Source organism: Rattus norvegicus, chromosome 7 (genome assembly GCF_036323735.1).
Source record: "Rattus norvegicus strain BN/NHsdMcwi chromosome 7, GRCr8, whole genome shotgun sequence".
In the NCBI taxonomy this organism is placed as follows: Eukaryota; Metazoa; Chordata; class Mammalia; order Rodentia; family Muridae; genus Rattus; species Rattus norvegicus.
In genome coordinates, this window is record NC_086025.1 from 111,681,013 (window position 1) to 111,751,174 (window position 70,162).

At 49.7% G+C, this 70,162-nt stretch overlaps 1 protein-coding gene across 2 annotated transcripts; it reads left to right on the top strand.

Annotated features, from left to right (window-relative positions):
* Positions 1-24,913: 24,913 nt before the first annotated feature.
* Ncf4 (neutrophil cytosolic factor 4) lies at positions 24,914-42,881 on the top strand. 2 transcript variants are annotated; one of them, XM_006241939.5, is made up of 11 exons: positions 24,914-25,778; positions 30,881-30,965; positions 31,105-31,204; positions 31,469-31,622; positions 34,061-34,131; positions 35,782-35,909; positions 36,493-36,550; positions 37,290-37,388; positions 40,830-40,960; positions 41,155-41,220; positions 42,443-42,822. In XM_006241939.5, exons 2-11 carry the CDS (start codon positions 30,901-30,903, stop codon positions 42,636-42,638), a joined length of 1,068 nt encoding a protein of 355 aa, XP_006242001.1. In that variant the 5' UTR covers positions 24,914-25,778; positions 30,881-30,900; the 3' UTR covers positions 42,639-42,822. The 2 variants fall into 2 exon arrangements, with proteins under 2 accessions (XP_006242001.1, NP_001120776.1); NM_001127304.1 differs by lacking the exon at positions 31,105-31,204 and having other exon boundaries at positions 25,514-25,778; positions 42,443-42,881.
* Positions 42,882-70,162: the final 27,281 nt, after the last annotated feature.

Here is a 70,162-nt window from a genome sequence, read left to right on the forward strand (position 1 = left end):
GACATCAGTCTACTGGGCCAAGTGTATCTAGATCAACCTTTCTCACAGGTCTGCTTAGAGCATCAAAACTTTTCATGATGAATTAATCTATAAAGATTAATCTCCACACTGTACATGTGTGCCAAGCTGGAGACCCCTCCTCAGGTCCTTTGATGGGCACAAATGACCTGTGGCTCACTTTGACTGAGAAGATGGTAAGAGAGGACTGTGCCTATCTGGAACCCAGAGCTCAGACTTGATGCAGTTTCTACCTATGCTCTCCCAGCCATCAAGAAGTGTAGATAGACTACTAGTGATGAAAGCTCATGGGCCCACCCTGGCACCCACTGTCCCACAGCTGAGCACAGCCCTATTAGTGATTCCCCTAATCACACCAAGTGGAGACCTAATTATACCATGTAAAGAACTGCCCACCTTACCTCAGTGCATCCACAGAACCATTAGCCTGGTGCATCCACAGAACCATTAGCCCAGTGCATCCACAGAACCATTAGCCCAGTGTGTCCACAGAACCATTAGCCCAGTGCATCCACAGAACCATTAGCCCAGTGTCCACAGAACCATTAGCCCAGTGCATCCACAGAACCATTAGCCCAGTGTGTCCACAGAACCATTAGCCCAGTGCATCCACAGAACCATTAGCCCAGTGCATCCACAGAACCATTAGCCCAGTGCATCCACAGAACCATTAGCCCAGTGCATCCACAGAACCATTAGCCCAGTGCGTCCACAGAACCATTAGCCCAGTGTGTCCACAGAACCATTAGCCCAGTGCATCCACAGAATCATTAGCCCAGTGCATCCACAGAACCGTTAGCCCAGTGTATCCACAGAACCATTAGTCCAGTGTGTCCACAGAACCATTAACCCAGAGCATCCACAGAACCATGAGTCAAGCTTGATATTTAAGCCACAAATAAGCACAGTAGAAAACGGAGAGAGAGACTGGTTCTAAATTTGGAAACTGTGCCATTGGCTCCCACGGGCAGGTGGAATTGGGTGGGCTTAGGTGCAGAGCATCAGCTGAGGCTGCGGAGTCAGGAACCAGAGGCTGCAGAAAGGACTGCCCTTTGTGAGACTACACCATAGAGGCCCAACTTTGACAGTATTTTTCTGAGGGTGTCTCAGAGAGCCCAAGCTGTTCTAGAACTTACTATAGCAATAGAGTGACCCTGAACCTCTGATGCTCCCCACCCCTGGAGTGCTGGAATTATGGGCATATGCCAGCACACCCAGGTTGTGTTGTTGTTTTGGTTTGGGGGTGTTCTGTTCTGTTCTGTTCTGTTTTGTTTTGTTTTGAGACAGGGTTTCTCTGTGTAGCCTTGGCTATTCTGTAATTCACTCTGTGGACCAGGCTAGTCTTGAACTCAGAGATCTGCCTACCTCTCACCACCACCCAGCTCACACCCAGTTTTATTCAGTGATATAGATAGAACCCCGGGGCTTCATTAAGCAGAGAAAAGGATGTGGTAGCTGTTCAGCTTCCAAGCAGAGTCCAAGCAATAGAGGAGTCCCCACAGTTCTTTCAGAGCTAGGATTCAGCGTAAGTAAGAAATCGCTTCCAGAGCAAGATAAAACCCTGGGATTGATCCCTAACATTGCACTCCCAAAACAAACAAGCAAACAAATGGAATAGATCTGTTATGATAAAGCCAGTAGACACATCAAATAAGCTTTACCCAGCCGTTCCTGTATCTCTGCAGGTGGAGGCCGCGATCCGGGCAGAGTCACAACCTTTGCAGGGTTCAGGGTAAAGACGCACACCAGAAGTGCTTATAAATCCTCTCAGCTAGACTAAAGAGGGCGTTTTCCAGTTAGCCCACTGTGATGGTTCATCTTCACAGCTAACTTGACTGAAACTAGAGTCACCTAGGAGATGTGTCTGGAGGGTGTTTCCTACGATGATCAACTGAGCAGGAGGACCCCTCTGCAGACAGGCAGTGTCCTCCCATGGGCTGGGTGGAGACCTACCCTGGATAAAGGCTGTACCCTCACATTAGCTGGGCAACTGGAAGAAATAAAGTGGGAACAGGAAGGAAGGTGGGAAGGGTTCAGGGGCTCCTCTTCCTCTGCTTCCTGGTCATCTATGGAGCAGACAGTTTTTCTTCATTCACACTCCTGCGCCACGGTGGTCTACCTAAGTGCATGAGGCCGAGAGACCCCGCACTGAAGCCTCTGCAGCTGAGCCAAGCTTGATCTTTTCAAGTTGTTTTTATTGTCTGGTGCTTCCTCTCAGAGACATGAAATAGCTACGCTATCTAACTTGCTCAAACAGTGTGTCCTTGGAAGCATTATGTGTGTAGATGTTGGGGTATACTGGAATCTTATGTGTGTCTTTGGGGGTACACAGGAATCCCAACAGGGGTCATGGAAAACCCACAATGATTTTTGATGCAAATGACTGGTGAAAGCCTTGTTCACAAGGAGGTGGACACTATTCCTGTTAACAAAGCTTTGAGGGCTGGAGATGGACAGCTGGTGAAGGGGCTTCCTTCCAAACCTGGGACCTGAGTTCAATTCCTGGGACCTGCAGGGTGGAAGAAGAGAATCGACTTCTACAAGTTGTACATACATGCACACGCACACACACACACACACACACACACACACACACACACACACACACACTGGGGACAGACTGGTAGGTAGGTAGGTAGGTAGGTAGATAGATAGATAGATAGATAGATAGATAGATAGATACGAATAACTATGTAATATTTTTTTGAAGAGAGGTCATTGAGACCCTGGGTTTCACAGGAAGAAAGTAAAGGAAGCTACTGGGCTGCCAATGTAGACATTTTAAAGGACAGGTGACTCAAAAGTTAGAGCCAGGAGACCAGAAGGCAGAGTCAAGAGGTAAAAATGGCGCTGTAGAGAATCGCTTCAAGGTGAAGTAGTGTCTCTTGCCCTGTGCCCTCAGCTAGATCTCTGCACTTGCATGGGATCGATGTCAACTCTGGGCTTCCTTTTTTCTTAGTTTTGAATGAGAGTGTCTCCGTGTTTACCTTGCCAGTGTATGCAAGGTTATTTACTGTTAAAATAACCTCTTTTTAATTCACAAAGTTTTGAAGGAGGAGCAGCCATGCTTGTGGCGCCTCAGATACTGATCTCCAAGGCTCCTTCTTGATGTCTCCATGATCTGACTTGCCTCTTGGAAGTTGTCCTCTGGTGTCCACAATGGTCAGGGATCACATGCGTGCACACATTTGTTTGCATGTGTGTTCACGGACATGAACACAAAGGAGGAGTGGGAGGGACAGGAGGAGGAAGGGGAGCGTCATTCATCTTGGAACGAATTCGTCTCCCTGTGGAGAGCTGAGATATACACAGCCGTTTCTCTTTGGAGTTGGGAGTCATTAAAACAAAACAAAACACCTTTCTAGGGAACTACCTTCAGCTTCCAAGTTCTGTTTCTCCTGTTTATCTTTTTCACACCTTACAGTGGGGGAGAAGGCAAGAATCGCTTGGCAAATCTGCATTTGACACTCTGGTTTGCTCGTTCAGCTAAGTGCTCTAGAGCAGAGTACAGAGAACTCAGGCCTGGCCTTCCAGCCAGTCTCCCCTTCCCAGCTCTTTGAACAATTCCTGAACAATGGCCGAGAAACCTGATGTGTGCAAGATGACTCTTGCAGAAACTCTTGCATCTAGATTCTCTTAGGACACGGAAGCACTGGTCAGCTCCCGCCTGGCACCTTTGGCTCACGGTCCAGGGGAAGCAGCTCCCTGTCATCGGGTAGATGCTGATGGATCTACCAAAGGCCAAGTAAGCATGCAATGCATCATGGGAAAATAAACGATAAGGCAGCTTCCCTGACTTTGGGCTTCTCTCCAAGGGGACAGGAGAGCTGGAAAGCTCTACTTTCCTGCTCTCCTAGATCTCTTCCTGCAAGGCGTCTTTTGTGACTCACTTTGGCACCTGCTCCAGGTGCAACAAGTGGGCCTGGAGGAGGGCACCACAGAGCAGTGGGGCAAAGTGGGCAGAGCTGTTCAGTGCCTGTCTATCAGGCTGAGCTAGCCATGTGGTCCCCAACCTGCCTGGCCCTGCTTCCCAGTGAAGGGATTACCTGTGCTCACCGACCCAACTGGCTTGTTTTCCCCTTCATGTGCGTAGTGCATGTATGTGAGTTTGCGTGTGTGTATGTGAGTGTGTACATCCACTCGGAGTTTTTCCCCAATCACTCGCTACCTCGTTCAATTAGTCAAGGCCTGCCAGCTGAACCCCAAACAGCTAGTCTGACTAGCCAGCTTATTCTAGAGATCCCTGCCTCTTCCTTCCCAGTGCTGTGGTTACAGGCATGCACCATCTAAATACATTGTTTATTTTATATTTAATCCTACAGAATGTGCACCCTTTCTGGGGCATGGGGTGATGCTTTGGTATGTGTTGATCCTCTGTTGCTGCCAGTAAGGGCACAAAATATTTCCATCTGTGGTGGCTTGAATTAAAACCACCCCTAACACACAGGCTCATATGTTTAAATACTGACTCGGTCTCCCATTGGTGGAACTGTTTGGGAAGTATGAGGAGGTGTGGCCTTGTCAGAGGAATGGGCTTTGAGGTTTCGAAAGCCACTCGCCATTTTCTGCCTCATGCCTGTGGCTCAAGGGGTGAGCACCCAGCGGTTCCTTCCACAACGCCTTCACCCCACCATCATGAATTCTAATCCTCTAGAACCATTGAGCCCAACTAAATGTTTTCTTTTAAAAGTTGCCTTGGTTACGGCATTTCATCACGGCAATAGAAAAGCAATGGATGCATCCTCCTGTGCTCATCTCCTTTTTGGCACAAAAACTCCAAACCCTCTCTTCCAACTAATTTGAGAGCTGCATCACACTGGTTAGTGTGAGGTGTACAGCCATCCCGCTGTGAGATACACACCTGAGGATTTCCTTCCTCTGTCACTATCTACGCACCTAGCGGCCATTCCCCCTCCCCACACCTGCCCTCTACCCCAGCTCCCAGTGACCACTCTCCTCACTGCTCTCCGCAGGCTGACCCCACTGTGTCTGGACCATACGGCCCTCATCCATCCACAGATGCAGGTTGGCGCTGCTCCTTGCACTCCTGGTTAATACAGCCAGGGCCTAAGAATGCAAATATCTCAACACACAGCTTCCTCCCCTCACTATGTGGGCGCTCTCCTCATACAGTGTTCCCAGTTTAAGTTCTTTGAGAGGCCACGTACTGTTTTCCATGATGGCCCTACTTCCCAAGAGAGCTGGAGAGCCCCCATCTTCCCTCCATCTTTACTTTTCTGCTCTCTCTTCCCTGGGTTTCTCTGGATGTCTGCCCATCTGGTCAACAAGCCTGCTTCAGGCTACAGTGGGAGCCTCCCAAAGTGCTCGGGCGGGGGAACTTGGAGTAGGTGGGGGAAATAAGCTTTTGAGGGTCAACAGGAAAGGGCACAGCTGAATCCTGGGATGCTCACTCTCTCCTCTTTGTTATCAAAGCTGCTGCCTGACACTGGGCTCCTCTCCTGTGACAGTTCTATAGTTTCCAAGTGTTTCTCTGAGCAGGCTTTTGTGTGTGTATGTGTGGTGTGTGATCAGAGGACATCTGTGTGCTTAGCCTGATGTCTCTTCCCTGGCAGCTAGACTCTTCTGCCTGGGGATGTTCGACACCCCTCCCGAGGGAGGCCTCGTCTGTGCTCCCCCCTTTGATGTGTTTAAAAACCCTCAGCTCAGCGCCTGCACTCTGTCTGCTGCAGGCGCTGCTCTCTTATCCTCTCGTCCAGGGATTGAACATACTGAACTTGCTGAGCAAGCAGTCAGGGATGCTCTGCTCTCTCTGGAAGTGCATTTGGGCTTAAAGAATGGTTTCTGCCCATTTGTGAGCAGAAGCCAGGGCAGCCTTCACTTTTCCACTGGACTACAGGATTTACTGGCACATGCCACAATCACAAATGTCGCCCGCCCCCGTCCCCAAGCTTAGTGATTTACATTCCTGAGTCAGACTTCCTGATTTATATCTTTCATGCCTATAATTTCTCAGAGCAGAGAAGGAGCGGGTTTTGGGGGGTAACACCTATTACTCTTTGTGTTGCCCAGTTGGCTTGGGCCGGGACGGAGGCCATAGCTTGGTTCAGTTCTGGGAGAGTGGGCAGCTCCACTCTGGAGACATGCTGTGGAGAGCCAGATGTGTGGCATCTGCATGGGCTGGTCCTTAAAAGCCACACCATCCCACTATGGCCTAGCACTGGGATACAGGGTCTCAGGAGGATGCTGCAAGGAGCTTACTGTGTCTAGATGTGACAAGGGGGCATCTTCCCTTCAGATGAGGAGGACAAAGGTTGAAACTTCCTGCAAACTAACACTGTGTCCACAGCTGGCAGGGCCCTGAGCATCCCTCTAAACCAGTGGTTCTCAACCTTGCTAGTGTTACAACCCTTTAATACAGTTCCTCATGTTTGATGACGTCCAACCATAACATTATTTTCTTCACCGTGATGTTGCTACCGTATGAATTGTAATCAAATCATCTCTGTTTTCTGATGGTCTTAGGAGACCCCTCTGAAAGGATCATTAGACCTCCTGCAGAGCAGAAGTCCCCCCCCACACACACACAGGTTGAGAACTCTTGCTCTAAAGGGTGTCCAGCAGCAGTAACAGGCATGTGGCTCTGTTAACTCAGACAATTGCCAAGAGCTGGGTCCAGAACCTGGATCCACCCCGTTGACCCTCTCTTCCCTCAAGTCCATGGCTGACTTTCGTATCCGAGGTCAATACCTGGAGAAGTCTCTTACCATGGACAGGAGATGACTGATCTCTCAGGTCTCAACCCTCCTCTCATCTACCACTGCCTGTGGAGGAATATTCTAGCTCGTACTGGCACGAGCTAGCCCATGCCACAGGGCAGGTGGGGGAGTCCTGCTGGTGTGTGACACGTGTATAGTCATTCTCTGTCCCTCACTCGGACCCAATAACCCTACAACTTTCTCTGCCTAGAACCTTCTTCCGACACCCACATGGCTCCTGCTGTACACCAGTCATTTTATCAACGAGGCATCTCCTGCTACGTCAAATGGATGACGTGGCCTTGGCTTCCACCATCTCTCTCTCTCTCTCTCTCTCTCTCTCTCTCTCTCTCTCTCTCTCTCTTTCTCTCCCTTTCTCTGCTTAAGGCTCTCCTTCTGTTGAGTGTGGGATTCTCGCCCCCGAGTGCATGGATGAAACAAGAGCTGGAAAGATGACTCGGCAGTTAAGACCACTTGCTGTTCTGAAGACCCAGGTTCGGTTCCTAGCACCCTCAGCAGGTGCTACCTGTAACTGCAGTCCCAGAGGATCCAACACCTTCTTCTGGACTTCTTGGGCATGTAACTGGTACGCAGAGAGACATGTAGACACACATGCACACACACACACACACACACACACACACACACACGAACTAAAAAAAGGTAAATCTTTTAGAAAACGATAATTACAAAATGCTTTGGATAAATGAATGAGCCTTGTCGGTAGAGTTTCTCTGTAGAAATTGTGCCCTCCATGATTCAAAGAGGGTTGGAAAGATTGTAAGGGGCTGGAGGGCAGGGAGGCCAGGCTGAAGGAGTGTCTTCAAGAAATGATAGGACCATTGCACCCATGAGCTCATAGCAGCCATGGCTGACTGCAAAAGATGAAGCCGGTCAACGCTCCAACGAGAGGGCAGGGAGGGATCTCAAGCCCCCACTCCTAGCTTAGGGATTAATGGTAGTTGAAGGCTTCTTGTGAGGGGGAGGAGTCGGTTTTCTTGTAGGTTAGCCATACTCCAGTGGATGGCCACGCACCCATGACAGCATGGGCAGCACAAATATGACTTGTGGTTAAGAGAGAGAGAGAGAGAGAGAGAGAGAGAGAGAGAGAGAGAGAGAGAGAGAGAGAATGAGAATGTGGACTTGAAAGGGAGTAGCAGGTAGGGGCAGGGACCTGGGAACAGCTAATGATGGGGGAGTCGTGAACAGGACCAAAACTCATTGCATGAAAAATTTAGTAAAAATATTATATTTAAAAAAGAAAAAAGGAATGGCATCTTGGTAGCTAGTGGGACAGCAGTACCATGGAGGGAAGAGAGAGGCCCCCTTAGACGCCTTGACCTCCAGGCCTCAGGACAGGTCGGGTGTGGCTGCCCCCGCCACAGCTCACAGAGCCGCATCTGATACACCGTGTCCACCACTGTGGAGTTTAATTTAGCCAATGTCTTGGCTGCAAGGGACAGCTGGTAAATTTAGTCGGGGGATTAAGAAACGTATAAGATGCATAACTCCTTAAAAGGAACTGGGTGTCCAGGGAGAAGCAAAGCCGGAGCTCCCCGGGTTTGGCCGTGAAAGGCGAGGTAGCGTCCCTCCCGGTCGGGTGGAGCCAAGGACCGGGTTTGCTGAGTCTTCCGAGGGGCAGCATGGGGGTGGCTCAGCACTGGGGGCAAAGCCAGTGGCTGAGAGAGTACCCGGCTCTAACCTGCTGACAAGGAGCGTCTTCAGCCACCAGGCCGTCTAGAAACCAGAAATAAATAGGTGGACTGGCTACTGTGAGAAAATGAGAAAGCTCTGCAGGGGGGAAAATAGAGAATTGATCTGCACAGAGCTTCACACAGAGCGTGTAGAGGGAGAGATGGACGAGCCGGCAGGAAAGGGTCCCAGGTCACCAACAGGACAGTGGCAAGGAAGAAGACCAGGCGAGGGATGCTTGTCTTCTAACAAAAACACACAAAACTAAGCCAGGCCCTGAACCAATCGGATTCTAAAAAATTTAAATGCTGATCAGAAGTGACAGTGAGGGTGGAGAGGCCAATAGAGTTCGCTTAAGGAGCACATGCCCTTTGACCCAACAACTACGCCTCTGCGCTTACTGTAAGAATAGTCTTCGGTTTTTCCAGATAGGGCCTCATCATGTGGTTCAGGCTGGCCTTGAACTCACTGTGCAGCTGAGGACGACCTTGAACTCGTGATCCACCCGAGTTGGAGGGATGGCAAGTATGTGCCTCCCCGGCATTGAGAACACTTCAGTAACAGCACCAATAAACCAAACACCTCCAGTCTGCACCAGTGAGAGACCAGGTCGCCCCAACAACGCCTCATGCATTCTTCTGAAACAGGAAAAATCCAGGCTTGGTGGAACCTTCCTGAAATCGGGGAGACACACAGTGTGACAGTCTGTGACATGTGACAAGGCCATATTATGAGGTACCTTGAGGCTTCTCTATTTCATTGAAACCCATTATTTTGTTCAATTGCCCTGAAGTTCAGAATCCACCCCTATACATTTTCATTTTTATGTTTTATGGTTTCCTCTCCCTCCTCCTCTCCTTCCTCCTCCTCTCCCTTCTCCTCCTCTCCCTTCTCCTCCTCTCCCTTCTCCTCCTCTCCCTCCTCCTTTCCCTACTCCTCTTCTCCTTCCTCCTCTCCCTCCTCCTCTTCTCCTTCCTCGTCTCCCTCCTCCTCTTCTCCTTCCTCCTCTCCCTCCTCCTCTTCTCCTTCCTCGTCTCCCTCCTCCTCTTCTCCTTCCTCCTCTCCCTCCTCCTCTTCTCCTTCCTCCTCTCCCTCCTCCTCTTCTCCTTCCTCCTCTCCCTCCTCCTCCTCTCCTTCCTCCTCCTCTCCTTCCTCCTCCTCTCCCTTCTCCTCCTCTCCTTCCTCCTCCTCTCCTTCCTCCTCCTCTCCCTTCTCCTCCTCTCCTTTCTCCTCCTCTCCCTCCTCCTTTCCCTACTCCTCTTCTCCTTCCTCCTCTCCCTCCTCCTCTTCTCCTTCCTCCTCTCCCTCCTCCTCTTCTCCTTCCTCCTCTCCCTCCTCCTCCTCTCCTTCCTCCTCCTCTCCCTTCTCCTCTCCCTTCTCCTCCTCTCCCTCCTCCTTTCCCTACTCCTCCTCTCCTTCCTCCTCCTCTCCCTCCTCCTCTTCTCCTTCCTCCTCTCCCTCCTCCTCCTCTCCCTCCTTCTGCTCCTCCTTCAATTCATGTGATTTTAGTTTTATGTTGGTTTGTTCTGTGCTTTGAGATAGCGTCTCTTCACCAAGACTAGCTGGCCAATGAGCCCCCAGAGGATCTACCCATTTGCTCCCTGCCCAGTACTGCTACACCTGGCGCTTACACAGCCACTGGGATCCTGAACCCAGTTCCTGAGGGCTATGCAGCTGCTGAGCAGTTCAACACCAACAGGGAGCCATCTCCGTCTCTCATTTTCACAATGTAGAAACAAGAACATGGGACCTTGGAGATACACACAGGCCACAATCCCTCCTTCTCTAGGCCTCCCAGGTTGAGCTCCCAGCGTGCCTCCCCAGTGTGACATCAAAGGCCTTCCTGAGCGGATCCCAGGGACCTTGCCTCCTCTCCTGTCTCATATCTCCTATCCTGTTTTACCTTCAACCCACACACCATCTCCTAGGCCTGAACTTTGAGCTGTACCTACTGCTCGTTTGACGCTCTCCATGCCCTAGGGCCTCCCTCAGTGCCTGACACGCACGCCAGGCTTTGTAGAGCTTGTGCATCCGTGAGGTCATGAACAGAAGCAAAAGCTCTGAGCCACAGCGGAGTCCATGCCTGCTGGTGTCATGACTTCCGTGAGTCACACTCAAAATGCTTAAGCACAACTGTGTGGTCAGCAAGCAGTGTCCAGTGCCAGACACTAACCCTTGCAGTGCTAGAAAGGGTCCTGGGGTCTGGGAGGAGCCTGTGTTAGTTGGTCACCCTGAGGAGACACTGACTTTAACCACTCATCTTCCTCTCCAGAAAGTCCCTCTCATCCTGGGCCTCAGCCTCTTCTCTCCCTGCTTCCCTGTGCCCCACCCTGCCCCTCTGCAGGTCACCTCCATCTTTAGAATATTACTTTTTGGAGGCTTTTATTTTGAAACTTGTACAGGGTTCAGAAAATGGGTGACCTGTTTCCCGCCCCACCCCCACCCCCGAGTTTGTCCACAGGGCTTGGAAGGCCTCCCTCGCCGCATGCCACATGGCACCGTGAACACCCATCTGGCCCCACACTTTTGCCTAAAGATCTTTCGCTCCCAGGATCCCTAGGCCTCAGAATGGGGACAGTGAGTTTGGAACCTGAGCAAGGGTCAAGGCCAGAGGCGAATTTTAGAAGAGTCATTGCACCTGATGTTTATGCTGGAGTGATGGCCACTTAGCCTTGAAGTGATCCCTTGTAAATAATCAGTGGCGGTTCTCCGAAATTTATGGAGCTGCTCTTGGGAATTTCAGAACCTTAGCATGACCTCAGTCATAAGACACCCCAGAATTCTTATAATGACTGTGTTTGCTTAGGTAACGGCCCCCTAAGATCTGATAGGAGATTTTGGTATGCTGGAACTGGCTTGCTAAACGGCCTCTTGTATAGCGATCAGTAAAGCTTCTGTGAAGTGTTCAGTCCTAGAGAGGCTGGTCCTCCTGCCACCCAGAAGCCTAAATTCACCCTTCAGTGAGTGTCGCTCCATCACTCATCCCATGTAATCCAAAGCCCAGACACGAGGCGAGGCCTCAGGGTACAAGTCTAATTACAGCCTCATGGTAGACAGAGGCAGGGTGATTGTAACCAAAGGCAGAGAGACCTCTAAACAAAATAACTGAAACATAAGAAAGAAGGCAGATGCTGCAACTCAGTGGCAGGAAGCGTGCCTGGAATTGAAAGGCCCGCCCAGGTGGATCTCCGGTGTGGTAATCAAGACATGGATGGGCAAAACCCCAGACCTCCGAACAATAGCAAGGAGCAGCAGGAGACAGGCAAACGGACACTTCCTCAGACTCATCCACAGCTACTTGCAGACTGGACCTCCTTCGATACAGCTGTCCAGTGACCCAGAAATACTTCAGGGTGTATAGGTGTTTGGGAGACTGACGCAGGAGGACTCTTCGGATCCAGCAGTTTGAGGCTAGCCTGAGTAACATAGGGAGACCCTTCTAGATAAAATAATGGAGATGCTGACTCCTAGGCAGTTGAACCAGAAGTTCTGGGCCATGTGGAATGTTGAACGATGAATGCTGTCTGTCTGGGATGCCAAGGCTCACCTGCCAGGCCAGTAGCCATCTTTAAAATGAGAGGCTCTCTCCACGTGTCTGTTTCTCCAGAGACTTCATGGTGTCCGTCTCTGAATGTGTGGCACAGTCTGAAATGTGGCAGGTGGGGTGAAGAGGAGTGGCTGGGTGGGGTGGGGGTGGAGGTAATGCCACATCACTCTGGCAGTCCCGTGCCTCCCTCCATTTGTAAACAGTCTACTTCATCTGTTCTGCTCACAGAAGTGCTGAGAGAATGAAGGCAAAGCCGCTGGTGACTTGGTGCTTGCACCTGGCTCCTCCACCTGGCTTCTCCACCTGGCTCTTCCCCCTGGCTCTTCCCCCTGGCTCCTTCCCCTGGCTCCTCCCCCTGGCTCCTCCCCCTGGCTCCTCCCCCTGGCTCCTCCCCCTGGCTCCTCCCCCTGGCTCCTCCCCCTGGCTCCTCCACCTGGCTCCTCCACCTGGCTCCTCCACCTGGCTCCTCCACCTGGCTCTTCCCCCTGGCTCCTCCCCTGGCTCCTCCCCTGGCTCCTCCCCCTGGCTCCTCCCCTGGCTCCTCCCCCTGGCTCCTCCCTCAGATGAGACTCTGCTGAGGGGTCACGAGGGCCCAGGAAGCAGCAGATGCTCTGAAATGAGAGGGGTGGAACTTGAGTCCCTTAGGGCCCTTGTCACCCCTATGACTGTCTTAGTTTCTGTTCTATTGCTGTGAAGAGAAGCCATGATGAAGGAAACTTACAAAAGAAGGCACTTAGTTTGGGTCTCACTGCTCCAGGGGGTAGGTAGTAGAGTGTGTCCATTGTGGTGGTTTGAATGAGATGGCCCTGTTTGAATCCCTGGTCCCACACTGGTAGAACTATTTTGGGAAGGATTAGGGGTGTGACCTTGTTAGAGAGAGTGTGTCACTGTGGGGTAGATAGACTGTGAAGTTTGCAAACTCAGTCTTGCTCTCCGCCTCCAACTTATGGATAAGATGTAAGCTCTCAGCTACTGCTTGGGCTCCATGCCGTGCCTGCCTGCCTGCCTGCTGCCATGCTCCCACCATGATTGTCAGCGACTCACTCTGAAACTGTAAGCAAGCTGATGAAATGCTTTCTTTTATAAGTTGCCTTGGTCAGGGTGTCTCTTCACAGCAATAGAACTGTAACTAAGACACCATCATGCCTGGGAGCACGGCAGGAGGATGGCAGGCATGGTGCTGGAGCAATAGCCGAGAGCTTCCGTGTTGAAACAATAACCATGAGGCAGAGAGAGGAAAGAGCTGTCAAATTAAAAAGTCAGAGCATCCATTGATGCGTGGGGAAAAAATCACAGTACATACATAGACCCTTAGGTAAGTTTTGTGATCGTGAAAATAAAAGCAGACTGTTGCTTTAACCAAAAGTCATGCTATAAACATCTTGGATGGAAGGAGGTGCTAGGCTTGAGAGAGAATTGGGTTCTGCTTTACAGAAATAGGAGACTAATGTATAATTTCAAATACATACATACATACATACATACCACCATTGAGGTCTGTTCAGAAACAAAAAACCATGCAGAGGAACTAACAGGGAAATGAACTGAGAAGTGTAGGAAACACCTTCCAGCAACAGTTAGGGTCTCCCTCAGACTTTGTTTTCAATTTTTCTTGCTTCATTAACCTTCGTACCAAGGAAGCCAGGAACACAGTACATACACCACTCTCCCCCCACCCTCCCCATCACCCTACAAACACTAGTCCCAGGACACCAGAAAGTTTGCACCTGAGAGGACAACCGGAGAAATATGGAGTGAAATTGATCATAATGAAAGCCAGATATGAGAATCAAAGGCAACTTCTTCTTCTTCTTCTTCTTCTTCTTCTTCTTCTTCTTCTTCTTCTTCTTCTTCTTCTTCTTCTTCTTCTTCTTCCTCCTCCTCCTCCTCCTCCTCCTCCTCCTCTTCCTCTTCCTCTTCCTCTTCTTCCTCCTCCTCCTCATTATTATTATTATTATTATTATTATTACTATTACTATTATCTTTCTAATTCACAAGGTCAGGATGCTTCCTGACCTTCACAGAAGCAAGATTAATAAACAGCTCCAGGATTTACCCTATGGGACCTTCACCCCTTCCCATGTAGAAGTCCCCCAGGAGGCTCACATCAGGTGACAAGATGGGGGCTTACAGGTCTGGAGCCCCCATCTTCCTCATTGCCCTGTTACTCACAGAGCGCTTTCTCCTCTGTCTGCTCTGGAATCCTTTACCTTGTGGGGCTGTAGCCAGGTTTTACAGTGGGAGTGTTGGGTTTCTTCGGGGGTGGGAATGGAGGGGGGTCTTTGCTGATGTAAATGAAGCACCTGCATTTGTGATGCAAATATTGATAAATCAATGAGGAAAAAAAACCCCATAGGAGCAGCAGCAGAGCCTGTGGCCAGGGACGAGGCTGGGAGGGACCTAAGGGCCCAGAGCACAAGCACAGTAGTGGTGGAAAGAGGGGACAAGAGGAAGAGTCAGAGTTACCTTGGTCCATCTTTTAAAGACGGCTACTACATGGGTTTATTTGTGTGTTTGTGTGTGTGTGTGTGTGTGTGTGTGTGTGTGTGTGTGCGCGTGTGTGCGTGTATGTGTGCGTGTGTGCGTGTGTGTGCGCACTTGCACATGCCACAGCTTGCGTGTGGAAGTCAGGTGACAACTTGAGGGAGTGGGTTCTCTCTTTCCACCATGTGGGTCCTGAAAATCCAACTCAGGTGCCAGCAGGCAGATGTCATTGCCCACTAGGCTGACTCCTCAGCCCCATCTGGAGCCACATTTTGGAGTCATTGCCTATCTGCCTCTGCATGTGACTTACCTATGCTGTGGTGGTGATTGTGGCTATAGTCATTGTTATTTTGAGGCAGGGTCTCTGGTAGCCCAGCCCTGGCCTAGAACTCACTATGTAGCTGAGGCTGACCCTGAACTCCTGATCCTCCTGCCTCTGCTTCCTGAGTCCTGAGGTCATGCTGTAGATGAGTTCTGTACGGCTCATGTAACTACAACAATGTAGATAAACTTGACCTGCTTCGAGCATTTGCCAACACTAGAGCTGAGGCCAGGGTCTGTAGACACCCGCCCCTCCCCGCCCCTCCCCTCCTCGTCCCGCCCTGCTACCTGATGTCCTGACCTCTGTGTTTTACAAGCATATTGATTCATGCCTTTCTTTCCTGTGTCAATCAAGGTCCTTGTGACCTTTTCCACTCAGGACATGTCATTCGGGGTCACTCAGAGCCATGTTCCCCTGCCACAGCCATTCAGCTTCTGCTCAGAATACATTATTGCCTCATTTCCTTAGGGCAGAGTTGGTGTTTTTCCATGGGCAGCAGGGGGTACTCTGGGGATTGCCCTGGGAGAAGGGAAAGTGCTGGCTCAGGAGAACAGTTGACTCTTCCCACCCACAGAGAGGCTGGAGCAATAGGCACATAAGGGGAGGGGTTGGGGGCCATATGGATGGAAGGCCTGGGACAGGAATACCTTGAGGGACAGCCCTTGACATAATCCACGAATGGAGGGCAGCGTGATCTGGGGCAGGGCTGCAGGGCCCTAAAGGAGGCCAGGTGCAACCTGACAGACTGTGTAGGAAGGAGAGGGAGGAGCCCAGGCGATGCCTGTCGAGCAGGAATTTGTGAGGAGGAGATTCTATTTAGTCAGGGAATGCTGGACAACTAGGACAAGAGAGGGACCAGGGACAGTGGCACATGGATCTGGCTCAGGGAGGGACTGCAGACCCATGGGAGATGAAACACACATTCACCCAGGGAGAGCAAGTGGCAAGAAGGCAGCCAAGGAAGGGTCGTGGAGGACTCTGGGAAAGAGCTCCACACACAGGGCAGAGAGCCGGCCCAGGCAGGACTGAAGCTGTGGTCCCGCCGGAGAGCTGGGGTCAGACAGGTGGTCTAGGTGAAAATAGCTTACTACAGGGCAGGGGGCTGGGGGCCAAAGACAAGTCTGGTCCTAATGATGAGAGGAGCCACTGTAGGCTGGGAACACAGCTTCAGAAGGCTGGGGGCAGAGGGAGGCCATCAGGGAGAGAGGAGGTGGTCTAACAGTCACAGCCAAGGTGTGGGCTTGACAAGGGACAGTTTTTCCCAGAAGACCCAGGGTAGCAACCTAGAAGATGTGGAAATGGCCCCAGTCCCCCAGGAGGCGCTGTTGGAGCTGGGATCTCAGCCCCCTGTTCCTCTGACCATTTGCTTGCCTCCCCCCACCACCCCCTTCTCTCTCCTACACACTTGTGGACCCTATCTGGACACTAACGATTTCTATATCAGCGTGACTCCGTGACTTGCTCTGAACGTGCCGACCTGCATCCCAGTCAGTAGCAGGAAGGGCGGCTCTAGAAGACCAGCAATGGTGGCGGGAAACTGCCTTGCTCTCACAGCCAGGCAAGAGGTGTCCCCACTGAGCACAAACTCACCCAGAAGCCATGGCTCCTCCCTCTTGATTCTGGAGTGAGTTCAGAAAACACAGAGCAAAGGCTGCAACTGGGAAGCTGGAGGACTGTCAGGGATTTACTGTTTACGGCTGTTTTCCTGCCATGACAACAGAATTCAGCAAACGTGACAGAACAGCAGACCGCAAGGCCCGAAGTGTTTACTATGTAGCCTTTTCTGAAAATGGCTGCCAGCCCTATGTTGTCACTGAGTAGAGCACTGTGGCACTTCTCTCTTCCTCACAGACAGTCCGAATGGAGCAGGGTGACAGCTGGAGTTCAGAGTCACCAGGCCATTTTCCAGTAGATGGGAGGAGAAAAGAAAGATGGAGGGTGTCCTATGTTTCCTTAGCAAATGCAAACATAACCTTTCTTTCCTTCCCAGGACACTGGCCAGCATGTGGTACTCTGTTCCCATGCAGTTTTGAGGCAGGTTGGTGACATCACCCAAGTTTGTCACCCAAGGACTCCTGTGTTGGAACATAAGAGGTGGTGGCTGAACATTTTTGAGGTGATCCAGTGTGGAGCCTCTGAAATCACCACTAGCAGCCTCTTACACATAACAGGTTTATATAGGACCTGGGTATATAGATGCATAAGCAGGTACACAAATCAAATACTTACTGACAATAAATTTTTATTTGAAAACAAATCTTCAATATATATAATTTTAAATTTATTAAAGACTAAACCATTATTAAATATCAAATTAGTGTATCAGTGAGAAGGACATCCTTGCTATTTTTAATAAGTAATTTAATCTTGGGTAAATATATGATCCTGCAGGACATCGAATGCCTTCAATGTCTTTCCAGAATTTATAATCATCAACCATGGGGCCACCATAGACAGCACCAAGGGACAGTGTGCTCAGAAGCACTTCAAACGCTGTTGGAGACTCTGTGCTAACTCCTGGCTAAAATTCATCAAACGATACTTCAGAACAATGAAACTCGAGCCATCAAACTCAAACAGCAACTTTTAACAATCAAACATTCTAACACAACCCAGTCCAGAGACACCCCAATCTGATGCTTATGAACTGAGAAATGATGGGAAGAAATGTTAGTTCTTCCGGTTGTGCTTCTACGAGAGAAGGAAACGGCTTATGCATTTCATGACATGCGCATGTCTAATCACTTGGAGTCGGAGCCCACAGGCAACGCTCACTCGCCAGCGTGGTGAGATGTGACGTCACACCCTGGGCAAAGTGCACATACACGTTCAGAACTGCCGCTGCAGTGACGTCACATGATGAAATTGCCCAAAACACCAGGATCACTATGCTTTTGATTTCGAGTTAATTTTTGGTTGAGTGTGGGTCAGAAACTTTTTAATGTGGATATTTTGTGTGTGTGATTTCCACAGTTAGTTATGTGAGCCCATGCAGTGGGTGGGGGATTCACATATGGTTGCGACTCACAATTTACGAAGTTGGGCTCAAGTGGTTGAGCCCACTTATTTTTCTGAGGGCATCACCCTTGGAAGGAATTAAAGTGGTTCTAATGGGACCCCAAGATGGCTTTCAGGTGTTCTTAACTGGACCCTGACTCCTGAGTGCAGCTCTTGCTTCCTGTCTCTCCACGTGAGCATCTTGTCACATGACCCTGTGACATCATCCATTGGTGTGATGCAGCCAGGGAGGGCCTCAATAAAGCCAACATTATGCTATTTGGACTTTTGACTTCCCAAACCAAAAGCAAAATGGCTTCTTTTCTTTATCGACTCACCAGTCTCTGGTATTTCATTACAGTAGGGGGGACAACAGACTAACTCGACTGGGACATAGTACTGTTGCAGAACCCAAATAAACTACTCAAATCATTTCTCTCTACCCTCCCCAGTGTTCCGGGTTCTTGAATGAAGAAGACAGACAGACAGACAGACAGACACACACATACACACACACACACACACACACACACACAAGTGTGCAGCCTTATATTTTAATATGCCTTAAACAGCTCAATGGCTGGGCCACTTCCTAACCTCCATGTGGCTGATTACTTTCCAATAATCCTAACGCATCACTTAACTAAAACCTATAATTTCAGTTTGGCTATCCTGGACCCAGACCTGCAGCCCTCCTGGGCCTCATCCCCGACTCTATGCTCTCCCTCTGCACCTCTCAGGTCTGGTGTCTCCTTCCTCTCCAACATAGGGGCCATCCTTTCCTTCTCCCTCAGTCCCTTGTCTGGGAATCCTAAAACCCCCACCCCTGTCGCCCTCCCCAGCCACTGGCCACAGGCAACTTTATTTACCAGTCAAAACCAACTTGGGGTAGGGACCCTCGGCATCTCACGTGGGGACAGTGGATCCTCGTACAATTTTGGACCCAATTAACATAATGCAGTTATTAGACCAAACCACAGCACATTACTTTTAGCTGAGTGGCCATGAGTCGACTTGCTACCCTCAGGCTTTTTGAGTAAAGGGGACAGAGAGAGTGGAGTGTACCGGGGCAGCAGTCTCTGTCACATTAGTCAAGAACTATGGCAAAGTGTGCAACATGCTCGAATTGTGCCGATGTCAGCAACAGATAAAAGACCTCTCCTTCCTCCACTTCTCTCCTCAAATATTTATGAAGCCCTCAGTTAGCCAACTGCCCTTTATAGACAAGAAAATCAGAGAATCAGAGCCAGGTTTTGAGCTGAGAGGAAATAGTTTTACCACCAACTGGGCCTCTGACCCTTGAGACAATTGTTCCGGGACTTTGCAGAGCAGGGGCCCAGTCTCGGAGCCAGTGAGACGTGGTGCCCAGGAGCAGCCATTTCTTGTCCATTTGAGGTCAACCTGGAGTCCTGCCCAAATAGGGTATCGGTGGACTCCTGGAAGGTCAGGTGAGTGCCAGAAGGTGACAGCATCAAGAGCCAGATCCTAGCCTAGGCTATTGGGGGTTTTGTTTTGTTTTGTTTTTTTGACTCCTTTTCTTTCCCTGACTCCCTCTGGAATATCGAGGCTGCCTGCTATGCCCCTGGGCATGGCATTGCACTGAAAATGAGGTCAGAGAAATTAAACGCTAAACATGGGGTTCCCGGTCTCTCCCTCATTGTGCATGCATCAAAGACTATGTGTGACACGCATGTGTAAGCCGAGAGCTCCAGCGCATGGTTATGTATGGCTGTGTATGAGGGCATGTTTGTATGCATAACTAATCATAGGTAAATGTGCACACATCTATCTGTGTGTGTTGCACACCGGTTTCACTAGTGTACCTTGACAGCATTCAGAGAGGCTTGGGAGCAATGCACTGGATTTGTCTACTTACTGTCATCTGCTTCATTTGCTAGGGTAGCAAATGAATGAATGAATGAATGAATGAATGAATGGCATATGGCACAGTTAACAACGGCATGAGTTTTAGAGTCAGCCACAGTGGAGCGCCACACCTCACTCTGCCACTCACTGAGTTACTTTAGCTTCCTAATCTCACAGCGCCTCAGTTTTCTCATCTCCAGAACAAGCATGGGACCATTATCCATTCTAGGCAGTGTGAGAGTGAAGAAAGAGAAATCAAAGTCACCCCATTCCAAGCTGCCCCACATCTCTGTCCTAAGGGCTGCTGCACAGCTCCTCCCCATCGTTCACGGACCGTGTGGTGGCACAAATTCTTCTCAGTGCACACCATGCAATTTCATACTTATGGTCAGTGGACATCCAAGAAGAGCTCAGACCTTAACTTACAATCCACTGAGCTGACGCTTAAGTTTTCCTCTAGGTGGCACTGCAGAAAGGAAGCCTGACTGCTGAGTTATAGCGCCCCCTGGTGTTCGTTGACATAAAAATGTAATAAATGGGGAAGCTGTTCTAGGTGAGACTAAATATGGAGGGGAGGGGATTTCAATTTGATAAACTGTATCACAGTCAGGAGGAAGGCAAGTGGGAGACAGATGTGCTGGGGAGAGATGGAAAGGAGGAGTCAAGTCATACTAAGGAAAATATCATGGATAATGTTAACATCTATAATTCCCTCCCCACTTGATGTTGGACTAAACTTTCATTCCCTTGGTCAACAACATGGTCACAAAGTATGTTTGCTCCCATGCATGCAGAAGGTGCTCAGTACCTTGTTGACAAGATGACAGCTTTTTACATTTTTTTATTGTATTTGTGTGAGTGTGTGTGTGTGTGTGTGTGTGTGTGTGTGTGTGTAGATTTGCACGTGCCAACAGAATGTGGGTGGAGTTCAGAGGATAACATTTAGGAATCAGTTCTCTCCTTCCACCATGTGGATCCCAGGGGTCAAACTCATGTGCGCAGGCTTGACCACAAACCCCTTTACCTATCGAGCCATCTCCTGGACCCAAGATGGCTAACACACTTCTGTGAGACAAAAAATATCTCAGTTTGGGAAGCTAATGCACAAACTCATGGCCAAGAAGGTGGCAGAGCTGGGGCACATGGCACTTATGAGCTCACACCAGCTGTGCTTCCAGGAGGGTGGGACCTTACCTTCAGGGGATTTGCCTTTTCGGTCTCCCCACAGCCTCTGAGCACACAGCTCTGCCTGGGATCGTCCAGTGACGGCTATTTATGGCTCAGGGAGGCGTCCAGTGAAACTCCCCTCATAAATTATGAAGGGAGACACATGTGGGTCAGGACAGGGGAACTCAGTGCATGAGGGAACCCCAGGACTCTCGCTCTCTCTAATCAGGGATTTTCCTTCTGTTCCCAAGAGAGCAGCTGATGCAGACGGCAGAACTGCCAGGCTCACAAGGGGTCCCAGGGTCCCCTCAGGTCCTGCTGTTTGGCCTCCCAGCCTTGACTGCTGGTGGCTTTACTGCCTCATCCCCTAAATGGGGCTGTCTGCTGCTTCCTGTGTCCTGTGCCCACACAAGGAGGGCTTGAACAGTGCTGGGCATTGTGTGGCCTGCTGCACATTCTCTCTCCCCGCCCCGCCCCGCCCCCTCTCCATACTCTGGGGACCTCAGGTATTTTTTGATCATGCTCAGTCTTGCTCTGTGGATCACGTGGAGACATTCCTTTCCACACAGCCCTTGACACCTGCGTTTGAGTTTGTGGTACTTTATTTTTTTTAACGCTTCAGTTTCTCGTTATTGTTAGTCTTTCATTTAAATCCTGTCTACCTTTAACTTCCTCTTGTAATTCATTCCTCCTTCTGACTTGCTAATCTCAGATCTCCAATCCAGTTGCTAAATTGTTGGTTTTGGGGAGTTGTGGAAGAAACCAGACAGAGGGAAGGGATTGCGAACTTCTGTGAATGAAACATGCCAGTCTCCACGTGGCCTTTGAGCTTAGATGGAGATCTGTTTGTTTGAGACAAGAGCTGGCCAACTGACCGACCAACCGTGGAGGCCATTGGGAGTCAGGCTGGAGTCTGAAAGATTGCACCAGGGGCCTCTTGGTATGTGTGCAGAGCAATGGAGGCTTTCTTACTTAAGGGACAGAGGAGGAGCCTGGGTGATTCCTCTCTCCCTGGGACAGGTGGTGTGAAACGAAGTGCCAGGGACAGGGAGGAGAGCAGGAAGCATGGCAACTCAGGACTAGAGCCCACTGCTGACATGGTGTCTGGCTTCCAATTACACTGCCTCAGAGCTCTGCATAAAATTAGCAGCAGCCTTCTCTGTAAAAGGAGCCAGAGAAATAGCCACATTCAGCAGAACCCTAAGCAGGGGTAGAAGACAGAGGGAGAAAGGGCAGGGCTGGCCCAGTATGGACTCCAGGCCCCTCCTAGGACAGCCTTGGCTCCTGCTGCCCAGGTGGCTCCCAGGCTGAGTCAGGAACACAGGATAATCCTTCAGGGGAGGGAGGGAGGCGGGGAGGGAGGGCTGAGTGGGAAGGTGAGAACTGAGGGAATCTGGTCAGGTTGCCTAGAGAACTCAATGTGCAAACACACACACACACACACACACACAAAAGAAAGTAAATGAAAAATGGTTTAGAGTATGTTCGTCTATGTGAGGACATACTGCCATTGTGTGTGTGTGTGTGTGTGTGTGTGTATGTGTGTGATAGGTTTGTGTATATGTGCATGTTTGCATGTGTGTGTGAATGTGTATCTGTGTGCATTATGTGTGTGGGTGTGCATGGGTATATATGTCTCTCTGTGTGTATCTGTATGTGCCTGTGTGTATCTGTGTGTCTGTGTGTATGTGTATATATTTTTGTGTGTCTGTGTCTCTGTGTGCATGTGTGTATGTGTGCGTGAGTGTGTGTCTGTGCATGTGTGTGTTTGTGTCTGTGTCTGTGTGTCTCTCTGTGGGTATATGTGTCTGTGTGTGCATGTGTGTACCTGTGTGTGTTTGTGTGTATGTGTCTGTGAATATATGTGTGTATCTCTCTGTGAGTATATGTGTCTGTGTGTGCATGTGTCTGCCTGTGTGTGTTTGTGTGTATGTGTCTGTGAGTATATGTGTGTGTCTGTGTGTGTTTATGTGTATGTGTCTGTGAGTGTCTGTGTGTGTCTGTGAGTGTCTGTATGTGTGTCTGTGTGTGTCTCTGTGTCTATATGTGTGCATATGTGTGTCTATGTCTGCTTGTGCATGCATGTGTATGTGTGCATTTTTGTGCCTGTGTGTCTATATGTATGTGTCGGTGTGTGTCCCTGTGTCTCTGTGTGTGTGCATATGAGAGAGAGAGAGAGAGAGAGAGAGAGAGAGAGAGAGAGAGAGAGTGTGTGTATATGGGCCACCACAAGACTCCGTCAGAGCAAAGCATTCCCTCTGCTTGTGATGTCACCAGTCAGAGGCTCTTTAGAGACCCTGCAGAAATGGGCATATCTCCCTACACACAGTTGTCGTCTCTCTACAAACTGGCCTTGAACTTGATATGTAGCTAAGGAGGCCATGAACTTCTGGCCCTCCTGCTTCCACCTCCTGAGTGCTGGGGTTACAGGTGTATTCATGCTTGTTTTATTTGGTGCTGGAACTGAGCCCAGGGCTTCACTCACACTGCACACGTGCTCTGCACCGCAGCCCCAAACAAGCACACTTTAAAGCCAGGACAGGGCATGCTGTGACACAGTCTTTCACTAGAGCTATGTAACATTCTCTTGTGGAAGCGATGTCATCATTTCCTGTTTCCTGACCGACTGTTGGCCAACATTCTCCTCTCTGGGCTAAGCTTGTACCTCTGCGTTCACAGACACCCTCTTTCACCGCACCTCTCCCTGCTCCCTGATTGTTTCCTCCAAGAGCTGGGACGCCTTAGCCCCGAGGCCCAGCCAGAGCCTCTGCATCATGTCTAGCTCCTCAGGTGTGAATTCTTCTGAAGCCCAAGGCGCCTGGCTTGCAGTTTTTCGTAGTGCTGACTCCAAACTGCTTCCGCAGCACAATTCAGAGCCAGCTTTTCTCTGGGTTTCACAGTAGTGGGGGCTTTGGGCTTGAGGCTCTGACCCTGGTGTTAACTTGCTCTGTCTACCCGTGGCTGGAAGGCTTCCTCCACTCCTCAGGCACCCAGGTCGATGGCTGAGAAACCCGGTCGACGATTGCTATGATGTCCAGCTTCGCATGAGAACTCAGGGCGGACTTCCTGCCAGCAGTGGTCCATGTGACCTGCACCGGGTCTCTAGCCAGTCACTGGAACCTCATCTTTAATAACACATGTGTTTGCTGTTCCCTAGGCCTGGTTACCAGTCTCCAGCCTCCGTCATGGGTACAATTCTTGCCCATCTCAGGCCCTGCAGATCACCTTTCCCTGTCTTGAACAGGGATCTGTGTGCTCAAAAGACCTAACTCCATGAGCTGTGGCAATTTTACCCTCTGGGAGTAGGACTGACCTTCTATCTTACCTTCCTCTGCCACCCTGATCTGTCTGTGGGGCGCAAATACCTTGATGAACGTACAGTCACTGGTGGAGTGTCCCTCTCCCACTTTCCTGTCCCCTCCTGTGACTTTCTTCAACCTCGTTTCTGTCTCCTCAGGAGCCCATGCCCTGTCTGGTCATAGGGAGGGCAATTCTCACTGGGTCTCTGGATCCAGTTCTATCCTGGGACTCTGGATCCAGTTCTATCCTGGGACTCTGGATCTGTCCACTCTGGCTTGAGTCAGGGCCAGAAGATCCCTTGGGGTGGCAGGATGGAGGTAGGGTATTTTAAAGTAAGGGTCTTGAGGTAAAATTCTATATTCTTGAAGCCAGATCCTGGGGACAATGAGACTGGTTCCAACCCAGTCCTATTTAAGGTGAGAAACGTTGGTGGCTCTGGTTCCTCAGGGAAGGTCCTGTCCTCACAGTCACATTCCCAAGTTGGGGAGATAGGACCCTGATTCGGGCAGGATGGGCAGGCTGCCATCTCTCCTTCTACCTCAGCACACCATCCAGTGAGGCCGGAGGTGGGGGCAGCAAGTAAGGAGGCATGGGGACATCCTGTGGGCTGCTGGGTCCATTCTCCTGGTAGGCTTTGGAGAGCTCCCTGCAAAATCAAGCATTAGAAGGAACTGACAAAGAACTTCCTTTTTCTGCTCACATACTCTGGGTGTCTGCAGGGTGGTGCTGGTCTGGAAGAAGCCTAACACGAAAGCACACAGAACACACAGAGATAGGGAACCCCGACTGGTGGGAGCTTGCTGCAGGAAAAACCCAGAGAGTGGCAGGGAGGTCTGGTTAGAACAGGTCTCTTTCTCAAAGGGCAGCTTCCCAGCTGAGGCCTACAGGAGATAGGAAAGCAGTGTTGGAAGTGAGGAGGCAGTGAGGGAAGACAGAGCTAGGAGAGCAGGCAGCCTACAGGACCTTGAGGATTAGAATAAGGCCAGCCGCAGGTGCATGGAGCTCTTCTGAGAGCCGAGTAGGGAGGAGGAGGAGGCAGATTTTAAGGAGAGCCCCTGTGTGGCTGGAAGCTCTGGGGGGGCTGAACATGGAATCTCAGAGCCCAGAGCACCAGGGTGAGGACAAGATAGGGCACAAGCCAATGACATCCTAGCATAATAGAGGGAGGGAAACCAGGACAGTTTCCTGCAAGAAACAATATCCCCACCAGTCCTTAAGGATGCAGGTTTTGGAAGCATGGGGAAGGGGTTCAGGAAGAAGCATGGATGGACTATCCAGGGCTACAACTGCTCAGTGATGGGTGGAGCTTAGCACTAGAGACAGGCACTGAGGAAGTCCCCAAAGCCAGTGGCCTCACGTAAGCCCAGCACCCAAGCGTGACACTTCCTCAACTGCTGTGCAGCTGGGAAGTGGGTGAGAAGAAGTGTGGAGCCAGGCAGCTCAGAGTCTCAAGGAGGTACTTCAAGGAGGGTCCAGAGAAGCTGGGGAGGGAGGGACCTCCTCAAAGGGTGCTCCCGAGGACACCCCGAGCTTTCAGGAAGCTCCCAGATGCACATAGGAGGAAGTGAGAGGTGAACTCAGCCTCAGCCTGGCTGGGCAAGGCCTTCATCTATCTGCTTTCCTGACTACTGACAGCCATGGCCCTGGCCCAGCAGCTGCGATCAGAGAGGTGAGAGTGCCAGGCTTTTATTCCTATCCCAATAGGTCTGTGGGGGGTGGGGATGAAGGGGGTGGGCATGGGGTTCAGTAAGAGGCTGTCCCTCCTATCACCTGGTATCAGTGGACCAACACAGAGTAGTTGAATTTGGAGGTCTTGCTGAATGATACTGCAGGACCTGCAGGCTCCTGAAGCTGTTTCCAGAGCCTGAACTTTAAAGGTCAGCGCCAGAGAGAAGAATCCTAAGACTCAGAATGGGGATGGCGTGGACGTGGCCAAGGGCCACAGGATGAGTGGGTGGTAGAGCCAGGGAGCAGAGGTGTCCTGGGTGCTATGCTTGGGTTTCAGGTTCCTAGTTCCACACCGTGATCAGGAGAGGCTTTTCCAACTGCTGTTCGACTGAACCAGGCCTCTGCGTGTCCCGACTTTAGGTTCAGATAGCCCAGGCTCTGCTGTCTGACCACTCAACTCCACTTCCTTATCCTACACAGGGCTTAGATGCTTGGCGCGATGTTGGGGGCGGAGTCTCTGTTCTGTCTGCTCTGAGGGTGTTTTAGACTTTTGGATCACGGTTGTGTCTCCGGAAGGCAGAACAGCGCTGGTACACACTAAGTGCTCAATAAATCCAACAGAGATGAAGAATGACCCAGATCTGCCTTGGACAAAGCTGACATTGTACAGAGAGGGACAATGGGACCTGATGGCCCCGAGCCTAGCCACCTCATTCAGTCAGACCTCGCTCAGTGTCTCTATGGATCAAGCAGAAAGCAATGTTAGGAAGCAAGGGGCATGGAGAGTCATCCAGAGGTCTGGATGATGAGGCCCAGGTGGGAGCAAAGGACACATGGGATCTGGATAAAGGGATGGGGTCCCTGTAGGTCAAAGATCAGAGGAAGTTTGCCTGTGTAGTAACAAGAGTTAGTGTTGGGGTGGGGGTCAGAACAGCCTTCTTTCCATAGCTACAGAGAGTGACACTGGGGTGTTGAATAAGGTTGCATGACATGACTCCAGCCATTCTGACCTTCAAGTTCTCCTAGGAGACTGGCAGACATGAATCCTCCAGAAACTGTAGCCACTTGAGGCGTGGGTCCCTTCTTGTTTCTTGGGGCACAAGGTTTCAGACGATGCCTGTGGTAACCATCAGGGATGAGTGTTTCCTCCACCCACTCTGACCTTTCCACAGTTGTCTGCCGCCCTCTGAGGGGCAGCTCCCCTCCTCTGCCCTAGATGGGACTGTAGGCCCAGGTCCTAGAGCCATCAGATCCAGCATCTCGAGTGTCCTCTGTGAGAACCAGCCCGGGGAGATACAGACAAGGAGATAGAGTATGCAGCAACAGCACTTTCTAGAACCTTGAGAACAAATGCCCAATGCTACACTGAGCCCCTGTCCAGCTCCCACTGGACTAGAAGTACCCCTGGCCTGCAGTTTTCAGGACTCTTCCAGATTAGGTCCCCAAGCGCACCCCCACGAGTAGCTCCCGTGAGCACGGAGCCTGGTATGAACCCAGCAAAGTCTGAGTGGGGTCTGAAGGGCATAGCTATCTTCCCAGCCCCTCCCCTTGACCTACACCACAGCCTCCGTCTTCGCACGCTGCCAGGTGACTCACACTGCACCTGCCAGCTTGCCCGCTAGTCACAAGGGGAAGTGGCTGCTGAGAACCTACTAAGCGCCTGGCACCACTCTGGGTGCCTAGGGATGCAGTGTGAGAACAGCCCTGCCCTTACAGGGTTGCGGGGATCCCTGTCACAGAGGGGATCTCCTGACCATATGACATAAGGACTTGACGATGGTCTGTGTTTTCAGAGAGGGTTGGGAGGAACCCGAGGGTGGGGAGAGGCCCCACAAGGTCTCTTCTGACAGGGGCTGAGTAGAATTCTGGCCCTAAGCCAGGCTAGTCTCTGGCCCTGTCTGGCCTGTCATGTCCTCTGACACCAGTGCTACCTAGAACACTTGTATGAGGTTTTTCCACGAGGCAGGAAGATGCCTTGTGTGGGACCTGCCTGCTTTTGGCCTGTTTTTCCTTGTTCTGTCTCCAGTCCTGTGCTCTGGCCATGCCTGCCTCCCTGGGGTTCCTTGAAATTGTCCTACTTACATGCCCCTCAGGAGGCCTTTGTGCTTTCTACTCCCTCTCCTGCCTGAAAGGTTCTCCCTGCTGCCATACACAGCTCTGAGCTCTCCTTACCCTTGTCTGTAGGGAATCCCACTTCCCTCTCGCAGTCCTGACCCCCACAAGCTGTCCTCTGCCACACTGTTGGCTCCTTGAAGGATGTGGTGAAAGTCACCTGTGGAAAGTGCTTGCCCCATGAGGAAACAGAAGGATTACGTATTGGGTATTCAATTTCCCCACTCCTCAGAGCTATGGGGTACTAGAAGCAGAGAGCAGGTCCTTGTGTGCTAAGTCTGTTCTATGGTACAGGCCGCAGAATGTAGGAACAGGCCCAGGACTGGCTCTAGTCCAAGGTCTCTCAGCTTCTTTGTCTCGAATTCCAGTTACCTCATCTGGGCAAGCTCCGTAACCTCTTCAACCTCTCGGTGCTTCACCATCCACACCTTTCCCAGGGTAGCTTTGTCTCCAAGGAGGAGATACTTAGTTCCTGGTGTGCTGTGAGCACTCCCAGCCATTAGTGTTACCCAAATGTCCAGAGTGGCCCATGGTCATTTCTCCCTTTCTACTTCCCTCCTGTCCCACCTGAGCCTCTGAGGGAAGTGGGCGAGGCCACTCTTCCCAAGGGTGTCTTCATAGGACATGGTGAAAAGTCAGTGGGAAGGCACCAGGGGCCACGGAGGTGCCCCAGCCTGGGAGACAGTCCCTGCTGGTCTGCTGACTTCCCCAGTCACTGCCTGGTGACTTCTGAACCCAGATACACCAGCCTGGGACAGACCAGGTCCCAGGGCACCAAGGAAACAGCATGTAACTCTGTGCAGGGTATGCAGACTGCCTGGGACCCCATACTCTGTGAGGTGTGAGACACATTGTCCTATCTGTCTCTCAGGCACTGCCCAAAAGAACCCAAATGCTTCTTCAGCTCCTCCTCCTCCCTTCCTCCTCCTCCTCTTCTTCCTCTTCTTCCTCCTCCTCCTCCATTTCCATGTTTGCTTCTCCCTCCTCAAACTTGCCCTCCCTCCCCTTCCTCATCCTTCTCTCCTCCCTCCCCTCTTTCTCTCCCATCTTATCATCCTTGGCATCCTACTCTTCTTCTCCTCCTCTTCCTCCTCCTCCACCTCTGCCTCCTCTTTTGAAACAGCTTCTCACTCTGCAGCCCGGGCTGACCTAGAACTCGTCCTTCCATCCTGACTCCCTTTCCTCAGCCTCCCGATTTCTGAGATCACAGATATATGCCACCGATTCCTGACTACAACCACTTCTTGCTTCCTGGTCTGTATACAAGTGATAAACAGATGACCTTGGCTGTGCCTGGTGGCCCACTTCCTCTTTCTCTGCTTGCCCTCGTCATCCCTCTCCAACTCACTGAAGGGTCTTAAGCTCCAGCCACAGTCATAAGCCACATGCAGGTGGCTGTCACTTTAGCCACACCACATCAGCCCCAACCATGGCATCTCTACACCTGCACACCAGCCTTCTGCTGGATGCCTGCCCAGAGGCGTCTCGCCTTAGCACAGCCAGAGCCGAGTCTGACTGCTCTGGCTCTCCCTGTGCTGGTCAGAGACTGGCATCATTCTTGTCACAGACGCTTCCTTCAGCCCAGTCAGGCTGCCATACCTTGGTCATGCACCCCCTGGAAATGCATTAGGCTTCAGGGAAAAGTGGGACTGGTCTTGGCTTAAATGGTGACCAGTTGATCTTTTTTACAGTGGAAGTCCAGAGGAAGGCTTGCAACTTGTTCCATAGCTCAGGGACCTCAGTGCCAGCCCTGTAGTTTCTTTCATTCTGCATCATGATTTTTGCCTCATGGGTGCAACTGTGGTTGCCGCAGATCCAGATGCCACCCCCACTCCATCTCATTGACCAGAGCTAGTCACATGGTTGTGTTGCGCCTCAAGGGCAGGCAGGTGGGAACAGGCATGGGAGTGCTGCTTGGCTCAGGCTAATCTTGACAGACTGCCTCTCCAAGCCGGGCACACTTACCTCTGAGCACGGCTGCCACTTGATTGGCCAGGAAAAATAAACAAAACAAAATAGGAACATACTAAATGCTAGTCTAGCCTGTCATTTGCATGTCCTGGCTGATGTCACCCCTCACTCTTGGGGCCTCGAGTGGAGTTGTCTCGTTACCTCTCTACCCACATGGCTGGTTATCTGTGAGGACCTCCTCAAACCAAGATTTTCCAAAGCCCACCTAGTTCCTTGATCTCAAGACCCTCAGGCGAATGTATCTACCTTAAGACCCACCAGGCTCTTCCCTCAGCAAATCTAAACTCTTCATCGGGGCTCAGAACCTTAGCATAAGTTGTTCCCACTGCCTGAAAGGACCTTCCTAGTTTCCAGTGAATTCCAGTTGGCCCACTTAGAGCTGGCTTGAACGTCATCTTTCTGAGGCTTTTGTTTACTTGGGCAGAGTCAACTGATCTCTTGACTGGGGGGATGTGGACTGCTGTCTGTCAGCCAGACTCACGTTACTATAACAAGATACGGGAGTCAATTAATATATGAAGTAGAAAGGCTTATTTTGGCCCACGGTTCTATAGATCCCACCCAAAAGCAGGGCAACCCCTTTGCCTTGAGCCTTCAGAGACGGCAGCAAATTGAAACAGGACCAGATGCAAGCAGAGGAACTGGAGAAGGAACATGGTCCCTTAGTCCCCCCTCAAGGCAATCCCTGAGGACCCAAGGACCTCCCATGAAGTTCCCTTCCTAGAGGTCCACACACTCCTCAGTGGTGATACCCTGGGGACTTAGCCTTTAACTGGATTGTGGAGGACACTCGTACAAATCACTGCAGGCTTCCCAGCCCACTCTTCACCCTGTGACAGATACCAACACCAGCTCTGCACCCCTCATTCTCAGGGCCTGACCTGTGTCCTCACAGCCTGGGGTTCCCAGCATCAGTGAGGTGCCAGGCATGGACAGTGTTCAGAATGAGGTGTGCAGGTCTCCAGTTGTGTCCAGAACGGGCAAGGCGGTAACTGATTCCTTTCCTCTGGCCTCTTACAGCGATTTTGAGCAGCTTCCAGATGATGTGGCCATCTCAGCCAACATCGCTGACATCGAGGAGAAGAGGGGCTTCACCAGCCACTTTGTAAGAGACAGCAATCCCTGTTCCTTTGACCTCTAACCTCGACCTTCCACCTTTCATCTCCTGTCTCAGTGGGTCCCAGTAGAGCCATTTTTCTGTTTGGAACACCTGGAGATGCCTTGACTGTGGTTTCTCTGGACAGGGTGGTTGCTGACACATGCTGGATAGAATGTAGGGCGCTCCTGAACACATCCAAAAGCATGGGACACCCCGGTGAAGGCTTACCCTACTCAGCGTGCACCGTAGGGCTTGAGAACGCCTGGTCCCTCTCTGTGACCTCTGAACTCACCCTGTGCTCATCTCTGGGCTCCTTTATCCTCCCTTGTCTCCCAGTCTCTCTACCTTTCAGTTCCCCCACCTCCCCAACCTTTCCCCCTCCCAGTCCCTTCCCAACCCCCCAACCCTCTCCACTTCCCAGTCCCCCACAGCTTTCCAACCCTCTACAGCCTCCTAGCATCCTCCCTAACCCCATTCTAGCTCCCCCACTTAACCTCTCTCCTCCTCAGGTGTTTGTCATCGAGGTAAAGACAAAAGGAGGATCCAAGTATCTCATCTACCGCCGATATCGCCAGTTCTACGCCCTGCAGAGCAAGCTGGAGGAGCGGTTTGGACCAGAGAGCAAGAACAGCCCATTCACCTGCAGCCTGCCCACACTGCCAGGTATGCTGCACTGCCTGATGCCCGGAGCTGGCCCTAGCTCTTGTCTCACCTTCCAGCTCTGCAGGATGCTATTTCAATCCCCTTGCAAAGGATTCATTCAGCTGGTGCCCCTCCTGCAGCTATAGGCTGGCAGTGTTCCCTAGAAGTCCCCTGCCTGACAATCCTCTGTATACAGGGTACCTTCACTGCTACAGTGTCTGCCTCATAACCCTTGACCTCTGGGGACCCAGTACAGCCACTTGCCACAGCCACCGCCACCAAGGGAGCCTGGGCTGGGAGCATTCGGCATCTGGGTTCTAGTCTTTCCTGTCTCTTTCAGACACCCATTCGGCCAGCTCTCCAGCCGCACAGCCTCAGCCTCAACAGATCCCTGAGGCTCTCCCCTGTCCCTTGGGGAAGCAGGGAGCCACATGGTTCTGAGTACACATAGCCTCCAACCCCACCCCATGGTCACCCACTACTGCCCATATGACTTTCTTTCCAAATCTTCTGTGCCACCCTCCCCTGAGCTTGCCCAGGAAAGGCCTTGGGGATGCCCCTGACTCTATCATGTCACATTGTCCCATCTTCCCTTCTTCCAGCCCACCTCCTGTGGGTGCGCTGGCCCTCAGACAGAGTCTCTTTTTCCATCTCCAAAAAGGACCTGACCGAGAGGCAAGGAACCGTCTACCCCACCATGCCCCCACCGCCCCCCATGCTTCTGAGTGGTGAGGAGGTGGTTCTGTCATTCCGAGCTGACGCCTCTCTCCAGCCTCCCCCTTACTCCCCTCCCCACTCCCTTTCCTTGAGCTCTGGCCATTTTCTTTGATACTGGGCTCCCCTCTGGAGCATGTGCATCGTCTCTTCACCACACCCCATCTGTTGAGCTATAATCAAGTGTCCCCCGGGGGGGGGGCTCTCTTCTGAGCCTCCTGTCCCAGAGTCCCCAAAGATCCCGTTTTCATTCCTTTGCAGCCACTCTTCTGCAGTCTCTGGGTTTTACCTTCCATCCCAACGCTTCCCCCAGGACAGAAACCTGTAGTTCCACTCTGATGTCCAGAAGCTGAGGGCTCCCCCTTGTGCTCAATCTCTTCTTTCATTAGGCCCCCTCTACCTCCTCCCCCCCTCCAGCCCTCCTGAGTCTGGCTTGCCTTTCTTGCTGCAGACTCTGTTCCCTTGTTCACCGTAGGAGCAGGGCACCCCCACCCCCACCCACCCCCAGCCTTGCCTGTCTCATTTTCTCATTATGAACAACCGGTGCCTGTGACTTTGTCTCCTTTCGATTTGTGGCTCTGGTGTAGCCCTAACCTTTATATACCATCCCCTGGCTTCACAGGTGCTCACCCTGTCTACCCTGTGGCCCAGGGCCCTCTGAGTGGCCGCACCCCCAAGTGTCTGCTGAAAGGCTCCTGGTAGCCCTTTGTCACTTGGTTGGACATTGCCTCTTTCCTTTCTCCAAGAACACTCCTTGAGTTAGAGGCAGGACTCATTCACCCACACAGCAGATTCTTAGTTCTCTACAGTGTTGGTGTGTGTGAATGGGGCTTGGGGCCCATCGTTTCTAACAATGGTAGCCTGCTGAAAGGGGCCTTAGGGAGTCTCCCCACCTCCAGGATGCCAATGAAGTTTTTCTGGGGAGCCCTATCTAGTGGTGTGCTTCAAAGAGCCTTTGGTTCCCTGAATGATGTCCAAGCCTGAGGATGGGGGAATCACTGTGATCTAGGCAGGCAAGAGGTCCTGTGTTCTGACCTAAGGCTTGCCAGTGTGCGTGCATGCATACATGTGCATGTCTTATGCATGCATACATATGTTTGTGTGTGAAAGCAATCTGTGAGCATCTGGGTATATATATGCATGAGTGTGTATACTTGCACACATAGGCCTTGCATGTATATTTGCATATATGTGTATGTGGGTATACTATATGTGTGTGCATGTATATGCATGCTCCTGAAGGCAGGTGTACCTGTGCATATGTGTGCACACATATGTGAGTATGTATATTTAAGTTCATGTGGATGCATTTGTGTGTATGTGTGATTATACATGCATCTGGGTGTGTACATGCATGTGAGTATGTGTGCATTTGTCTTTGTGAGTGAGGGTGTGTGTGCATGGGCTTATATATGTGTGAGTTTTGAATGGGTGTAGAGTGTGTGTGTTTTGCTGTGTGTGTGTGTGTGTGTGTGTGTGTGTGCACATGCACGAATTACTGTGTGTGTGGGTACCTGTACACGCCTTACTGTGTAGGAGCAGGCATGACATGGAGAACTCCTATCTTCTAGTGATGGTATGATGGGAAGATGCAGTTACAAAGTATCTTGGTGACGCTTGGTACCATGCATGAAGGCAGGACGAGTTTTGAGCTGGGGGAGGAGCATGGAGCAGTTGTCTCTGATGGGTCAGTGGAAGATCAGGCACCATGTGGTCCAGGCTCTGGGCATCTTTTCTCTTTTCAGCCAAAGTCTACATGGGTGTCAAACAAGAGATTGCTGAGACTCGGATCCCGGCCCTCAATGCCTACATGAAGGTACCTGCTGCCGTGTCCCCTGGGTGCTTGAGTGGGCAGGGCCTTACTGTGGGGCATGAATTTGAGAACTGAAATTTCGTTGAGGCCCCCATAGTCTTGTCTTCAATCCTGAAAGGCCTATCTGGAGAGAGAAGCAGGGCATCTATTCAGGACCAAGCTTCTGGGTCACAAATGTCACTCTTGACAAATCCTTGAGTACAACAAGTTCATGGAATATTTGTGCCGGGCTCTAGGACACAGTGCCTGCCCCAGAGCACCTGCAGCCCAATGGCAGGTGAGCCACAAGCCACACAGGTGTCTCATGCCGCGCAGTGGGGACATAACAGCAGAACACAGGCCGAAGAAGAGCCCCTTTGAGCAGATACCTCTGCTTTTACCCGTGCCCAGTTGGATCTGGGTTACACTCACTGTCCTTGGTGTGTCCCGTGTCTTCATTCGCATACCGTCAGCTTTCTATGACACAGGGACATAGAAGAAATGGTGTTAGAGGCAGAGGCCAGGGTGGCCAGGCAAGAATGCTCTCTTACCACAACCATGCAGGAAAAGGCTGGTGACCCTTACAAGGTAGTGAGCACCCTGTCAACAGAAGCATGCAAGTCAGGGCTTGATGAAAAGCCTTCCTCGGTGTCCAGAGGTCCTTTACAGCTGGGGAGCTCTGGCTTTGTAGGCTTTTGTTTGGATGGGTGCCTTGGAGTGGGTAAACAATCTTCTCTCACAAAGGGACAGCTCTCAGCTCTCAATGAATGACGCTGGGGTCTTTTAAGAAAATGTGTGTGTGTGTGTGGGGGGTGTTTTTAGAACTGTGAACCTGCTTCTAGATTGTGATTCTGAGAGATTTTCCCACAGAAATTGGATGCCTCTGGAACTGTAGCTCTCATACAGTGGCCTCAGCTCTACAGGGTACCTAAACCCTAGGGTAGCCATGCCAGTCTCCCCTGATCCATGTCCTCATAGCTTAGTCACAGTGTGTGCGCATGGGCAGAAAGAGGAGTGTGCATGTGATAGAGGACTTTGACCTGCAAGGCCCCCCTTGACCCAACTACTTCCCAGATCTGCCCTCATCCCCACCCCATCCAAGCACCGTCTCTCCTTATCATTCATTTGGTAGAGTGCTTGTCTAGCCTTTGGCAAGTCCTGGATTTGTTCCCCTGTATCAAATAAAATAGACATGGTGGCCCACAGCTACTGTCCCAACACTTAGGAGACAGAGGCAAAATGACCAGAAGTTCCAAGTCGTTCTTGGTTACATAGCAAGTCTGAGGCCAGCCTGGGCTACGTGAGCCCTGATATGAGCACCTCAGTGCCTCTGGGTGCCCCAGCTGTGTTACTAAGCTGTGTGGCCCTGGGTAGATCCTTTCCCTCTCTGATCCTAGCTTTCAGGTTTCTGGTGTTATCAGCCCCCTTAACTGATCTCTGGAGACCTTTAAGTGATTTCAAATGACCTCTCAAGCCAGCATCCTTCTCCTACCCCGACCCTGCCCACCCTAGGCCAGGAGCAAAGCCTGGGAATTGTCTCCTTCAGTCCCTGAGGGTTAGTAACTCATTTTTATTATCAACTGAGTGCATTAGCAGAGATGGTAACCAGGGTTGGTGTGTTGACCGTCTAGATCTTTATGTCGATTGCCCACCTGTCCCTCCCTCTTCACACAGAACCTCCTGAGCCTGCCGGTCTGCGTGCTGATGGACCCCGACGTCAGAATATTCTTCTATCAGTCTGCTTACGACGCAGAGCAGGTGCCTCAGGCACTTCGTAGGCTCCGACCGCGCACGCGCAAAATGTAGGTGGCCATCGCTGCACCTCTGAGCTCGCGACTGAGTCCAATCTCTGGCCTCCAGGGGTCGCTGCTGTTTGTTGTTCCAAAGAGGCCAGTGCTCCCTTCTCACCCTGTCCCTCTCAGAAAAATGAACCAGGCAGGCCCTGAGGCACCACAGTAGTGAAACGGCGCTCATTTCCGTGCGAGCCACTTCTTTAACAAGCCAAGGAAAAGCAGGCAGGGATCTTGAGTCCTGACCTCCCCCAATGCACCTAAGGGGGCAGGGTGTGAATTCCAGCTTCGCAGGAGAGTTTGGCTCTGAGAGTCAAGTTGAGGACTGGTAGATAGCTATTGGTGTTGAGCCATGATCTCCTCTCCATTCCTTCTCGAAGCTTTCCCTTTGGGTCTTCTGTGAGAGAACAACCTCACCCAGGGCAGTGGTGAGAATACAAGACGAAGGGCGGGCTGCAGGAGCAACCAATCGTAGCTGGTGCTGGGCATGATCTTCCTCTCTGTGCCTCTCCTGTACTGACTAGAGCTCTGAGCACAGAAGCAGGAGCTGAACCCTGGGGGTCTACAAGGCTGACACCCCCTTTTCTTTCCATAGCAAGGGCGTGACTCCACAAGGGCCCAGCATGGACCGCATGGAAGCTCCAAGAGCAGAGGTACCCACACCCACACTAGACCTCATCCACCCAACTGTGGAGCCCGCCTGCTGGGCGCCACTGTGCGCTTTGGATGGCGCTGGGTGCCCAGCAGGAAAGAGACGCTCCAACCTCAGCTTGATGCTGAGTACCCTCGCCCAGCTGAGGGCAGGGAAGGACCCGGCATGCAGAAGCAGGAGAATAGCTGGCCCTTCATTCATCACATCATCCAGAGAGCTTGCTGGGTTTCCTGGGCTAGCCTTGCCTTGTGGCCATAGTCTCAGACCAGTCCCCTCCCCACTCCTGAAGCACACAGCCCCAGAAACACACAAATGGCATTTTAAAAACTGGTGTGAGGGTTGGGGATTTAGCTCAGTGGTAGAGCGCTTGCCTAGGAAGCGCAAGGCCCTGGGTTCGGCCCCCAGCTCCGGGGAAAAAAAAACCGGTGTGGGTGATGTCCTGGCAGAGAGCAGTGGGTTACAGGATGGCTGTAGCCCACAGGGAGGTCATCAAGGTGGGGGAGCAGCACAAGCCAGGCTAGGGTTTGGATCCCCCTCCCAAATGTGAACCCTACCAGCTCGGAAGGGACCACCCACTCTGCAGTTGGGGAGAGTGGGGTTCTATTGAAGTCCTCCGCAGAGAGGCTGTATCACCCTCCCCCTTCCAAACGGTCAGTTTCCTTACCTGCAGAGAGGGACACCAAAGTAGCCAAGCCCTTGAAGACTCAAGTGTTTTCTCCACATGCTTTGCTTCTCCCTAGGCCTTGTTTGACTTCACTGGGAACAGCAAACTGGAGCTAAGTTTCAAAGCTGGAGATGTGATCTTCCTTCTCAGTAAGATCAACAAAGACTGGTTGGAGGTGAGGCAGAGAGGCAGGGCAGAGTCAGGAAGACTGGCTAGAGGCAAGATCAAGGGGAATGTCAGAGAGAGAACATGGACAAGGGGGAGGGTGTGAGGTTGGAGGTGTGGGTGGAGGTGAGGGTGGAGGTGAGGATGGGGTGAGGATGGGGTGAGGATGGGGTGAGGATGGGGTGAGGGTGGAGGTGAGGATGGGGTGAGGATGGGGTGAGGATGGGGTGAGGGTGGAGGTGAGGATGGGGTGAGGTTGGAGGTGAGGATGGGGTGAGGATGGGGTGAGGGTGGAGTGAGGGTGGAGGTGAGGATGGGGTGAGGTTGGAGGTGAGGATGGGGGTGAGGGTGGAGGTGAGGATGGGGTGAGGTTAGAGGTGAGGATGGGGGTGAGGTTGGAGGTGAGAATGGGGTGAGGATGGGGTGAGGGTGGAGTGAGGGTGGAGGTGAGGATGGGGTGAGGTTGGAGGTGAGGATGGGGGTGAGGGTGGAGGTGAGGATGGGGTGAGGGTGGAGTGAGGGTGGAGGTGAGGATGGGGTGAGGTTGGAGGTGAGGATGGGGGTGAGGGTGGAGGTGAGGATGGGGTGAGGTTAGAGGTGAGGATGGGGGTGAGGTTGGAGGTGAGAATGGGGTGAGGGTGGGGTGAGGGTAGAGTGAGGGTGGAGGTGAGGATGGGGTGAGGTTGGAGGTGAGGATGGGGGTGAGGGTGGAGGTGAGGATGGGGTGAGGTTAGAGGTGAGGATGGGGGTGAGGTTGGAGGTGAGGATGGGGTGAGGATGGGGTGAGGGTGGAGTGAGGGTGGAGGTGAGGATGGGGTGAGGATGGGGTGAGGATGGGGTGAGGATGGGGTGAGGGTGGAGGTGAGGATGGGGTGAGAGTGGAGGTGAGGATGGGGTGAGGATGGGGTGAGGGTGGAGGTGAGGATGGGGTGAGGATGGGGTGAGGATGGGGGTGAGGGTGCGGGTGAGGCGAAGGAAGAGGTGAGGGTAGAAGAAAGGTAGTTTGCATGTTTCACAGGCAGACACCATGAAAGGTCTGGCGAAGCCCGAGGATAGAAGTCCTCTGATAGAATCCTGAAGGTCCTGATAGATTTGGGTGACCTGTGAAGTGACCTGTTTGGGAGCCCAGGTGTGCTGGTGAAGCAGAACATTCATGCCACAGCACATGTGACAGTGAGGGGACAATGTGTAGGAGTTGGTCCCCTCCTCCTGACAGGCTGGTTGTGGAAGCGGAACTAGGGTAGTCAGGCTTGGCAGCGAGCCTCTTTATCTCCTGAGTCATTTCACAGCCCGCTCCCTCCCCCCTACTCTATTTAGCTTCTTGACCACTAACAAGGCTTCTGGGATCTGACCCTCTGGGCTTTGGGGGACTGATAATTGCTGGAGGGCAAACTGTTCTGTAGTGAGGGTGTTTAGCAGTACCCTGGTCTTCCCACTAGGTGCCAGCACTGAACCAGGTCACCGCAATCACATAGGTTGTCCCATGTTTGCTTTGGAGGGTCAGACTTTCCCCTATTAAGAGATGGGAGGGCTCATATGTAATAACGTTATTTCCCTGACCATCGGCAAGGATGACTAATTAAGAGGGGGTGTCCATGCCGGAGGCAGCCCAATGGAGGAGTGCTTGCCTGGTGTGCAAGGCCCTGGGTCCCACCCAGCATAACTGTGTCAGGATCTCAGTTCTTAGCTGCCCTCGTATACTTCAGGAGGTTGCTCAACCCCTTGGTTTCCTTTCCTGTAAGTGGTGAAAACAGTTTCTTCATCAGTTCCTGGCAGGGACAAGAGATAGGCGGATGCCCTCTAGGCCTTGTCCCCAGAGAGTCTAGGTCCCTCGTTCCCACTGCATGAGAGGGGACTGGGAAGTCTCGAATGAGACTCTGAAGCCGGGCCCCCTGGGTGTTACTTTACTCACGCTGACAGGGAGTGACTGTGTGCCAGGCCCCTGACATGGACCTGGCTGTCTCTGTCACAATATTGTCACTGTTGGACATTCTCTGGCCCTCACTGTGTCTGAAGGAGGCAGGGTTCCTGGTATCCTGAGGCTGGACAGGAGTGGGCGACCATGGCAGGTGTAGGGATGTAACTGAGCTTCCGCCTCCTTGTGCACTGGGTCTTAGAAGCCAGGTCCACCCGAGCGACTGTTGTGACTACCACTGTCATAAGAGGAAGTGTTGACCACTGTCCTGTTTTCTGGAAAGTTTTACTGTCTAGCATGTCGTCACTGTCAGACCTCAGGCTGCAGGAAGGGCCTCAGTGGCTCAGGAAGAGGAAGGAGCCTCGGTCTGTAAGACGTCCCGAAGAGGATGTGATTCCTGGGGCTGCAGACGGGACCTGAGCTCAGTCCCAGGACCCACACTGAAAAGCCAGCCATGAGGGCTTATGTTTACCGTCCAACTCTGGGGGGAGGCAGAGACAGGCCGTAACCAGCCACAAAATGGCCAGCCAGGTTCTAGTCTGCTTTCTGTTGCTGTAATAAACACCATGGCCAGAGGCAACTTGGGGAGGAGAGGGTTTGCTTGGTTATACATTTCAGCTCACAGTCCATCCCTGAGGGAAGTCAGGACAGGAAGCAACCTGCAGGCAGAAACTGAAGCTGAGGCCATGGGGGAGTGCGGCTTACTGACTTACTTTCCACGGCTCTCTCAGCCTGCTTTCTTATTCAACAGGGACCCCCTACCCAGGGGTGCCCCTCCCCACAGTGGGTCGGGCCCTCCCACATCTATCATTGATGATGATGATGATGGTCTCACCCACAGGCCGATCTGATGATTGGGCAAAATGGCGCTCGAAAATCTTTGCTGAAGGAAGGAATGAATAAGGAAGAGAGGAAAGGAAGAAGGGAGATGGGAGAGAAGGGAGAGGAGAGAGACAGAGAGGCAGGAAGCTTCCCGGATAGATTCAGGGCTCTTATAAAACTGAAGCGCAGGACTCTGGGTTAGGCAGCTTGGCGAATCGCCTCACTTTGTCTCTCTGTGTTAGGTGGCTTCGGTCACTATAATAAAACACCCAAGGCAGCTAGCTTATGAAGAGGAAAGGTTCGCTATGGCTCACTGGGCTGGAAGCTTCAGTTCCTGCGCTGAGGTCACTCATCCTGACAGGGACACGTGAGGGTAAAATTCTTGCATTATGGTCAGAAAGAAAAATAGACAAGTAAAACAGTTAAATAAATAAATAAATAAATCATAAATAAGAAAGAACGAAAGGAAGGAAGGAAGGAAGGAAGGAAGGAAGAGGTCCACATTACCTGATTAATGGAGCCCTCTCCCCAGCAAGAGAAGACATTTCTATTAGTATCTGCTTCTCCAGGCTCCCACGACCACCCTGGGGACCAAGCCTTTGACACAGGGACTTTGGGAGATAATCTATAACAATCGTGGGGCTCTGAGACATGGCCCTGGGTCTCACTTCCCCATGAACCAGGCTCTTCTTCTCCCCACCCCAACCCCCACAGGGCACAACCCAGGGAGCCACAGGCATCTTCCCAGGGTCTTTCGTGAAGATCCTCAAGGACTTCCCCGAAGACGAGGACACTACCAACTGGCTGCGATGCTACTTCTACGAAGACACAGGCAAAACCATCAAGTTGGTGTCCTCTTACTCCTCCTTGTCACCCCTACCATGCGGCTATCTCCCAGTCAATGCTCCTGTGTTGTCTCCCCTCCCCTGCAGCTGCTGCAGCTCCCAGATAAACCACAGTGCTTTAGCAAGAACTGTTTCTGGCCCCAGACATGTCCCCCTTCCACCCTGATGCTTGTCTCTTCTACTGTCCCCCTTAGGGACATTGCAGTGGAGGAGGACCTCAGCAGCACCCCCCTGTTCAAAGACCTGCTAGCACTCATGAGGTGAGAGGGTGTGAAGGGAGCCTGTAGAGGAGAATGGGCAGAGGTAGAGGCTACCACCCGCGACAGCTCCAGTCTCTGCAGCCCACAGTGCCTTAGAGAGGAGCCAAGCAGGCTGCAGAGGGGCAAGGGCTCAGCTGAGGTCCCAGTGTATGGTTGTGGATCTGCCATTAGAAGGGCTTCTCTATGAAAAGCCTTGGACTTGGACACACACACAAACCCCACCCCCAACTGGGGAAATCACCACCTCCTGAGATCCAGGCCATTGCCGAAAGTTTCCTCATAGAACAATCTAGCACTGTCCCATCTGTCACGATTCAAAACAGGGCAGCCTGTACTAGAATGCGACATCTGTAACTGTATCCCATCCCTCTTGTTATCTGATGTGTGCCCAGATTCTGTCACTACATGCACGCACATGTGTAAGCACACTCACACACAAACACACTCACACACAAACACACACACAAAAACAAACACATGAAACAACACACACCCACAGCATGTGACAAATGAGCACAAACACAGAGTACACACAAACATACACAAACACACAGAAATACAATACACAAACATATAATATATATGACACATAACACAAACACAACCCAGACACAAAACAAACACAGAGACACAAATATGTAAATACCTGTAACACAAACATACACATAAAACAAGCACACACACACATGCACACAGACTTAAGCACATAAACACACACACACACACACACACACACACACACACACGCTCACAACCATTACCACTGTCAACAATATTGTAATCCTTCACTCACATATACTGTCTCATTGTTTTCTGGGGATAGTTTTCAAGAAGTGGGATTATGGGATGGAAGTGTGTGCAAGGCGATTAGACTGTGGCTGTTGGGTCAGACGGTGCATGGGAACTTTGTTCAGATCTTGTTCCCTCCAGCCATGGGGAAGCATGGCCCTCTTTCCAAAGTTGTCAGCTGGTTCCCACAGGCCTCCCTGGGCTGCCGCCTCTTAGGGAACTCCTGAACCTTTCACCCCTGACGTGCAAGAAACTTCAGGCTGTACCATCATTGGTTTACCAAGTCCCCTCTTCCTTCGAGGTCACGATCTCCCCATTTGCAAGCAGGAGTGAGGCAGCTTGGATCATGAGGGTCTGTACCACTCAGATCCACAGATTCAAAGGCCCTGGGTTCTCCCAGGACCCACAGACTAATCCCTGTATGTTCTCCTAGGCGTGAATTCCAGAGAGAGGACATTGCCCTTAATTACCAAGATGCTGAGGGGGACCTGGTTCGGCTGCTGTCAGATGAGGATGTGGGACTCATGGTGAAGCAGGCCCAAGGCCTCCCCTCCCAGAAGCGCCTCTTCCCCTGGAAGCTGCACGTCACCCAGAAGGACAATTACGGTGTCTACAACACCGTACCCTGAGTCACAGGGACCCAGTGGCAAGGATGGGTACTCAGCAAAGGACCTTACCTTCCAAGAACATGAAGACCCTCCAGGAGGCTGGCACAAGATGCAAACCTCCTGGGCCAGAGTGCCCACTGGACAGGATTCTACTTAATTTTTGACACTTTACCTTTGGATTAAATAAACCATTCTGTGTCAAAGGGCCAGTGTTGGGAAATGAGATTTTGTGGAGGAACGGGGAGTAAAATGTAATTGATTAAGACCTCTTACCTTTCCAAATGATGTTATGGGGAACATGGTGAACCCACATTTAAAAGAACATTAGAATCATCCACTCCAAGTCTCTAAAAGCACACAGTAGCAAGAAAAGGATCACTATCCATCAGCAGAGTTTGAGAACTATTGGATCTGTAGTATTACATCCATAGCTGCCCTGCCCTGGACCCATGGGGTGCAAATCCCGCTCCAACCACACTGCTTTGGGGTGGGTGCAGCTAAGAAGATAGAGCTCCCTCCCGCTGTGGCTCCTGGTCTCCCACACAGCGGACAGCCTGTCAGAATCCCCTGCCCTTTCCAACCCCGGGCTTGCCTGTGGAGATGAAATGCCAGGCCGTTGTGGTTAACAGCCTGAAGCCCAGAGCTGCTATGACAGAGTACCACAAAACAGAAACGTAAAGGACAGAAAGGAGCTGCCTTGTAGTTCTGGGTGGCAGAGTCCAAAACTAAGGAACCCACAGAACCCTCTCCCCACAAAACTTGAGGGGAACTGTCCTCTCAGCTCTCCAGCACCTGGTGATCTGCGACATTTCCTCAGCCAGGAGAAGCTTCACTGTTTTCACAGGAGCTATCTCTTGTGTGTCCTCTCTGTGTGCACCTGCCCCTGTGTCCGATCGCCCTTTTAAAATCAGGATACCTGTCAGATTGAATTAGAGCACATCTCCCAGAACTGTCATGTTCTACATTGCAAGTGAGGACTTCAAACATGACATTGTTAACCTGAACATAGTCATTCAACCTGTGATAATCTCTTCATTCATGCCGTTCTGTTCCCCACTGAAAGGTCGAGCGCTCTGCTGCAGGTGCTATAGGCCAGAGGTGTGGGAGTGCAGCTTTAGTGAAGAGAAATTTTTCCATGACAATAGGAAGAACCACAGCCCCCCAAGAGACAGTCCCGCTCTGGGATTCACCCATAGAAAAGACTCCAGGAGAGGTAGGCTGACTTCACTGACATCACCCACCTCTGATGCATACATAGGCTCTGGCCACAGAGAAAAACAGGGTTGAAGGATGGTGAATCTCATTGGTTTTTTTTTTCTTGAAGAGAAAGCTGGAAAAGTTACCAAAAATAATGGACCCTGGAATAGAGAAAGAGACCAGTGAACCAAGCACTTGTCACACACAGGGATCCAGATGCCCAGAACCCACAGAGAGCCAGATGCTGCAGTCCTGGGTTCTGCAATCTCAGCACTCATGAGGCAACATGAAAAGTGGAGGCAAGAGATAGTCAGAAACTCGTGGGCTAGCTTGGCATGTATTGAGGTGACAACTGGAGGCCTGTGTCAAATGATGTAGAAGGTGAGGATGCCTACTGTTGTCCCATGGCCTCTGTACATGCACCTTCGCGCACGCACGCACACACACACACACACACACACACACACACACACACACACACACACACACAAAAGAATTCAAATAGAAATCGTAATGAGCAGTAATGAAGAAGGGGTTGTCAGCTCTACGACATGTAAGGTCAGAAGCATAATGGTGTGCCTGGGGAGGTACAGCCAAGATTGGCTTTCTAGAACTGGGGACATCTTTGAGGGCAGCATCTGCTCAGGAGAGATTAGAACGAAAAGTGCTTCTGACTTGAAATAATTCTCTAAACCACTGTCTTAAGGTTTTACTGCTGTGAATAGACACCATGATCTAGACAACTCTTATAAAGGACAACATTTAATTGGGGCTGGCTTATAGATTCAGAGGTTCAGTCCGTTATCATCAAGGGAGGAACATGGCAGGATCCAGGCAGACATGGTGTAGGGGAAGCTGAGAGCTCTACATCTTCATATGAAGGCTGGTGTGTGGAAGAGTCACTTCCAGGCAGCTTAAAACCCACAACCCCATGACACACCTACTCCAATAAGGCCATACCAATTCCAACAAGGCCACACCTTCTAATAGTGCCACTCCCTGGGTCGAGGATATACAAACCATCACATTCCACTCCCTGGCCCCCATAGGCTTGTTCAGACATATGAGCCAAAGGGAGCCATACCTAAACATAGCAGAATAAAAATATATTTAGTCAAACTTTCAAAGCTCCCGTAGTCTATAGTAGTCTTAACAATGTTAGAAGTTCAAAGTTCAAAGTTCAAAGTCTCTTCTGAGATCCATCCAATCGCTTGACTATAAAGCAAGACAGGAAACCAGCTGGACAAAGTCCAAACTCTGCATCGCCAAGGCAGATGTCAAAGCGGTCTTCAGATCTTCAACTCCCCTTTCATCTCTGTTGACTGCAACAAACTTCTTTTTCCCGGGCTGTTTGCACTCCCTGTTAGCAGCTTTTCTGAGAGGATAGCCTGTGGCTCTGGCATTTTGAACATTTCATTGTCTCCAAGGCAACTTCAATGTTATGGCTTCTTGTTTCATCGTCTGGGATCCACACATGATCCTCTGGGCTCATCCATGGGGCTGGTGTCACTTCTCCAGCTCTGCTCTCTGAAGCACCCTAAGCTCAGGACGATCCAGTCCACTGCTGCTGCTATTCTTGGTGATCTTCCCATGGTACTGGCATCTCCAATACACTGGGGTCTTCTATTGCAACTAGGCTTCATCAAAAGCCTCTCATAGGCTCTCTTCATGGTGCCAAGCCTCAAACCCTTTGCATGACCCCTTCAGTTCTGGGTTATCAGCTGCGACTGAGGCCGCTCCTTTACCAATGGTCTTCCATGGCCCCTCACAGTGCCAAGCCTCAGCTGTTCTTCGTGACCCCTTCACACCTTCAAAACCAGTACCACTCAGGTGACTCTTGTACATTACCAAGTCCTGCTGCAGTACAAGGTGCAACATTGGCTATCTCTGGAACACAGCTTCTTTGTGCTCTCAGAAAACATTTTCAAGAAGTTTTCATCTCAGAGATGTTGGTATCTTCTTAATCACCACTAATTTCTTAGCTCCAGCTAACCAGAATCAATTGTCCTAGTCCCTTCTATTTTTCACTCTAAAGCCAGAACCACATGACTGAAGCTGCTGTGTTCTGCTGATTTCTGGGGCTGGAACATGGTCCCCCCTTCTTCTATTACCAGCTGGGTTTAAAGATATGGTCCACTAAGCCTGGATTTAAGTTCTTATTTACTTAGAGCCTGCTCTGTCCCAGGTTGGCTTTAACTCAGCTCTGCTTTGCTTTATCTCCTGGGATTAAAAGTGCATACTACCATGCCTGGATCTGGGACTTGTTTTGTCCCAGGCTGACCTTGAACTCAGAGATCTCCTTGCCTTAGTCTCCTGGGATTCATAAGTACTATGCCTCAAGATCTCCATGCCAAGATTCAAGTCAGAAACTTGTATCTCCCGTACTGAAGATCAGGATCACAGGTGAGCCTTCCAGTTATGGATTGTAGTTCATTCCAGATAGAGTCAAGTCAACAACGAGGAATAGCTGTCACAGCCACCCACAGCTCCCTCAGCAGAACTTGTAGGGAATCTAGCCAACCCCAGGCATGGCAACCATGGCTCTGGCAGGCCTTGCCTTTCTCCTCCATTCTCTCTGCCTTGCTAAAATCCATTGGATTCCATCCCTAAAGCTACCCACCAAGGTCTACTCCCTTATTTGGCCACTTCCTCCAGATGAGACTGACTACCAAGGACCAACTATCAAAGCATTGAAGTCCATGGAACAAAAGCCACCTTTGGCTCACCTAATTACCATGCCCAATTAAAATTAAATAACTCATCCTGACACAGGGTTTCCCCTTGTACCGCCATCTTCCTATGTACCTCATCTGTCTCATCTCTATTCAGAGGAGTCCTTTGTCCCCCTCCAGGACAGATCCCCTGCCAACCTTCCCTTGTTCCCTTCCCTCCCCCTCATCCTCTATCTCTGGTCTTTGTCTCTTATTCCCTGCCCCCTGTCCCTCTGGGGCAAATAAATCTCTTTTGTCCTGAGAACTTGGTCTTGGGGGGTCTTGAGTGTTTTTTTTAAAAGAACTCATTGGCTGACTGTCCAGTGGGGCTCCTGTATGATGCTGACTGAACAACAAGCTACTCCAACTTGAAGGAGATTGGTAGGAAGGCAGGCTTAGCGGTGAAATACCATTGGTTTCCTGGGCTGGAAGCCTGCTGCACAGTGCACACTCAAGGCTGCCTGCTCTCAGGGCAGGCTAGAGGAATGAACTTGGAACCAAACACAGGCAAACTTACAAACATTCTGAATGGACAGAGCAGTCTCCCACCCACATGCCTGGCCCAAGCAGAAGGGTAAAGGTCTAACTGGCAGAGAGGACTAAACGCAATTGTTCACCAATAAGCAACTTTTGCAAACTAAGTCAACTCTTAGGAAAGGGGCCAAGAAGATCAAGGAGGAAAAAAATTTCAGCAGGGACGATAGGAACTACACTTAGTAGGGAAAACAGACTTGAAAGAATTAGTTCATCCAAAACACTAAAAATGAACTAATGACCAAATGAACAATAACAATATTAAACTTTGAGGGGAAGAAGAAAGCCAGTATCTACAGTTCCTATAATTTATAATTTAAAATGTTCAGTACTCAGCAAAGATCAAGAGAAATTCAAAGAAAAACTCAAAATCCATTCCTAGAGGGGTGAAAGTGGGTCATAGAACTGGCTTTGAGGGTGGGCTAGATGTTGGACTTACCAAGCAAGGACTTCAAAATGGATGGTGTAAGTGTGTAATGAATTAAAAGAAGGTATAGAAACAATGAGTGTTTCAATAGTGACTTCCACTGCTGAATGAGGGTGAGAACAAGAATTATGTTGTGCTTTTTAAATTAAAATGTAAAATAGGTGAAGGGAGAAGCCCACCATCTTGGCACTAGATTTGAACAGGCTAAGAATAAGCATTCAGAGATATAGAGCCAAAAAAGATGGGATCTTTATTCACACAGAAGCTGTGGTCATATTGGCACAAGATCAAGCCAGCCAAGATTCCAGCAGAGATGGGGTAGATGACTTCTAGGACCCACTCCTTACTGAGGAGCTATGAGCAGTGGATAGGGGTGGAGAGAGGGAAAGTCTTTTGTGGTAGTGGTTACTGGTACTTTTCTTTTGTTCTAGTGGATGGCCACCCTGCCCAGGCACAATTGGGCAGCGTTAACTGAACTTAAGCTGTCAAACTTCTTTTTACAAAGCAAATCTTACTTGGTGCAGTGCTCAACTCTAAACAGTTGCATTTAGCAGGTGCAGTGGCTTCTGCTATTCGCCCCTGTGTTGATGGGTTCCCTTGCAGCTTTATGTCCATCTAAGATAAGATGTCCAGATTGGAAGTAAGAGAGTGTTGGCTGATCGTAGAGATACTGATAAGCATACCAAAAGACTAACTAAGCTGGCTAGTGACAACAGTGCCTCTACACCTGATGTTCAATCATGTGACATCCAGGAGCAACCAAGAAAAGGTAACATCTGCTATCTTTAAATAGAATATTCAATTTATAACCTGTTATTATTCAATTGAGTCTCTTCCCCTTCTCCTACTCCCTCCCCCTCTCTCCCTCTCCCTCATTCCCTCTTTCTCTTCTCTCTCTGTTTCACTGTATCTCTGTCTCTGTCTATCTGTCTGTCTGTCTGTGTGTGTGTGTTCATATGCACATGTAGAAGTTGGGGCAACATTAAGTGTCATTCTTCAGGCATCTTACCCTTTCCATTTGAGATAGGTTCTCTCTTTGGCCTAGAACTTTATCAGGTAGGGTCAGGCTAGCTGCCAGCAAGCTCGCTGGGCTCCATCAGTCTTCCCCACACCCACCTCCTCATGACTGAGACTGCAAGCATGACCCACCGTGCTAGGCTTGTGTGGGCATTTGGGACATTAAACTCAGGTAATTGGGCTTCAGCGGTAAGTCTTTACTGACTGAGCCATCTCTCCAGCTTCAGCGTCATGTTCTAACTCAGTCAGGATCTCCTCAAACCAGGGGCACACACTCAGTGGTGGCATTCTGGACAGGGAAGAACAATTGCAGGGTGATATCATGCCCACTGCACCAGCCCCTTCCCAGACTTATGTGAAAAGTAGGGTCAGTTTTTATTTCTCCCTACAGGGAGAAATAGCCTCTCTACAGGGAAATTTGGAGGAAGGGTTGAACGACATTTTTTTCAGAGTGTAAACATGTTACAATCACAAAGGCCAAGATTCCACAATTCCCCAGAGTCCTTCACACAATGGCAGGGTTTGGGGAGTGTGGGGTTGCTAATAAACTAGAATTGACTGCTTGACCCAGATTAAACTTGTAAAGATGTTTGTGGACAAATGTGCCCACTGGGGTATGAATAATGTCTTGTGACTAACAAGACAATGACATCAAACTTCATCCTTACAGAAAGCAGTGATAAGCCCAAGAGTGTGGGCGAGCCTGACAGTAGAGCTGATGCGGAAAGCCAGGTTGCTTGTGACTCATCTGGGAAGTGGCTGGTGGGGACAGATAAAAGAGTGGAGGGTGAATTGATAGCAACACAGATGTGATAATGCCATGTGTTTGTTTTTGTTAGCTACTGGCCTTGAACCAAGGGATGACCAGAGGATCATGGGAAATGCTCCTATTTTAAAATGGGCCTCTTCTAATTTGTTATCCTGTGATGTCTAGTAAGGGGCATTGTCCTGTTATTAGGTAATGCCATTTAAACTCTATAAATGCACACACACACACACACACACACACACACACACACACACACACACACAGTAGAAAGTTTCAATAGTAGGTTTCCATTTTTGTCAAAATATTTTTACAATTATTTGTCCCTCTCCACATTCCTCCTCCACCTTGTCCTACCATCCTCCTTCCATGAAGTTTACTTCCTGAACCACTCTTCCCATTTAGCCTTTTATACCACTTCATTCTCCCTCTTGAAATCCCACCCTTCTCTAATTTCCTGACCTCCATGCCTACTCCCAATGGAACACATATTTCCGCAGATTCCAGGCTAACACTCTCAAGTGAGAGAAAATATACGTCAGTCGTCCTTCTGTGTTCTCTCACTCAGGATGATGGTTTCCAGCTCCTTACCTTTACCTTGAATTTTGTATTTATTAACAGCCCAGTGTGTAAATGTGTAACAGTTTTATTATCTGTTCTTCAGTTGACAAACATATAGTCAACAATGGCTATACTACTTTGGCGTCATTGCAAATGAGGTCTCATAGATCATCCTCCCAACACTAGAGGCTCTTGTCAGTGCTCTTAGTGGTCTGGAACTTGACTGATGGATCCAATTGCAGAAGACACCACGTCCTTGAGTCATAGAACATGGGGAAATTAGCTTGTACTCACCCTGCCTAGATAGCATTCATAGTGCTGGAGAATGCTATATACTCTACTGGGAGAAAAGAAATCACCACTCTTCATTGGCGAACCCTGTGTGTTAAAGCAGTGGCTGCCTGGAAGGACAGCCCACAAACCCACTGGTGCAATAGTGGTCTGAATGTAATGGGACTGGCTGATCACTTTCTGAGTGGCTTTGAGGTCATCCTGTAAGTTAGAATCCATAGCTGGATCTCCTTACTGGGACCAAGATCCTTCAGCCACATGTGCCTTAGGGGAGACCCCACTACTATTACTCTTCTCAATGGACCCCTATACTCTTCCTTACACCCATAAATTATTGATTAATCCTCACAAGAGAAGGTTCTTCTTGCATTGGATAGTGACTAACATGGAGAGCTACAACCTATAGAGATGTAGACAGAGGTAACAGAATGATCAGCCCTAAATAAAACATACACACACACACACACACGCACACACACACACACACACACACCACACACGCCACACATGCACACTCACACACACACTCACCCTTTCACCCAGGGATCATCATAGAAGACAGGATGGTGGTGGATGTTTATAAAAGTGTTTTCTAACAACCACGGGGAAGTTGCACCTACGGATTCATAGCATTTGAGATGGGACACACAACACCTCTGCAGGCTCAGGCCACACAAATCCCAGCATGAAGAGCGGGGGTAGCCATGAAGTCCTACCCCTAGCTAAGGAGCTATTGGCAATTGGGGGCTTCTAGGAGAAGAAAAGTCAGTTTTCTTTATGGATGTGACCTCTGAGTGAGGGGTAGACTACACTTCAATGATGGCTGCACATCCAAGAGCATAGGGGTGCCACAAATTGTATTTGTTTTGTTTTGTTTTGTTTTTATTTGAAGAGGATACAAAGTTGGCTTGATAGAAAAGGTGGACAGATTGGGAGCAGAGAGAAAGAGAGTGAAGGCTCAAATGCACTGTGAGATTTTTTTTAAAGAACTAAAAAAAAAATGAAAAACAAATAAAAACACCCAACAGATTTCTTAGGCAGGAACTTAATTGTTTGTTCCTCCTTCTCCTCCTTCCCTTTTTTGTGTTTAAGTGTCTGTATGTGTGTGTATACATACATATAAGTGAGTATATACATATATATGCATATATGTGTGTATATATATGTGTGTATATATATGCATGTTTGTGCATAAATATTTATATGTGTGTGATATGTGCACATGCATGTACAGGTACATGCGTCTCTCTATATATGCTTTTGGATGCCAAGGAGGACATCAAGTGTCCTGTTTTATTACTTTTACTTAATGTCTTTTGACTTTCTCTCCCTCTCCCTCTCCCTCTCCCTCTCCCTCTCCCTCTCCCTCTCTCTCTCCCTCTCCCTCTTCTTCTCCCTCTCCTTCTCCCTCTCTCTGGATCTAGAGCTGTTCCAGTGGTCAAGCACAGGAAAGCCCTAGTAATCCTACTCTTTCCACAAGGCTCTTTGGTTACAGATGTTGTGTGCTGTGGACTTGAACTCAGGTCCTTATGCAACAAGCACTCTCATCCTCCGAGCCATCGTCTCAGTCCCTTAGGTAGAGCCTTAAGACAATGTCATGTGACCTCACTTAAAGAGTCATAAGAAAGTCATTATTTTTATTTGCGTGTACTTTCATGAGTTTATGTGCACCATGTATGTACACATGTCTGTAGAGGAAAGAAGAGGGTGTCACGTCCCTCGGTACTGGAATTGCATGTTGGTTATGATCTGCATGATATGGGATCCTGAGAACAAAGTCTAGGTCCTTTGAAAGAACAATAAGTGCTTTTAACTGTTGAGTCAGCTCTGCGGCCCAGCAATCACCATTCCTAGTGATAAAATGTTAGAATAACAACAGTTCCTTTGCAAGGAAGGAAGAGGCAAAAACACTCAGGCAGGCAACACTAGAGCCCCCAGCTAGTCTGGCAGGGCTTTAAAAAGAAATGAGCTCATGAGGTTTGACTGACGGAAGTGTGCCTGTCGTTACTCACACTTAACACCACTGTGCATGCCAAGACCCAGTAGGATGCAGAGGCCAAGTATTTCATAAGGCCAAGTATTTCATGATTCCATGGAAATTTGTGGGTTGGATGATTAGATAGATATTGAACAATGATTGCCCTTCCTACATGACAGCAAAATAATCTGAAAAGTAATTTTAAGAGGTATGTCATTGCAGTACAATGGCAATAATATGCTTAAGAGACTTAGGAGTAATGTAACCAATGATGTTCAAGAGTCACATACACACACACGCGCGCACACACACACCAGAAGAAGATAAACACACTACACACACTCACTAAGAGATAAGCACATAAACACCACACATATACCACACATACACATACAAGCAACAGAAGAAAACAAGCATGCCACATACCACACACACACACACACACACACACACACACTCACACACACACTTACCAGAAGATAAACACACAAACACCACATACACATATACACATGAGCAACAGAAGAAAACAAGCATGCCATATAACACACACACACACACCAGAAGATAAACATACAAACACCACATACACATACACACATGAGCAACAGAAGAAAACAAGCATGCCATATACCACACACACACACACACACACACACACACACACACACACGTGCGCGCGCGCGCCAGAGATAAACACATCACACATATACACTCACCAGAAGATAAGCACAAACACCACACACACACACCAGAGATAAACACACAATACTTATACACTCACCAGAAGATAAGCACAAACACCACACACACACACACACACACACACACACACACATACACACTAACACACACAAGCAACAGAAGACATGTAAGATGGTCCCTGCTTAGAACCCCAGCATTTGACAAGTAAGAGGCAGGGGTTACTAACTCAATGTCATCCTCAGTCACACAATTTGAGGCATTTTTGGTCTTTTATAACACTCCGTCTCAAAAAAGAAAACAAGCAAGAATCAGAGAATTAAGAGAAGCTGAAATTAGAGAAAAGTAAGCCCACAAACAGGAAGCCAGTATTTATGATGTCAGTTCCCCCAACTGATTCATAGCTTGTGATGAAGCTTTGAGAACTTCCTGTGCCGATTAGTTTTTGATAACTTGTGGGAAACTAGAGTCACCTGGAAAAAGATAATTCTGCCATTGAGGAGCTAACTTCATAATGCTCACAGATAGGCAAGTCTGTAAGGAATTTTCTCCATTGATGATTGATCTGAGAGGATCCAGTTCACTGTGGGTGGCCCTGGGCAGGTGTTCTGGGTATAAGGAAGCAAACTGAGAAAACTATGGGTAGAAAGGCAGGAAACAGTATTCTTCCATGACCTCTGCTTTAGTTCCTGCCTCCAGGTTCCTGTTGTAAAGATCTTCCCTAACTTACATCAGGGATGGACTGTGACCCGAAGGTTGTAAAATGAAATAAACTCCATAATCTACTAGACACGTTTGGTCAGTGTTTTTTATCATGTCACCAGAGAAGCAAAGTAAGGCAAAAATTGGTATCAGGAGTGGGGTTGTGTTGTGATGGACCTAACCATGTGGTTTTTATGCTTTGGAACGTCTTGTGGGAGGAAAGTTGAAATTTTGGAGTTTTGGGGGAAAGTCACTGCGTACACAGAGCTTAGTGAGCTGTTATGGGTACAAGAAAACTAATACCAAGGGCAATGATAGTAGATGTCAGATTTGTGCGATTTAAGAGGAAGGCAAAGGCTTCATCAGGACCACCTATGTAATAGTTTGGACTGAAAATATGTGGAATTTAAACTTTTGCTTTACTCTGAGGCTGAAGAAGTGAGAGACCAGCATCATGAGGTAGACTCTCCAGGAAAGTATTTCCCCAGGGTCAGCATACAAGAACCCACAGTTAAGAGAGTTTGCAGTTTCTTAAAGAGATTAGAACTTTTGAAGTATTTGATTTTTAAGACGATGGGACCTTTAAAGTTTTACTGTGTTTTATCATGGTATTACCACAAGATCCCAGGAATAAACAATAAAAGGAAGATTATGGTTTAACAGTGGTGTAGGTTTTGTGTCAACTTGCCAAGGTAGCAAGTGTGCTGGCTATTGTTTGACAACTTGACAGAAACTGAGAAGAGGGAACCTTAATTGTGGAAAGGCCTCCATCAGATTGGCCAGTGGACAAGTCTTGGGGGGAAATTTTCTTGATCATTAGTTGATGGTGGAGGACCTGATCTACTGAAGGTGGTACTATTCTTGGACAGATGGTCCCAAGTTGTATAAGAAAGCAAACCGAGCAAGCCATGGGGAACGAGGCTGTAACCCTGCTCCCTTGTGATCTCTGCTTCACTTGTATTTGTACTTCTGTGTGCTGATTTTTGCACTTGGTGTGATGCCCTCCAGTTCCCTTCTGTGGCACTTTGCAGTCTGGGACCTTGAATAGCATTAATGAGCCCTCTCTGCTGCAAGTGGGGTAAGTGAAGGCATTAACCCCTCTCCAGTGTTTGGAGGTTTGTTCTTAATGATCCCAAGAAAGAGTGGCTTCTTGCTTTGTAGTGGCCATGGCTGCAGCAGACAATTTGTGAACATGACCTCTGTGTGTTTTCTCTACTTGCCAGTTGCAAGGGATTTTCCAGAAAGGCAGAATTGGGTGGTGCTGTGGCTGAGCAAGCCTTGCCTTGGAGGAGACTGGTCCATGCACCAGTCCAAGCCTGGCTCTGTTGTCATGAGCGACTTGAATATCATTTCCAAGGCTGAAAACTTAGGGACTTTCCACATACACAATTCAGGTTAATATCCCATTTCCCCACAAACAAGTGCAGAGGAACCTCACAGGGCCTAGGGTTTTGAGGACTGTCTTAAAGTGTAATTGGAATGAGACAGTAAGTTGGTGAGCTGGGCATGGAGAGAGAGAGAGTCAAAAGAGTGGGATAATAAAGAGAGTGACCTACTCGGAGGTTGTATGGAGAGAAGAGAAGCAAGGGCGACTAAGAGTGGATCCAGGTGAACCTCCACTTCTGCCTAGCTGGACCACTTGCAAGACAGACTCAGCTTTCCCATCTGTAAAATGGGCACATTTCCCAGTACACGAACCCACTTGGAAATCCCACATTTGACAGTGGCAAGTCAAGAGATATCACCTGAGCTGTTACAAGAAATTTGAGCAATTTGAGATGAAGACGTGATCCAGAAGGGACAAGGACACAGCGGACACTGTTCTCATCCTCCTCATGTCCTATGGGTCTTGTGACAATTCAGCCAAGCAGAGAAAGTGTCTCGACGACATTAAGCCAGTGACATGGCAGTGACATGGTCTGGCTTCTAGGTAGACTATGACAAACTGTTCACAAAAACCTCACCCTCAGGAGACCTGTAGGGCAAGCTAATGGACTCAGGGCCTTGTAACTACAGGGGACATTTGATGGGATTGTGTGGACCAACATAGGCTCTTTCCTAAGTTTTGCATGTTGAGGGGTTGGGGTGGGGAACTAGGTGGGGACTGGCGGTGAGCCTCTGAGGTCAGTATCAGTGTAAGCACATGTATACATGTGTATGCACAATCAAGTGTGTGCACATGTGTGGGCAGAGGGGGTTGGAGTTGCAAATACCAACACAGCAAAAGCAATGGGCAAAGGAGGGCCGCCCTCCAAGCATGATGTGCCCCTGACACCTGAGAATCAGGGCCGTGGTGACCTGAGAGAGACCCTCAGAACACTGGGCCCCCTTGTGAGTGTCCTTGAGACTGTGCATGAGGAAGACTTAGCAACCATTAACAGCTTCAGTATGAAGTAGAGCATGTTCGGTGGCATAACTGCCCCAACCCACCCCTGTCCTGTAAGCAGCCCCACTGGACTATGGCTCAGCAGGATAGTAGGCACACATGGCATGGTTTATTAGTCTGGGGTGACAGGACCTTTGTTCACATTTTCCCAGGAAAGTCACACATCACACGGGTGGGGTCAAAGCTGATCAGAAAGGATAATGTGTTTCCGAAACCTGAGTCAGAAAGAGACCCAGAGATGCTCCCTCCTCTTGGCCACGTAGCCTTTGGTTAACTGTCTTCTCCACATTTGTTGGCTACTCTCTTCCTTCCAAATCACTGTTCATTGGGATGCTCATATGTAGTCAGTCATTTGAGGCAGGGTCTTGTATAGCCCAGGCTGGCCTTGAACTTACTGAGGCTGACTTTGTGCTCCTGAGCGTCCTGCTATACCTTTTGAGCGCTGAGATTACAGGCCTGTGCAGGCATGCCTGGTTTTATCTGGTGCTGGGAATCGAACTTGGGGCTTTGCATGCTAGGCAAGCCTTTTACCAAATGAAGTACATCCCCAGCTCTACACACACACACACACATACACACACACACACACACACACACACACCACATACTACACACAGACACACACACACACATGAATTCTGATTACAGGGTGTGGCACTCACTGTGTGACCTGTATGTGTTGAATCCTGGAAAGATGTCATTTGTTGACTCTCCAAGTGCTTTAAGCCCATAAGCCCCATTGGGGTTTCTCTTGTTAGGCCACAGGAACCCTGACCCTTCCCAAGCCACCATCTGCCCATTTCTGTATTCCCCGCCCCTTTGCCCCGTCACTGGCCTTTCATGGCTCCTCCTTTGTCCCTGTCACTGGCCTTGCACGGCTGTTAAACTCTCAACCTTTGCTTCTGCCCTGCACTTTGGGCACTGCTGTGTAGGACTAGGGCTCCCCTCTCCCACCGATTGTGTCACCTGGCTGCCTGCTACCTCTGCAGGGAGAGGTGGGAAGAGACCTGGAGACCACGTCACCTCCACAGCATGAGGAGTCCCTTTGGCAGTGGCTGAAGACACTTTACAGCTTTTCTAACCCTGACAGGACCCTCCACTGAGTGATGCTGCTTCCCCAATCTCACACCCCTTCTTACCACTCCTCACTGACACTCCCCCTCATTCCCCATCACCCCTTACAGTTATTTAGCTAACGGCTATATACTTAATTGGTTTTTCTAAAATATATTTGCTTTACTTTTCATTATGGGGAGCGTTGCTGACATTTTTAATCTCAAGCCGGGGTTTCCACTCTACCTTTGACCATCTAGTTTCCGGATAAAAGGCACACACCACCTTATATTTACAACAAGCACTCATCAGCACAAGGGCAGGGCAGATATCTACCCTCTATGCTATTAGAATCTATTTCCTATTGAGAACCCCGAGTTGTTACTTACGGTGTTTCATCTGGGCTGCTCTTCACTCCAATCGGTCAGCCCTCAGGGCCATGTTTTCATGACTCCTAACCCCTGGTGACTTTTTCTTCCTCCTCACCTTCTTCTCTCCCTCATGGTCCTACAAACCCCCAGTCCCATGAACCCCAAAACCCACTTATTTCTCTTCTTCCCAGCTACTGGCTGTCAGCATCTTTATTTCACCATTCAGAAATAACTTAAGGGCACAGCCACACAGGATTTTCTCATCTCTGGGGCAACCAGATCTTGAGGAATCAATATTAGCATCAGAATGTAAGTAGCATCAGGCCAACCCACTGTGAAGGAGGTGTGTGTGTATGGATTCAGTTGCCCACAGAGGTCAGGGAGAGCACTAGGCCCTGGAGTTGTAGTTACAGGTAGTCGTGGGCCCTTGATGTGAGTGCTGGGAACTGAACTCAGGTCATCTTGAAGAGTCATCTCTGCAGCCCCGTGTGTGTGTGTGTGTGTGTGTGTGTGTGTGTGTGTGTGTGTGTGTGACAGAGAGAGACAGAGAGAGACAGAGAGAGAGACAGAGAGAGATAGAGAGAGAGAGACAGAGAGACAGAGACAGAGACAGAGAGAGAGAGGGAGGGAGGTGTTTGATGTATGCACATATATTTATATATGAGAGTAAAGTGGAGCAGGACACGGTGGCAGATGTCTTAAATCTTAACACTTGGGAAGGAGAGGCAAGCAGAGCTCTGTGAGTTCACGGCCAGCCTGGTCTCCATAGTAAGTTTCAGGGTAGCCAATGCTAGTGAGACCCTATCTCAAAAACAAAAAACAAACAAACAAAACCAGAAGAGTGTGGGTAGGGTGTGTGTGTGTGTGTGTGTGTGTGTGTGTGTGCATGTGTGTGCATATGTGTGTGTGCGTGTGCGTGTGCATGTGTGTGTGTGCATGTGTGTGCATATGTGTGTGTGCGTGTGCGTGTGCGTGTGCGTGTGCATGTGTGTGTGTGTGTGTGTGTGTGTGTGTGTGTTCCTATGAGTGAGTATGGGGAGGCCAGAGAAGTACATTTGATGTTTAGCTATTTCCCTCCCAATCTTACCCACTTGAGGCAAGGTCTGTCAATGAATCTGGAAGAGCTGGACTAGTGGCATCTCCTCCATAGTGCTAGGGTTAGAGGTGGCCATGTGGCCACGCAGCCACGCCGCCACGCCCAGCTTTAACGTGGGTGCTAAGTTCTAGACTTATGCCTGCATCATCTTCCCAAGAGAACCAGTGTGTGCTCTTAGGTCCCATCAATGGTCCACTTACCCTGTTCTCCTATAAAGACCCAACTTCAAAGCAAGACCATATCCAGAGCACTGGGGACTTCAGGACTCTAAGCTATGACAGGGACAGGAAGGGCAGTCAAGGAGGAAACTGAGAGAGGCCTGGTGCTCAATGGAAAAGGACATTTGCAACAAGAATAGGGGCACAGAAGGGAAGAGATTAGATGGTCCTGTGGTTAGATCTGTAAGCAGATGACATGAGTCTAGGAGCAGAGGCATGCCGTGGGGTGGCCATGAGGTCTCTTGGGGGAAAGCAGTACATTCCAGCTAGCAACAGAACCAAAGGGCAGCTGATGACTCCTGTGCTCTTGGAGGTCTGGGGTCAACTGGGGACTGAGATATAAACAGTTACTCATTTCATTGCTGTGACCAAATACATGACAAGAAGCCACTTGAGAATGGAAGGATACATTCTGGTTCATGGTTTGTTTGAGAGTACAGTCTTTCTGTCATGGAAGGAAGACATCATGGCGGGTGTGTGAGGAATCTGCTCACACTGTGTCCGCAGTCAGAAAGTAGACAGAGACATATACTTGGTCTCCTCCCCACCTCCACCCCACCCCCACCCCCGATTTCGTTCAGTCTAGGCCCCAAGCTTATAAAACGGTAATGCTCACATTCGCGGTTGCTCTTCCCGCCTCAGTTTACCTCTCTGGAAACACTCTCACAGACACACCCAGAGGCATTTCCGCTAGGGGATTCTAAATCTCATCAAGTTGACAATGGAGATTCAACATCACAGAAAAGTTCTGTTGAACTCATCTCTCAGACAGCACCAGGAATGGGAGCTCATGACATCTTTTAAAGTCAGGGGGCAGTTGGCATCAGCAGCATGGCTGGCTTCTCTGTGCAGGGCCAAGGTAGGTCACACAGTGTCTCCCAGAAACTTGGTGTCTGCTGAAGACAGCCAAGTTTGTTAGCCCTACCGGGCAGCCTTGGGTGCTCAGTAGGAAAACCAAAACAATAAAAAAAAAAAGAAGGTTCTTGAATCATGCTGCCTTATCTGAGGAGACGTGAACCCTGGAGGCCACAGCAATGGAACCTCTTGAAGAGAGAGGGTGACCCAGAGAACCGTGGAGTTACCAGAGGCAGACTGCAGAGAAGGCAGCGCATCACTGGGACCAGAAGGAAGAAATGGTGCCAAGACCAAGTCCCTGTGGAGTCCTAGACAGAAGCTACCTCTATGGCCTTTAAACCCAAAGTTGTGAGCCCACACAAATTGAATTCATTCAACTCTTTTCATTTTTCCTCTCCAAGATATTTAGCTGTCCCTACATCCATTCAGTGTGCACGGTCATGTGCCCCCAGCTCCTCCACACTGACACTAATCATCCCGGGACACGTGCTCACCACTTCCTGTGCTGTGCTTGGGCGATTATCAATTTGAAGGAATCAAATTATGCAAGAGAGAGAGAGAGAGAGAGAGAGAGAGAGAGAGAGAGAGAGAGAGAGAGATTGATTCAGCCAAAGCCACAGCTAGACCCAGGAGAAACAAATCTCCATGGGAGAGAGGTATATAAAATTAGGAACTGAGTTTGGGTTCCACGTTTGTCCTGCAGTTAGTTCCCTGCAGACGGTGACTGATCCGGTGATTCCCAGGAGGTTACCAGGGCCTGTGGGCCTCCAGCTCCTTCTTCCATTAGGTGCTCATCCAATGAGTGCCCTGCCTCAGGCTGCTCATGTGGTGGACGCCCAGCCCAGCCTGCCCTCTCTGGTCAGCTCTGCATGCCCTCAACCCCCTCAGCTTCTGTTAGCATCTCCATCTTTCATGCAGCTGTCTAAGGCAACTTCATGGATCAGTACGTCCAGGACACACCTCAGAATCCCCTCCCAGAGCCCATGCAGTGTTGCTTGGAGCACAGCCTTTCAGACCACAGAGTGGCCTTCTCACTCTCCACATTACAGTCTCCTGTCCTCACAGCCCTCAGCTGGCAACACAGACCCAGTCCTTAGCTTGGACTTAAGACAAACGGGTTCCCCATAACCACAGCTGCTTTCAGGGTTCCCCTTCAATTATCACTCACATGTCTGAGACTAGTGTGGCTTCTTCCGGTGGGAGCCCACTTATTCCTGACAACTCACTCCCTTCATTCCTTCCCTTGCTGAGGTCCCTGATGGGAAAAAGTCAAGGTGAGGAGACTTGCCCTGCTCTGCTCCACCCCTACTTCCAGAGGAGGCGCCCATCTTCAGAAGAGCCTGCCTCCCCTTGGCCTTAACTAGCCTGTGCTAGAGCACTTCAGCTCCTGCCTCTGTTCATTACTGGGAATCCCCCAGCTATGTTTCTCCTGCTTAGATCGGCTGCTGACAGGCCCCTGTCTTCTGCCCATCTTTGAAGGATATCATGTGGATTTTAGAGACAGGGTCTCAGGCCTTCTCTGTGCTTCTCCACTCTGGCTTCAGATGTTCCTGTATGGGGGAGATATGTGTTGGACACTTATGGACTGGGAAGAACTGTTGGCCTAGACAGAGGCCAATGAAGTAGGGAAACAGGGAAGAATACTGAAAGCCAGGAGCGTGGACCTGCTCTCTTGTTGCCAGGTGTCTTAGTTAGGGTTTTACTGCTGTGAACAGATGCCATGACCAAGGCAACTCTTATAAGGACAACATTTAATTGGGGCTTAAAGGTTCAGAGGTTCAGTCCATTATCATCAAGGCAAGAGCATGGTAGCATCCAGGCAGGCACGGTGTAGGAAAAGCTGAGAGTTCTATATCTTGTTCCAAAGGCAAACAGAAGTCCGGCTTCCATGAAGTTAGGGAGAGGGTCTTAAAGCCCAAGCTTACAGTGACACACCTATTCCAACAAGGCCACATCTCCTCCAATAAGGCCGTACCTCCTCCCACTCCCTGGGCCAATCATACACAAAGCCCATCACACTAGGGTAACAAGTTCTGCAACAGACCCTAAAGGGTACATCTTCACCATGCCAGTTCTGGCTGATGGCAGCTGTGCTGGAAGCCTTTGTCCCATCCAAACCCCAGCTCTCCACCTTGAGAAGGGCACTGCCAGTCATCCACCTGCTGTTACCCTTACCAGCCCCTGAATGTCCTGGATGATATGACCACCAGATCCTGTGAGTGTGACCCTTAAGTTCATCTAGAATCCATTGGATTTTCCCCACTGTTGCAACCAGAGTCCTAACTGGTCAGTACCATTTTCCTGATCTCAGTACACTGGCTGGTGCTCGCTTCGGCAGCACATATACTAAAATCAGTACACTGGCTGGAGTGACCATCTCAAAAGCTAATAAAATCCAAGGGCCACCTGTTTGACACTCACAGCCTCTCAGTGCCCATAAGTCCTAAATCTTGACCATGGCCTGAAGTCCCCTGGAGTACAGACTTTCACCACACCCCCCATTCCCTTGATGATCCAGTCCCTCTGGCTCTGGTTCCATTCTGACTCCTCCCGGTGCCCCCACCCCTGAATGCATTCAGCAAATTGGAATGTTTTTAAAATAGGGTCTCACTGTCTAGGTCTGAATGGCCTGGAACTTACTGTGTAGACAAGGATAGCCTCAAATCCAGAGATCTGCCTGTCTCTGCCCCCTAAGTGCTGGCATTAAATGTATGCACCACCACACCCGAACATTACTACTTATCAATGACTATAATAGCAGCATATTCCCTGGTGAAATTTTGAAAGTTGTTACCCCTATGTCGGTCTTTTTCTGACTCGTCCCCCACATCTCTAGCCATATTTGGGCGGAAGCATTAAGTGTATCTGCCTATGGACAAGGACTCTCAATATCACTGTCTACGTCTCTATGACATTGCTGTCCCCGTGGTCATATGAAGATGGCTGTGTAGGCCAGAGCCCTGTCCCCGGGTGTGGCTTTAAGTGGCATTGGGGATCATATCACTTTAAGTAGAAGGCTCAAGATGCCGCTGCCATAAATGTGAATTCCCTTGAGCCTGTCAGCAGGGAATGCTTGTCAATCAAGATGGCCAGTTCCTCTCCAATAGACAGGCGGTTCCTGACAGCTCCTTTGCTGGTTACAGCAAGAACAGTTTTTGGTTTTGTCATTTAAGGTTGTAAGAGCGCTGTGTTCAATGCTGTAAGTTCCTCCCAGGCTTTCTCACTGAGCTGCTGAGACAGTGTGCAAAATGGCTGACCACTTGAACATTTCAGGATTGAAACTGCTCAGGTTGGGGTGCAGCAGAGTCACCTGATAGAAAGTTGTGAAGCTGGGGAAATGCTCGGTGGGTAAAGCGCTTGCCTCGCGAGCATGAGGACCCAAGTTCGATCCCTAGAACCCATCTTTAAAAAGGAAAATAAGTAATATGTAGTGACGAATGTCTGTCGACCCAGGCCTGGGGCGGTAGAGACAGGCAGGTCCCTGAGGGCCACTGGCGGCCAGCCTTGCCTAACGGGTAAACTCTAACATCTCAGAGACAGGCCCTGCCTCACAAAACAAAGGAAACGGCCCCTGAAGAAAAACAATTAAGGTTGACCTCTGGTCTCCACATGAGTGTGCACACTCATATATTGTCCATGAACACACACACACATACACACACACACACTCACACACACACACACACACACACACACACACACACACTTTAAAAAAGTAAGTTCTAAAACATTAGAGTTTTAAAACCAGATGCCAGTCAGACGGTCCTGCCCAGAACTCTATTCACACCAAGTTAGGTGGGTTTAGAACTGCTGAAGGTCTGAGGCTCACAGAAAGGTCAGACCTGAGTTTTGGTGGCAGGTAAGGGGGGGCAGGTGGATCAAAGCGGGCAACCCATGGCATGGGAGGAAGGAGAGGCAGCCAGGAGTTAGATGAATTCAAGTTAAGAAAGGCTAACCCAAAAATGCATGGTAGAGTGATGTTACACGTGAGAAGTGTCATGACTTACTCTGTGGGGTCAGCCACAGGCCAAACGCGGGGCTCCGGTTGTGCATAAGATGCACCCAACATATAAGTGAATCTCCTGTATAGGCTTGGGCCTGCCCTCTGGATAGCTCTTGAATATGTGTAAATATTCTTAACTCTTCTAGTTCGAAGTATTTCCAGCAGGGTACGTATGCTCTGCCTGTGGTGGTTAAGTAGCCAGAGTGAGACCGCAGAGGAGTCAGGCGTGCCGTGGGAGAAAAGTCAGGGGAAGTTGGGCATGAAATAAGCTGGAAGCATGGCCTGCGTTTTTCCACCCTGGAGAGGGAGGCTTGGAAAGTCTGGGGTCCTGGAGCAGCTCTGTGAGGAAGGGACACAGACTGAAACATGTAACAGGAAATCTGCTGGGAAGGTGTCAGCAGAGCCAGGTAGAGATGGCTGGCATCTGAAACTTGGCTAGGGTAGACACACATTCAGAGCCGATCACTCAGGCGAGGCACAGCGAGCAGAGGGCCTGGGTGCCGATTGCTTTGTGGGAGCATCTGCCGGCTGAGGAGATAAAGAATTGAGGTTCAGTAGTTACTGTTGCTCAAGAGAGAAAGGGAAGTCTACTCAGATACCATAACATTGAAAAACACAAAAGGGGGGTGTGTGATCAATTCCCAGATAAGATCAGCCTGGGGAGACCGTGTTTGCCACAGAGGATCTGTGGAAGAGCCTATGACTTTTGAGATCCATGGAGGGAGGCTGTCCATGTGGGTTGGAATCATGTCTGGGACTGTGTGTGATTCCTACACGGTCTGCCCTTTGCTGTCCTTTGCTTCCTCGACATGCTAGCACATCAGGTATCTGGAGTCTGCAGCTCCTTAGTGCGGTGGCTAAGAAGTAGCAGTGCATCCCTTGCTCCTGATTGGTTGTTAGGCGAGCAAGGAGGACGGTGTGCAAGCATCTGCAGCAGGTGGGTGGAAGACGGTTCAATAGGCTTTGGAGAGGAGGGCGGGACAAAGAGCCCATCTCATGAAGTTTTCCATGGGCCTCCCACAGGAGGTCAAATTGGGCCTTCCTCATCATGGCCATGGTGTTTCCATAAGTTCCAGGAGGTGCAGCTCACAGGGAGAAAGGACAGAAATCTCAGGACCCCATGTTTGCTCCTGGGACTCCTTTTTGAAAGCTGTCAATTCAACAATTACTTGTGAGCTCGGGGTAGCACCCACAGAGTGTGAGCAGGAAGGGGGCTGGGTCACTCCTTGTCCTGACCCTCTTGACAACCGGATATCCAGAAGACCGTGTGGACACAAGGAATGATGAATCTTCAGGCAAAACCTCCAAAAACACAGGTCTTTCCACATGACCAGACCACTGACATTTCCCATGTCCACCCAGCCCCCGCAGCCAACTCCTCTGTGCCTGATGCTTGGATTTCCCAGGAGCGTACTCCCTGGCTTCTGCTGTGGGGTATGTGGAACAGGCAGGTTTGTGTGCTGCCAACTCTGGGTTGTAAACTCAAATCAAAGTCATTTCCATGTCACATGACAGGCACACAGCAGGAATTCAAGAATTGCTGGGTAGATGAATAAATTAATAAATGTGAGTACCTTATGTTGCCCTTCACAACTGGGTAACAGCCCTGTCCCTGGGTAACAGCACTGGCCAACTTTTCAAAAGAAGAAGAAGAAGAGGAAGAGGAGGAAGAGGAGGAGGAGGAGGAAGAGGAGGAGGAGGAGGAGGAGGAGGAGGAGGAGGAGGAGGAGGAGGGGGAGGAGGGCGGCTAATGTGCTGTTGCAGGTCATACCATCTTTGTGCCGCCTACAGTACATTTCCATTATGGGAAAATGCACAGCAAGTATAGGTGGGAGGGGCAAAGAGCCCCAAGGAGTTGCTCTGTGGAAACTGGAAGTTTCATAACTTTGTGTGATTTCTCTGTGTTATGCATGAAATCCTCTCCTTTTTATTCCTCTAATCCCTTAAGTATTGTTACTATGGATTTGTTTGTTTATTGGGATGAGGGCGTTTGTAGAGGTCATAGGTCAGCTCTCCTTCCACCATGTATCCCTGGGAATCAAACTCAGGTTGGTAGCAAATGCCTTGACACACTGAGCCATTTCTCCGGCCCTACCTAAGTGCTTTCATCTCAGCCTACGGTCTGTAGGCCACGGTGCCCCAGAAGGTTTGGTTCTGCCCGCTTGCTGGGGACATAGCTCAAGGGTGGAGTACTCATCTGACACTACCAAGGACCTGAATTCCATCTTCAAAATAAAAAAGGCAGTAGAAAATTTGTCATTTTACAGATTTCTGGGCACTGGAAGTCAAAAAACAAGGTGACAGAAAGACCATGATGTTCAGGGTCGAAAACTAGCTTCAACACCACGGGATAAACTGAGGCAGGCATAGAACTGGTGACTGGGGGGTCTTTACTAATAGCACCCAATGGGGGTGGTACTGATAGTAGCCAGAGACTGGAGAAAAAGGGAAAAGGGGAAGGAAAATCATACACATACATATGTACACTGAGTGAATTCATATATACATAGATATTCATATGTGTCTTCATATGTACATATAACATACATACATACATTAATAAATACATACACATATTGGGTAGATGAAACGAAGCTCCCATGAGCAGGCTCCAACAAACTTCACACATATCCACATATCCACATATCCACATATCCACATATCCACATGTCCACATATCCACATATCCACATATCCACATATCCACATATCCACATATACATAGTTGATGGATGGAGCAAACTCCAATGATTTTGTTTTTTTCTTAGCCTTCATACCATCAAAGACAAAGTTCTCTCTGTGAGAAAAAGATCACCTCCTAGCCGCAAGTCACATACTCTAAAAACAATCACCACAAAAACATATCTTTCAAAAGCATATTTAAATCATTTACACAAAGGAAATTACAACAGGGTGATTGGTTATGTATTTTTGTTTTGAAACTCATACCTAACTAAACATTTCCCATCAATCTTTCTCCCCGCGAGTTCATTGTCACCCCAAAGCAATAATTCCTTTGTCCTCAATCAACAAAGTTTAATCAAGCCAGTCTATGATAGCGAGTTTTTTCCTGTGCTTATCGGCCAGTCTACAGTAGCGAGCTTTTCCTATGCTTAGCTGATGACAATTTGTATTTACCAAGAAACAGATCATTGTCTGTCTTACTCCTTGTTTTTGAAGTCTTGCTCAACTAAACTGGCTAAACATCTGTTCTCTATTCTTACAGAATTATAGTTATAATTAGAGAATTGTCACATTATATATTAAAATACTATATACTAACAATAACTCATTATAGAATCATTTACTCTTTCTTCATAGCCCTGCCTTTCCGTGGTGCACACCGAAACCTGTGGCCACATCCCTAGATCACAAAATCCAGAAAATCAGACCCAACCTAGAATGAATGTGTGTTCTTTGATCGTTAACTTCTTCCAAGTCTATTTTTCTCTTCCAAGGGCAATGACAGGTGTGTAAGGTGTGAAAGTTCACTGTGCTCTTTTCCTAACTTATGCAGCCCTCACTAAGGGGGAAGGGTACATTCCACTCTTAAGTCTAACATTATTATGACAAATGACCTATTTAAACTTTCTACCGATTACTCTAACTTCCTAAAATGATTTCAATCAAATCAGGAATTCTGCAAAATCATTAATTCATCTTATGTGTGTGTAGGGTAGGGTAGGAGTGAGCATCTGAGATGACAGAAATCTCTTTCCTTATGGCCCCAGGAAAAAGTGATAGACCAAGACACAGGCTTGCTGTGGCAGGAGCAAGATCCATGTGAGCCTGCTGTGAAGATACTCATGCATTCATCCATCTTTTCATTCATCCATCTATCCATTCTTTCTTTCATTCATTCACTCACTGCCTCTATCCACTTAGATGCCTGAGAACGGGCCTTTCCCACCAGAGAGTGCAAGGACTCCTTGGCTCTACACTATGAGAAATCTGAACACCTTGGAGTGAACCTAAGGTTAGAGCGGAAAATCTAGAGGATTTGACTAAGGTACTTCACAGAGCCTGAGAAGTTGTCAAGGACATGCAGAAAGAGATATGGACAGAGCTCATATTGATCATATGAGATCCTATTGGCCTCATATTGTTCAACCCTGAGATGACATAAGCTTCTCAATAAGTAATTTTGAAAATCTCCATTTGGAAATTATCGCCAGAACCATCATCTGCGTCCTCATCACTGCCATCACCATCACCAGTGCCATCTCCACCCTCATTATTATCACCATCATCCTCATCACCATTATCACTATCATCACCATCACTATCACCACTGCTTAAACTGATGACATGATCACTCCATGGTGGTTAAAGGGGGTGGTTTTGATTGTAAATGAGAGGGGGGAGGAAGGATGGAGGGGGGAAGGAAGGGAAAAGAGAGGGAGGGGAGGGAAGGGTGGGGGAGAGAGGGAGAGAGAGAGATCGGCCAGAGGAATCTGGACAGGTCCAGAGCAGAGAGGAAGAAGACTGAACGGGGCCTGAACAGGGCTACTGTGAGAGAGAGAACAGCAGCGGATAGAGATCAAGATCAGAGAAAACACAGTGAGGGAAGCAGAAACAGAATGGTGGGAGGGCAAGAGCACGAGGGGCAGAACATATCAAGGAGAATCAGTGTTATCAGAAGTAGCAGCATGGGGGTGGGAAGCCCGTGATCTGGAGGGAGTTTAGGGTAGGGGAGGAGGTGGGAAGGGCTGGGGAGTTTGAAATGTGTGATACTGAAGGAGCCTGGAGTCACAGGTAGCCATAGGTCCCTTCTGTCAGAGGTAAGGGAAATGACTCCTTTCCTTTAGGAAGAGGGGAATTGGCTTCACAGGTTCCTGAGGGGTGCTGCTGCTTTTTTTCTACTTACGGGAAATCCTCCTAAAGCCCAGGTTGAGCTCATTACTGGACTGCCTTCCGGAGTTCGGAGAATCAGAGTTTCTGTTGGACCTGACAGCCACCGTCATTTTTCTGTCATCATCACTGGATTAATGGGACTTACAGAGGGAGAACACTGTGGCCTGGCCTACAGTCTGATAAATCCTGAGGAAAATGTACTGAACTAAGCCAGACTCAAAAGAACAGACAGTGCCATGATACCTAGATGGGGTCCCTAATTAGTCCAATTTACAGAGGCAGGAAGTGGAATACTGGTTTCTGGGACCCACAGAGGAGAATGGTACGCTGCTGTGCCAGGTGGGGGGACATTCTGGAGATGGGCAGTAGTAACGGTCACCTCAGTGTAAATAGACGCTGACTATGCACAGGAAAGGGACAAGAGCACCAATGTTGGTATATCTGATCAGTCTTTTCAAAAGCAGGTAGAGTTGGGTTACAGTAAGAGAAAGCTGAGCAGCGGCCACCATTAGCAGGAGTAAAGTATGCAGGGACCCAAGATGCCACATTGGATTGGGATGCTTTGCTCCTTCATCTGGTGGTGGATACCTGGGTGTGTGGGTTTATAAATGTCTGCCTTGCGCGTGAGACGTACAGACTATAGAGTGTAAAGGAATGTAAAGCTCTTCCATGTAAAGGCAGCGTAGAATTCCCTTCTGTTCTGTGGAGAAAAACTTAAGTCTCAGTCTGAGAGGAGCCAAGTTCCACGACGTTCAAAGCAAGATCTCAAAAACGAGGTGGATCCATGTCTTTCCCACTTGCTGTCCCACTCCCCGTGTGACATCTGCCAGTGGCCAGAGTGGGGCCTCACAGCCACATACCTGAGACGGGTCAGAGATGCTTAACACTCTCTAGTGCTATATGTTTGGGACTGAGCAATGTTAGTAACCTTAGAAATGCAAACTTACTATGCCTTCTGTGCTGGCCCTTAAATGACAGTTGACAGACACCTCTCCTTGTGTCTGTTAGGTTCAAAGCAACACACCAAAATGGCAGTGCTGGTGACAGTATCCCAAACAGAAGGACTTTGGCCGGGTAAACAGAGGGAATGTGACTGGGTAAACAAGTCTAATTCTGTTTTCTGGAAAAGTAATTATCTTAAGGAGGTTTCTGTTTACGAGAAGCTTCCCTTAATCAGCCCCAAAGGTCAACTACCTTGGGCAAAGATATCTATTTCTGGGTCACTCTGAACAGCCAGCTGTCTTAGCTCAAGGACCGTATCCTGCTGACATATCAAATCTGCTTGCTTCCCCCCACCCCACCCCCCACCCCCGACCTCGTGCTGCTCCTCTCTCTGCCTCCTGAGAGATAGTCTTTGGCAATTTAATCCTCAGTAAACCCATCTTTCTACCCAGAAGCAAGTCTGGTCCAGTGGTCACACTGTGCCTGGCTGCTATGATCAAGAGCTGTAAACCAAGCAGCCCTTCCTTCAGCAGCCCCCCCTCCTTCAGCAGTCCCCCCTTCAGCAGATCCCCCCCATCCTTCAGCAGTCCCCCCTTCAGTAGTCCCCCCTTCAGCTGGTCCCCCCCCCCGTCCTTCAGCAGTTCCCCCCTCCTTCAGCAGTCCCCCCTCCTTCAGCAGTTCCCCCCTCCTTCAGCAGTTCCCCCCCTCCTTCAGCAGTTCCCCCCTCCTTCAGCAGTCCCCCCCTCCTTCAGCAGTCCCCGCCTCCTTCAGCAGTCCCCCCCTCCTTCAGCAGTCCCCCCCTCCTTCAGCAGTTCCCCCCCTCCTTCAGCAGTTCCCCCTCCTTCAGCAGTTCCCCCCTCCTTCAGCAGTCCCCCCCTCCT

What these genes read in the sequence shown, in the direction of transcription:
- Ncf4 (XM_006241939.5), top strand. Translation starts at nt 30,901, where the DNA reads ATGATGTGGCCATCTCAGCCAACATCGCTGACATCGAGGAGAAGAGGG. An exon ending in TACCCTACTCAGCGTGCACC is followed by an intron (nt 31,205 to 31,468) that starts GTAGGGCTTGAG and finishes TCTCCTCCTCAG; the next exon opens with GTGTTTGTCATCGAGGTAAA. An exon ending in CAGCCTGCCCACACTGCCAG is followed by an intron (nt 31,623 to 34,060) that starts GTATGCTGCACT and finishes TTCTCTTTTCAG; the next exon opens with CCAAAGTCTACATGGGTGTC.